The following is a 53984-nucleotide window of genomic DNA, read 5'->3' as shown; positions in this document are numbered from 1 at the left end:
TAATAATAATAATGATAAAATATTAGAACTTTGAAAGTGACGTAGTCAGCGTAGGAGGTGGTGGCGTGGTAGAAAATGTGTGAGGATTTGTGGAAATGAATGAGTTATTAGAAAAAAAAAATGGAGCAACTGTCAGAAGGGCACTAAGTTGTATATTCGCTGATAATAATCAAATCTTCGCTTATAGCACGTCAAATGAAAGGACAAAAAATCCAGAATTCATTGACGAGAGAATACAAATATGGCGCAACATGTCAGAAAGACATTAAGTCACAATTTCACTCATGATATTTGGATCTTAACGTGCAGCACATCAAATGAAAGAGAAACGAATGCAAAATGTTATCGACAAAGAAAAAACAAAGATGACGCAACATGTCAGGAAGGAACGAAGCCACATCTCCGTTAATGACAATTGAATCTCAACGTGCAGTACATTGACTGAAAAAAAAAATTCAGAATTCATCGACAGAGAAATAAAAACAAAGACAACGTAACATATCAGAAGGACAATGAGCCGTATTTTCGTTAATAATGATTTGTTCTCAACGTACAGCACATCAAATGAAATGGAAACGAATGCAGAATTCATCGACAGAGAAAAAACAAAGATGACGCAACATGTCAGAAGTGCACTAACCTGCTTCTTTGTTGATAAAAGTCGCTTCGTCACGTGCAGCATATCAAAGAAAAAAACAAAAGAGGCAACCAAAAGGGTACTGAACCATATTTTCGTTAATAATAGTCGGATCGTCGCATTTGAAATGATTCATTCACTCAAAACTGAAATGTTTAGAAGATACCAAAGGAGATCTTACGGTGACTATAAGTTCTGGTATGCTTTGTTAGGTATCGAATGATGCGTGCAATTTCTTTAATTCCAGCGACGTGATTATTCCAAGATATATTGGTGTCCATTTTAACCTCAATAAACTTATTGAAGCAGAAGGTGGAACCCCAAAAAAATATCAGATATAGTACAACAAGTCAGTGAAGAGCGGTTTTTTTCTGCAGAAAAATGTTTGAATTTCTTCAAATTTTCCAAATATCTGTAACAGAAAGACAAAACTCAGCTACGGAACGCTTCTATCTACTAAAGTTAAGTATGTGTTGGTAGTGTGTAACGAAGGTTTCCATTAAATTCACTGGTTGCGCCCTCTGGAGGATGTTTGTTGCGATACACCATAGATGACAATATTTATTGTTTATCATTTCGAATCCGTTGAATACAAGGGGTTTGGAAATAGAAAAAAACAACGTTTTAACGCTTTGTAGACGTGTTTGATGCTCTATGACCAACACCCGTTATCCATATTTCCATTATTATTCCGATTGTATGACCACCAAACATTCAATTTTATTGAGATTGAAGGGAGCTTATAGGTTAGGTGGAGTACCAAGGGGGCCGATAGGTTAGGTGGAGTACCAAGGGGGCCGCTGGATGGAACGAGTATCGTAGTGATTTAGGCGTGTAACTCCGCCCCTCGGCGTATCTATATCAAAGGATGCTATTTTGAATGGGAATTTCGAAAAAACTACAATACGAAATGAATTTATAAATATCACACTTGAAATTTAATGACAAATGTCAATCATCTATAATAATGTCCTGAATAAAATTCAAGATATAAAATGTCACTTTTTGTTAAATCCCCAACGAATCAGAATTCAAAATGACAGACAAACTTATTTCCTTTATTTCTAAAATATCCTGTTTTTGTCAACTTAGTATCTTTCAATATGATGTTTCTTCATCTCTATAAAATCTGGTATATAATTTTTTGTTATTGCATATTTTTGACAACTTTCCCTGTATAAGATAAGTTTTCATTTTCAAAAAAAGATGTGTGTGATATGTATTTTATTTATTTTGGTAGTATATTATAAAGCCATTTATATAAAATATCAACGTTATTGAGACTGCAGCTGAACAAATTTCCTTTGAAATGACCCATACAGAACGGCGTGTTTTTCTTGAATTTTGGAACACACCACGATGAATCTTCAGAGTCTTCCAAATTCATTACGGTTGTGTACCTATATATTGAATAGACGCAGTTTGTCCAACAAATCACTGAATATCGACAAATTCTAGCCTCATAATGTGCAACTATAGACTGAAAAAAATGGAAACTGCTGAGATTTGAATCTCGTTCTGGACAGGTTGCTATGACGGTTTTGAATGTTGTTGTTGAGTTGACTCTGACTGATACTGCACACGTTGATGTATTATTCTGAAATAAATTCGATTTTTCAATAAAAAAATACACTGAAATAAATTCGATTTTTCAATAAAAACATACACTAAAAAAAATTTTTTGCCAACAGAGAGGGTAATGTCTTTCATGAAGTAATTGCTACACTTATAATGAAAATAAAAAATCAAGTGTCATCCAAAATAAAGAATTTAAAACACATATTCTGCACGTACTAAGTGAAGGAAATATATTGTATGAAAACACTACTTTATGCGGATCATATCTGTGAGTGAGAATTTTTGACCCGAATGAAAAATATTGTATACACCCAAAAACTCTTTGCCTATAAAATTGGAAACAGTACTAACCTTAATTTCGTACAATTTCAAATGAAATGACAAGATTCGATTTCCCAATGTCCATTAACCCTTTGAACACAATAGCGTATTTTCCTAATGAAAATTCTTCTAAGTGAGGACGATACGCCTCCGTCACTCGGTGGGGCAGAAATGATACTTTATCTCCCAAATCTAACAAGACCGCCTCACCAAATTTTCCTTTCTGCGGCATCTCCACAGGCAAATCTGCTACTTTGATACTTGGCTTTCTCTTCACGATCGAACTTGCATTCAACTTTTGTAAATCCATCTGTGAAAAATAAAAAATGAAAGCTTTATGTTTTGATTCACAATATATGCGAATACTATCTCAAACAAACCACGACTTGTATAACATTTGACTGATATCATCCAACATATATATATATATCGAAAAAAATTTTGGAAATCAAATGATTCAACAATTCTCACCAATTTTCAATTAAATTACGTTTGAATAAATTCATCTGAGGAAAGAGTCAAACCTAAAACACTTACTTTCAAATAGAATCGGTGCACTTGTCACTGGTATCACTTTCAACGGATGCAACTAACTCATTTCGCCATGCATGACGTATTTATAGTAAAATAAGTGATGACATATTTTAAAATGAAACAAAGAGCCTTTGTTTCGTCGCTTTGAGAACTGCATATCTCCGGATGTAGATTCGACATTGACAGTGATCAATGTCACTTTGGGTTTGAATATAAAAATTAGTGATGACATATTCTGAAATGAAACAAAAGAAAATCAAAGAGTCTTTGTTATATGCATATTCAGCGTTGACATTGATCCATGTCACCTTGGATTTGAATAGCGCAACAAACACATGAATTCTGCTTTTTTTCCCCATTTTATTTGAAGTGCTACATGTGATAATGCGACTATTATCTCTGTTGATGAATTCTGCATTCGTTTTCCTTTCATTTGATTTGCTGCACGTTGAGATTCAGTTATCATTAATGAAGATGTGGGTTAGTGCCCTTCTGACATGTTGCACCATATTTGTTTTTTCTTTATAGATGAATTCTGCAATTTTTCTTCTTTCATTTGACATGATGTACGTGGCGATCCGAAGTTTTTTCAATGATTCTCTGTGCAATTCTTCCTATGCTGTTTCACATTAGGCGCTCGATATTATATTTTTCATTGTCTACACATTAAATCATTTGAAATGAGTACCCACATCGACCTGTTGCGACTAGTATAGCGAAAATAGGTTATGAGGTCCTTTTGGCTTCGTAAAATGATTAACTATGTTTTTTGACATCTAAAGGAATCCATTGATGTCAAAATCATCGGAATCGGACGACCGGAAGTGAAAACCGGAAGTGACCTGTTTTTGACGGATTCGAAACCTTCTCACCCTAAGGAATCCAAAAATACCATATGTTTCAGTATACGATGATTATTTCATTTTTTTGTCAACAAATCATGTGTTTTGAATAAAACTTTTGCAATTACATTACACTCGTAGTTGTTCATAACCCAACATCTTTTAATTTCAAATATGTTCAATGATTTTCTTTAAATGTGCAATTCTTTCTATGCTATTTCACATTAGATGCTCGATATTATACTTTTCATAATCTACAAATGAAATCATTTGAAATGAGTACCCACATCGGTCTGTTGCTGCTAGTATAATGAAAATAGGTTATAAGGCCCTTTTGGCTTCGACAAATGATTAATTATGTTTCATGACATCTAACCGAATCCATTGATGTTGAAATCATCGAAATCGGAAGACCGGAAGTGGAAACCGGAAGTGGTCGTTTTTTGATGGATTCGAAACCTTCTCACCCTAAGGAATCCAAATATATCATATGTTTCAGTATCCAATGATTTTTTAAATTTTTTTGTCAATAAATTCTGCGTTTTGAATCAAGCTTCTGCAATTGGAATAAACTTATAGTTGTTCATAACCCAACAATTTTTAATTACAAGTTTTTTTCAGTGATTTTTGTTGAATTTGCAATTCTTCCTATGTTATTTCACATTAGGCGTTGGATATTATATTCATTACGCCATATTTGTTTTTTCTCTGTCGACGAATTCTCCATTTCTTATCCTTTCATTTGACATGCCGTATGCGACGATCTGATCATTATTAGTAAATATACAACTCAGTGCCCTTCTGACAGTTGCGCTATTATTCTTTATAATAACTCATTCATTATCACACACGCCACCACCTATCACGCTGACTAAGTCACTTTCAAGCTTTTAATGTTTTATCACTATTATTATTATTATTCGACCCTCATTCTCCAGTTCAATTTCATCTAGCACAATCAATCGAGCGATATTTGATTTCTCCATTCTGATTGGCTGACCGACACTACTCTGTAACAGAAGTTAGGTTGGGTGTTCCACAAGGTTTCGTTCAAGAGTCTGAAAATTCGCAAAATGAATCTTCATATGACAAAGCATGGAGGTTAATCATTTCCTGATGATGCTAACTTGGTTAGCGAAACGCGTTAAATGATAAATGACTGTCATATTGAAACACGAAAAACCGTTACGACAATAACGATGAAACGGTAACGAATGAACGCACGGAAAACGCACGAAAAACGATCGTAAACGCACGAAAATTCGCAAAATGAATCTTCATATGACAAAGCATGGACGTTAGTCATTTCCTGATGATGCCAACTTGATTAGCGAAACGCGTTAAATGATAAATGACTGCCATATTGAAACACGAAAAACCGTTACGACAATAACGATGAAACGATAACGAATGAACGCACGGAAAACGGTCGAAAACGCACGAAAAACGATCGTAAACGCACGAAAAACGATCGAAAACGCATGGAAAACAACGTATTTTGAAATGTCATTGTCGAATACTTCGCTCCCCCATTGCCCTCACGTTGAGTCCACAACGCTCAACCTCTCGACACTTTTGGATCTCCTCTTTCTCCAGCTTATGCTAACTTGGTTAACAAAGATACGAGACTTCCGACATGTTGGAACGCTAGACTTCTGTTGAATCGACATGTTTGTATACACATTAATATCATATTTCAAATCGACATGTTTTTTTCCTTAAATGATATATTTTGACGCACCCTGTACACTTCGACGTCATATTCGTTTTTCAATGGTGTATTTTGAGATACCTTATACACATTGAGAGATCGCACGTTGAAAACTTACAGCCTCGTGGAACTGTTATGTTCTTTCTTGAATGATGTATTTTGACGCACCCTGTACACTTCGACGTCATGTTTGTTTTCAATGATGTATTTTGAGATACCTTGTAACACTGAGGGATCACACTTTGAAACGATACAGCCTCATTAATCTGTAATGTTTTTTCTTAAATCTGATTCATTATTATTAATATATCACTTTCGCGCTTCCAATTTTCGTCGAGTAGTTCACGATCAATTCCAAAACCGGCAACGCTACATTGCCCCATAAACAATGATTTATTGTACAACTGGCAACGCCGAACCTGCCATGCTGGCATGTATTGACATTTGACAGATGCAGTCTTATGAGTCCAGTGTTTACAGTGTCCTTCTTCAACCAATAGATAGTTCAGCTAGTGACTCATAGATGACTCTGTGTGTTCTATAACTTTGGTGTTTCCATATACTTTTGTATCGATGAATCCAGCGCCTATTTTTGTGCGGTTACTGATAACAGGACATGAAACAATTCTGTACGATAAATTATTCAAATGAATCTCTCAATATACGCAAAGCTACGTAAATTTGTGCTTCGATTACGTCACACGCGCCTCTCGCTCTTACACACACATACACGTCTTTACATGAAATATTAATTATTTCCCAAATCTAAGTATAGTCTTATAGAGTCTAGTGTTTACAGTGTCCTTCTTCAACTAATAGATAGTTCAGCTAGTGACTCATAGATGACTCTGTGTGTTCTATAACTTAATTTTCAAACCGGCAACGCTACATTACTCCATAAACATTGATTTATTGTACAACTGGCAACACCTGCTTGCACTAGCAACCGGTAAAACCTCAATCTCCATCTCTCTTTGCATCGATTACGTCACACGCGCCTCTCGCTCTTACACACACATACACATCTTTACATGAAATAATAATTATTTCCCAAATCTAAGTATATTTTCCTATCTTCAATATGATAATGACGATTACATTCTACGGAAATCAAAAATAAAAATGCTGTCAAGTATAATGAATGAGTCAATTTCGGTCCTGACAAAACTAACGCTATAAATACCCAACATTCGCAGTTAACTTCAATATCTTACGATGGTGTAGAGGCTAAGGACAATATCTACGGCGCGGACGACCCAGGTTCGAATCCCATAACTATAAACTTTTTTTATTTAAAATCACGTGACTGAAGGGGGCCGAGGGAGCTGATAGGTTAGGTGGAGTACCGAGGGGGCCGATAGGTTAGGTGGAGTACCAAGGGGGCCGAGGGGCGGAGTTCTACGCTCAAATCGCTACGATACTCGTTCCATCCTGCGTCGATTTCGATGACGCTGATAGGTTACCCCCACTCCCGGTGAGCCAGAACATACGTTGTTACACTACTATTGTGACTAAAATTCTTCCCGATACTTTCGGTGAAAATAAGATTTTACAAAGTTTTCTAAAATCCATTCAAAAAGTGAATCCAGAGAAAAACTCTGTAGTTAGTGGTGATCATGTCTCAAAAAATTGTTCATCCGAGTGCATGTTTATTTCGAAAAAATGCCAGCAACTTGAACGTGAGTGTTTACTTCAAGATAAACTATCTGACCAGATGGCAAAAAGACTGCAAGATCAAGAAGAAATCATATTTCTCCTTGAAAATCAAATAGCTAGTTCCAATAACAAGCAACAAATTTCGTCAAATGTTCGGTTGAATACAAATAAAAAGGTGTCAAACCTGAACACCTATACCGAACAAAAAGTAAAAAAACCAAACGAAAGAAGTGAAAAATCTGAGATGAAATCCAATAAAATAAACACCAATGTGAATGTGAATTACAGCAAACCTTCCGTGCGAAAGTCTCAAACTAATATTAGTCCAGTTGATAAATCCCAGATTCTACTTATCGGATCTAACATGAAGCTGAACATGAAGATCCAAGGGGTTGAAAAAGATGATGATTTAGCATGGCTGTATGTCGAAAAAATAAAGGGACAGATTGATTATGAAGTTATGCGATCGTTTCTGGATGAAGCCTTCCCGAATGAAGTTATTAAGTGTTTCAAATTAAATACAGAAGGAAAAAATAGTTCTTTCAAACTGAGTGTATCGGAGTCATGTAAGCAACTGTTGCTAAATATTGATGCATGGCCTGAAAATATCATTATAAAGAATTTCTGTTTTTTCCATAATAGCTCTAATTTATCTAATGTATCACATGGTTTTAACAAAAATAACCCAAATCTGAAAATTCTCAATTTAAATATCCGTAGTATCAGACAAAAAATTGATAAATTGGAATTTGTCTTGCAAACTCTTGGTTATCCGGATATTGTATGTATCACTGACACTTGGGGCAAAGATTATGAAATTATATCAGTCAGTTTGAACTCGTACAACGTCTCAGACTACTTTTGTAGGAAAGACAAAGATGGTGGTGGAGTTGTCATATTTGTTAGAAATGATCATGATTTCATAATAAAAAGTACTAAAATTCAAAAATGTCAAGATATTTTCGAATATGCAGCTATTGGGGTGATTGTCTCTGACCTTCGATTATTCATAAGTTGCTTTTACAAGTCACCGGCTACTGATAGTAAAACGTTTCTCACTAAAATGGAATCATTTCTTGAAACACTCAGTTATAAACATTCTAAGTCGATTAACATTATTTGTGGTGACTTTAACTTCAATTTTCATGATGAAGTACATGACAGTGAGGCAAAAATACTTCGTAATCTACTTTCAGCATATGGTTTAAAACAATGTATCTTCGAATATACAAGGTTACAAGGAGACAGTAAATCTACAATTTATAATATATTCTCATCGGCTGAGTATGAAATTGAAAACAAAGTTTTGCATGTGGACTTCTCGGACTATGCTCTCCAGTTTATTACAGTACCTATAAATTTCGTCGCTGCTGATAAATACCATTATTTCTTGAGGAGAAATTTTAATGATCATAATATCCTCCATTTTATAAATTCATTATCGAATGAAAATTTTAAATTTCTATACTTCACTGAATTTGACTTCGATACTAAATTTTTCCATTTTTATGATGTTTTTCTTCAAGCTTTTGATATATCCGTTCCTCAACAGTTCAAAACAATTAAACAAAATTAAAATTCAAGTAGACACAGACCATGGATTACTAAGGATATCGTTGAAGAAGGTATATTACTCAGAGATATTTATAATTTGAACAAGAGCCGAACCAATGTACATTTGTTGGGTCAATATAAGCAACTCTTAAAAAATCATAGACAAAAAAATTGTGCTCTCAAAAAGTCAATACTTTAATAATCAATTCCTCAAGGCTCAACATAAATTTAAAGCTGCCTGGTCTATCAAAAATACTATTATCAACGATTCATCTAAATGTTTACCCAGCTATTTTGACATTGGCGATGGTGTACTTGTTTGTACTAAATTGTTAAAAAATTTAACTTAGTTTTGGTTTTTTGCGAATAACTCGAAAACTACGCAATTGGTGTAGGAAGCTCAGATATACACAAAGATAGAGAATAAAATTTCCTACATTTTATGTTTATGGAGTTTTTTTTCTATGGTCAACCGTTAAGCCACGGAAGAACGCCAAAAGTGGGGGAAAAACCCCCTAAAATCCTAAAATCGGAATTTTTGGCGATTTGACACTTGCATACAATATCGAAGGAATTATTTGTTAAACTCACTAAGTTGCCTTGTAGAAAAATTCTTGATTCCTATCACTCTCTCAAGGTCTATCACCAGGTTCAACACTGGCTTGGTGTGGAAAAAAAACCCTGAAGAGTGGGATTGAAAAAAAGCGATCTCAGGCTTAGAGCCAGTGATCACGCTTGCTACTCCAGCTGAATACATTGACATTTTACATAATATGAGGTGATAAGCTTGAGGTCGGTTCAGAAGATGCTCGAAATGGTTGCCTTGAACTTCCTTACATATGAACAGCCTATCCGATATTTCAAGCCGAACATTTTAAAACACAGTAACGACAATATCTCAGAAAATATTTATTATTCTCTGCCATATATTCATTACTGAAGCAGGTTCAGTTTCGTACACCTTTTGCTTCAAATAGCCCCATGAAAAAAGTCCAAAGGCCAATCCAACGATCAGGAAAAATATTATGAAAATAGTTTCTTACTTGTCTGGGAGTAATGTGGTGGTGCTAAAGGATTCGCTTCGACGATTTCGGTGAAGAGAGGGTCAGCAGTAGTTTCCAGCATTTTCAAATACAGTTCCCCTGCTAAGTTTTGATCAATAAATAGAGGTCCTACGACATTAAAGAAATGCTCTGTATACATGTATATGTAAAACATATATAATCATATAAGTTGGAGTACAGTCTCTGATGACTAGTTAAGAACAAAACTTGAAAAGTATCAGCACAACGTACTCTTATAACACAAGTTATTCCAAAATTTCGATAAACTTTATTATCATCTTCAATTTTGTAGCTCTTCCTTGACGATGATAATCCATTTCATCAAAATATTGGAATAACTTGTGTCATAAGAGTACACTTCTGTTTTGCTGATCACCCAAAGACACTTTCCAAGTTTTGTTATAAACAGCTAATGCCGCGCAGAAAGCTGAAGTAAAACCATCAGGCACCCATGCAACGTCTTAGATTTTGAAGATTCGTCGCAAGTTATTTCCCACAATAAAAAGCAGAAATAAATTTTGTTTGGTCGATACGACCAAAGAGGTGGTGGCGTTATGAAAGTCGTACCGCCGGTACCGCCGATGCCTATAGATTATGCTGTAGACGATCCCTCTCGATATAGAAGGCCCCGACACTCTGTCGAATGAGACCCTCATGTCCCACGTTAATGGACGAATAGATTTTTCATCAATCCCACCCCAGCCAGGTGGGTGTCCCGTGAAGGGCGGTACTGATGTCTGAAGCCAACATCCCCTCAGTCATGAACCCATTTGTCCTTCTTCGACAAAAATCAGCTTAAAGGGTAAGGGAACTGGGCTCCAACCTGGATGAAATTAAGACGATGTGCAGACGGTACCTGGGGTTGTCTCTCTGAAGTAGTGGCTGGGCGTGATATTGCAAAAGACCTTCCACTCCACGACTGCTTGCCGCATTAAGATCAGAGCCGGCGGGTGCTAGTCCACCGGAGTATCTGTTAACGTTGGTGTTTCCTAAACTTGGACAAACTCCCAACAGCTGAGGACCTCGCGTTTCCTGCATTTTTGACCACTCGTATTCATGGTGATGATCAGTTTCTGAACAAAATATTATGGGGTGATGGAAGCTGTTTTCATAACAACGGTATAATAAACAAATATAATGGTCACTGATAGTATCACGCGAACCCTCGGCTGAATATGTGGTTTCAATAAGAAGGGGCAGCTCCGCATAATATTTTCCAATATTTGGATGACACTTTTGATGATTGGAAATAAGGGTCCAATACGATGGCCAGCTCGAAGTCCTGATATTACTCCACTAGATTTCTTGTTGAGGGGATATATTAAAGGTTTAGTATATATGCGACGTCCACAAAATGTAGATGATTTTAAAAATAGAATCACAAGTAGACGCTGATAAGCATTACAAAGTCAACCAACACCGTAGCAATTTTTAGAAAATGGCTCGCAAGGTGTTCTTAACAATTTCAGATGATTTATACTGAGGCCTGTAACCAAACATGAAAATATTATATTTTCCTTCTTTTTGAACAAGTAAAGAATAAATTAGTGCAACAAAAATTACGAAAAATTGTGAGTGCATCGCAAAAAACACATTTTTTTTGTTGCTAAATGTAGTATTGGCTGTTAGTTTCTGAAAAACATGTTATGACTTTTGACATGTTTTTGCTAAATGTGAAATAGTGGGTTGCAATTTGACTGTCTTAATGTCAAGAAGCATAAAGCACTATTGCTCAATTGCTATGGGGTGAAAATTTTAATGAAATAAATCATCAATAAAACACGTCAAACTACTACATCGTTTTAATGGGTTTATTTCGTGTAACGAATCTGAAAGAAATTAAATACTAATATTTCTCTTACATGAATAATATTCTTAATATCAAAATGGAAATGTTAAAATAATTTTCTAGGTCTAAAATACGTTCAGAATCGTATAAATAAAATGTCAGTCTTGGTTTCCTTGTTCTACTTCCGAATTGTCTTCGATTTCAAAATCGACAGCTCTGCCAAAACCTTCTGTATCATCATGATTTGTGATTATGGAGAATATGTGCAAGCATCAGCATCATTTTAATGCTTCTATTCTGGCCACCACATGAATCTGACCAAAGGATAAGTTTAGTAGTATTTGGTTTCAAATGCTCACTTATAAACTTTTGTATACAAGATCCTACCTCCTGTGTGCCACGACCAGCTTCATTCTCAAGCCATATGTAAAAAAACCCTTTCCAGTACTCCCACAATGTATACCTAAATTGTGTAGATTGAGCTGTCGCTTGTAATAAACAATACTAGTTGGTAATCGCGGCAAGCAATGCGTCTTTTCCAGGTCGAAAGTGAGAGTCTCCAATGAAATATCTGATTTAGAACAAGCCAAATCCTTTTTCATTTGGTCTCTCAATTTATAAGCATGATCCAAATGTTTTTTATGCTCGTTTTCTACTAACACCCTGTGTTCACTGGTTGCCCATGTTTTGCTTGCTGTGTAACGGTCACAACGGAAACATGTCTCTTTCTGTGGCTTTTTGAATCTGAGATTGAAATCTCTATAAAAACACTGTTTGAATCTCGAAATACTAACAGGATTTTAAAATTTTTCTTTGTAAAGGTCATACAAGAGCGTTAGATTTAGGTTTGGAACTAAGAAATTTGTTGTCGTAGTGTTCCTACCGTAATGAGAACTATACTTTCTTGCGTTGTTCCACAGACAATGTTTCAGTACATCTGAGAGGACATCTACAGTGATAACTGTCTCCATTGAATTTTTTTGCATTTACTGTCGTTCCTTTTGCACTGATATATTCTACATTAGTGTTCGTCTTTTGTTTTCTTATGCTCCTGTTTTGATCAGAATATTTTCTTTCACGCCCTTTTCTAGGCCTTCCCCTCTCTGACAGAAGTGGCCCTTCTTGCTCATTATTGTTATTTTGTGGTATAAAATCAGAGCCCTCAAAATTGGTACAATCTTTTACTTGGTTACTTGCTCCACTCTCTCCATTGCTGGTATCGTGAATTACTGGTAGAAAATCAGCTACATTCAAGAGGTTTTCAGCTGTTTGATTAAGTTCTACTGTGTTGGGTTCATCTGGTGTTTTTTGCTAGATGTAAAGAAATGGTCAATGGCTTTGGCTAATGGAGTTGGTGGATCTAGTATAATTTCGTTGGGCTCTGGTGGGGACGTTTCTATACGGTCAAGAAATTCAATCACTGGTGAACTGGATACTGTTGTATTCTCAGATACAATGTTAGAAAATAAATCACTGCACTCGGAGTTTTGATATGTGAGGCGGCAATTATTATGCAGAGGAGTATATGCAGGTGTAATTGCTTCCACAATGTTTTCCTCATGAACGAAACCTATCTCATTTGATGAAATTGTAACATGTTGTGAATGATACAGATCTTCTTTCGAAAACTCCTCGGTAGGACTAGTAGGGACTTCATCAGAGATTTTTGTAGAAGTAGATATAACAAGATCCAACATTTGGCCTCTGCATTTTGGTGGCGACATCCTGAAACAATTGGAAAAATTATGAAGTTATTTGAAAAATGAACAATTAGTGAATATAAAACGCTAGAAGTTATATCGTCGTACGAGAATATTGTTGATTATTATCTTCAACCTAAACGTAAGAGTATATTTTCCGGTATTTTGGAGTAGTATATTGTTATTATTGAAAACAAAAATAACAGTATTTACTATGATTAGATATTTAGTAAAATAATGTCAAAGCCACTTATAATAAAAATAATTGCAAGCAAAAGCCAATAAATTTTTTTGCAATAATGTGTCAAGCATTATAATTCATTGAAAATGCCGACAAAAAGATGTTTTTTCATTATGCAATAACGTGTCAAGTCTCATAATTGTAGAGTAACTGCAAGACAATCAAATTAGGTTATTTTGCAATAACGTGTCAAACTATATAATACGTTCTCACGCTATAATTTATTATCAAGCAGTTGTTAACTTTTAATTAACTAAACTAAAACATTATTTTCGATTCATTTCAAAACAAACTGGGCTCACAGTACTTTGTTTTATAATTCTACCGGTAGGTAAAATAACCTCAAAAAATATGCAATTGAAATCTATCTGATTTACTTCCATTTTTAAACTTACCTGTATAAGTTCAATGTTTACACTTATCACACGTACCTTATACACAATACCTCTAGAACACTTTATTATTGAAGTACTTGGTACAAATTTCAGCATAATACTCTTTAATTTATTATTGCAACATTCAGCGTCTTTGATTGATACGGACAGAATACAACTGTTCAGACTTTTGCAATAACGTGTCATGTCTCCTAACACTTGATGCCGATTACAAAATGGCGCTCCTGATGGTGAAACAATGTTAAAGTACTTAACACAATAATGCAAAACGATCTTGGTTGGATATTGCTTTTGTGTCAAGTGTTTTCTCATAATTTTTAATGTTCAAATGATTTAAATCACATGACACTTTTTTGCGAAACGTACTAAAGCAGATTAACTACCAGTTGACATCAAAATCTTTAAATATGATATTATGTGGGTTGACACTGTATTGCTTATTAGCGTCCAAATATTTGTGCTTCCATATCTCAAGAGACACGGATCGAGAATTACTAAAAAGATGCCATATGTGAATTCTGCGTGAAGGAATGCAGTTCGAACACCTACTGAAATTATTCATGTTATCACTAATTGTTTTCGTTATCATCATGTTGGTCGAGTTATGGTCAAAGTAAAATATTTTTTGGTAATTTGAAACATTTATTTTAGTTTGTATTGTCTGCGATTTTACAGAAACACACAATTGGATGAAACTGAACAGGCAATGCAATTATAACTGATTGATTTATTTTTTCAAACTCGTATCATTGCATACATTTTGACTTATTCATGACCTTCTTTATAATATGCAAAATTGCCTTTTTGCATCAGTAGTCAAGGGAAACTGTATGTGTGCTATATGGCTGAATTCAGAATTTGATGCAGACTTAAAAAACAAATTGAAAAATCTGGGTTACTATCTAAATGAAATGGCGTCGGTGTTGCGACGCCCTAACGGATACGCCTACGTAAATAAGGTCCTCTTTGACATCAAAATCATCTGCTTTCACGAAAATGGATATTGTCTCTCATTTTCCAGATATTTGCCCGCGGAGTTTCATATGGGACACCCTGTATAAAAATGAAATAAAACATTGTTTTCAATTTACAGTCAAAACCACAAGTTAATCTAATGAGGTACATTCACATACTGAACAACTACTGTATTATCGATTTCTTTTGAGTAATTCTACCGCGCGAGTGATTTATAACTCCAATGATAATTGGATTATTCGAACAATTCGATAACTAATCATTAAAATAATTCGAGTATGTCCATCACTATGAACTAGCAAGATAAAAATAAGACAGAACAGCTTTCGTTCGTTTCTCATCCGAAGCTTGCCGAAAGGTATCTCATAGCGTTGACAATGAGAAATTATCATAACGTTGATAGTCGATTCTACACATGCCTTGGTGAGTTCACTAGTTTACACGTGGATTGGAGGTGTGTACAACAGGTTTCTGTGGAGTTCAAACCTACCTTTCAGGTAAGATGAATATGAAGGTAAACAAGAGACGTTGATGCCTTTCTGATATTTCATTCACGGAGATAATCAAAAAAAACCTTTTCAAATCTTTTTATGTTTTTTACCACTTCTATTTGTAACTAACGTTACTGCAGTTTCGTTCTATAAGGACATATTCAAACTTACACAAACTTATAATTCAACAAATGTATTTGAATTTAATTTTCAATTTAATTTAATATAATCATATTATACAAAAGCACTGTAACAATACGATTCTCAAAATCAATATACAATTTTTATACAATTGAAAATGATAGCAATACAATAAATATGATAAATATGATATGATATATATATATATATATATATATATATATATATATATATATATATATATATATATATATATATATATACAGGGTGTTTCAGAATTCGACGGACAAACTTATACCACGTCATTCCTCTTGCAAAATGATGAAAAATGAGGTAGGACATGTGTGTCCGGAAATGAGCCGTTTCAGAAATACAGGGCGTTGAAGTTGCAAAATAAAAACACCCTTTTCGTCGTAGCTCCCGGACTAAAAGGAATAAATTAATGAAACTCAGCAAATCGATTACGAGCTAGAATGTGCTTCCTCCAGTGGTATGTTTGCTTCAGTATCAGTAGCCAATGGCGTTCCAGCGGGGTAATAGCTTATATTTCCCCCCTTATTTTTTACGCCACTGACTTTATATCCACAACCGTCTTTTTTTTGAATTCCTTGATTAATTTTACGCAAAAACCAAATAAACATTCACTATGAAAAAACCAGTAGTTTTCGAGAAAAATTGAGTTGAACTGATACGTGCATTCTTATATGGGAATAATCGATTAAAATAATCGAAATTCCAAAACCAAAATTATTTGAACTCTCTTATGATTTTACCATTAATTTAGTGCTTGCAAGTGATGGTAATTATTGTGGGTTTTCTATCATCGTACCAATTTTTGTTATGTTTAGCATATTGTAATGACAAATCATAACTCTTGAGGCTTATTTTCGTGCTTGTCAATAGATTTCATTGTTGAAATGTTTTCATTGTTCTCAGATCTTCGAGTGACTTTGTGATCGGAAAAAAAGTGACCCCAAATAAAATTTGCGATCATTCGGAATCTCGACTGAGTTAGGCTCCAATAATCCTAAAATAACACCATTATTCTGGATTTTGGGAAAATTATTTTTTGTTCACAATTATCCTGTCTTTCCCATTCGTGAAATCACACTTCTCTTTGTAGAATCGTAAATATCTTGAAGAATATTCATTAATAAGAAAATGAAAAACATTCTCAAAGTATACAGATGAAGCCGAAAAACAAAATTTTACCAGTAGACTCTAATTATACGCCTGAAAAAAAGAAATGTATTTGGAAGAAGTCAATTTATTTGAATAACCATCTGATAAGATCTTCGCTAACTCTAGTCAGTAAATGAAGTTTTTTAAATAAATGAAGAAATGGAAGTTGTCTATCTTAGTTGGATGTCGGTACTCATAATTCATCTTCGAGTAGAAATATCATGTTCAAAATATACCTTCTCTACACATATTTTAGATAATGTGATAAGAAACAATACTGTTGAAATTCTAGAACAGTGAGTCATAAACACGAATTTCTTTTTGAAATTTACATTGAAAATTCAAATGTGCTTTTGAATAATAATGAGAACATCTGATGAATAATCAATAGGGTAATTGTTCGAAATTTTTTCCGTCAACACTTATACACGATCTGCAACGGCGCAACATAGAAAATCGCACTTTTTCAAATGATTCTAAATTTTCGGCAATCGTTATCGATGCAGCTTGAATGCGGGCGACTAATTCTTCTTGGCTTTTTGGTTCTGTTTCATAAACCAGTGACTTCATATGACCCCAAAGAAAATAGTCAACAGGATTCAAATCTGGTGATCTGGCAGGCCATTTGTGGGGTCCACCTCGACCAATCCAATTGTCACCGAATTTCCGATTTAGGTACTCTCTAGCAGCTAACGAAAAATGAACAGAAGCACCGTCGTGCTGAAACCACATTCCATTCCGGATATTCAGAGGAACATCTTCTAACAATTCAGGCAATACTTCTCCCAAGAAAGTGCTATAATTGCCCCCATTCAAATTATCTGGTAAAAGATAAGGACCAACTAAACGGTTTTCTACTATTCCTGCCCAAACATTCAATGAAAATTTTGTTTGATAGCCATGAGGATGAATAGCAAAAGGATTTTCCTCGGCCCAAATATGGCTATTGCGAGAATTGAAAATACCTTCCCTTGTGAATTTTGCCTCATCAGTGTATAACACTTGCTTGATAAATTCCGGATTATTTCTCCACATACTCAAAAACCATCGAGAAAATTCAATTCGATCTGGATAGTCCTCTGGTTTCAGTGCCTGAACTTTTCTCAGTCGATATGGGTATAACTGCTGTTCATGCAAAGTCCTCCAAACAGATGATGAAGACACATGCAGCACTCTAGCTATAGATCTACTACTTTCAGACGGATGTTCAGCAGTATAGTTCAATATCTCCTCTTCTGTGATATAATTTCTTACAGTTCTCTGTATACCTGCATTCCTTCTGGTAATTAAAAAACTTCCTGTTTCCCTGAGTCTTCTGTCCACGTTTTCGAACGTTTTCCAATTAGGAATTCTATTTCTTCCAGGAAAATTTTCACGATACATTCTTTGTGCCAACCTTCCATTTCGTCCCGATTTTCCATAAATAAGGTGCATGTCCGCTAACTCTTCGAATGTAAAATTCATTTTTATTATACGAAATACACAATCAAATACTTTCTGACAGCTACGTTAACTTGGAAGTGTCATACGAATCTCATTTCATTTCCACAGCCCCCTAACAAATTTATTGTTGTCAATGAATAAAGTAATCCTCATTGCTTAGGTGGATCAAAGATTATTATAAGTCACGTGAATGTATTCTGAAACTATTCAACCAGTGGCTGAAGAACTCGAGAATATCGGTACAGTTATCTAACAAAACTATAATAGATATGCCCAGGAAACATTGTAGATGGCTAAGGTTGAAACAAGTAATGGTATTTTGGTTAATCGATAAAACTTGGATTTTTACCCAGTGAGAGAAGATAATTCGATAAAACATTCTGAGTTCAGTTTTGCCAACTATTCGTAATTGTCTCTGAAAATCGTTTGGATGGAACATTTTATTAAAAAATAAATCTCGAAGTAAAGCCATTCAGTAGGTCTGCGGGCTCACAACATATCTGCAAAAAAAGTTGGTAAAATGGTAGAAAATCCGCAATATGTTGCCGAAGTGAATAATTTTTCAAGCACACAATGAATGGTAGAATGATGAAAGAGTTCAAATAATTTCGGTTTTGTAATTTCGATTATTTTACTCGATTATTAATATTCCCATATGAGAATGCACCTATCAGTTCAACTCAATTTTTCTCGAAAACTACTGGTTTTTTCATAGTGAATGTTTATTTGGTTTTTACGTAAAATTGATCAAGGAATTCAAAAAAAGACGGTTGTGGATATAAAGTCGGTGGCGTAAAAAATAAGGGGGAAATATAAGCTATTACCCCGCTGGAACGCCACTGGCTACTGATACTGAAGCAAACATACCACTGGAGGAAACACATTCTAGCTCTTAATCGATTTGCTGAGTTTCATTAATTTATTCCTTTTAGTCCGGGAGCTACGACGAAAAGGATCTTTTTATTTTGCAACTTCAACGCCCTGTATTTCTGAAACGGCTCATTTCCGGACACACATGTCCTACCTCATTTTTCATCATTTTGCAAGAGGAATGACGTGGTATAAGTTTGTCCGTCGAATTCTGAAACATCCTGTATATACAGGGTCCTGCAACAGTGGCGCGGTGTTCCATATCTCTATATAGGAAGCAGATAGGAATCTAATTTTCTATAATATTACCTTATTGCTCGAGCTCGACAAAATAAAAATATTGGCGGTCACACAGGGTGTTCGATTTTTTCTGGGCGGATCCCAACTGTGTCTTTTTAAATGGCAACCTATATTTTTTATCGCTTTTTCGGTTTCTTCATAGAAAATAAAATAAACTTTATGTATATCTGCACTTCGAAAATATTGATGGTTTTCGAGATATCTAGCATGACAGGTTTTTTTTTCCAATATTCGTCACTCAGAATATTTGAAATTATAAAGTGGTGCCAAGTCCAGTTGAAATTTTTTTTTTGGTCGAATATTCTACATTGGTAACTCTCTCAAACGATATATCTGAAATCGACCTGTGATATACAGGGTATGAAAAACCGCTTGCCAAATATTGTAAATGAAAATTTGCAAAATCTTCTTTATATTAAATAGAACACCCTGTATATTATTGATCCATAAGAAGCGCCAACGAAACCTCTACAAATTTCATTAAGTATTCCCTATAGCTAAGTTCAATAGTTTTTCTTAAATGAGCATTTCTTTCGAAAAATGGTCATTTTTTCAAAGCGAAATCCATTTGACGACTGATAAAAATATACGAAAGATATCTTGTTTCAATTTTGTACATTAGAAGGTGTCCAAACAAATATTTTTTAACGAAATAAATGTATGTACCTATCACTTTTTGCTAAATGGAAAATTATTTTTTCATTGGATGCAGAATTTCACTCATAAATCGTGCAATATCAAACCAAACAAGTTAAAAGAAAAAAACATTATAAATAACTATTTTTTTCATGTTATTAAATTCATTCAGAGCTTGAGTTCTAGATATTCAAACCTGTATAGTATATATATATATATATATATATATATATATATATATATATATATATATATATATATATATATATATATATGCTAAACTGGTTTTCCGGGTATTTGATCCGTGTATGTGATATTATCTCTAATTTCACCGACGTTTCGACAAAATCTCATTTGTCATTATCTAGGTGTGCTAATACGTGTTCAGAAGTTTTGTTGACCTTGCTCAACTCACTTCTTACTATACTGGTAAAACGGTATTCGTTACGTGTTCAGATATAGAGGGTCCATAAACACTCTACTACCTACTACTTAAATGTTGTTGAGTTTTACCTGAGTTCTTCTTCTTCTTGGTTGACCTCATCTCCCCGTTAAGGTATCGAATATGAAATCTGAAGTTTTCACGGATAGGAATATGCTAAACTGGTTTTCCGGGTATTTGATCCGTGTATGTGATATTATCTCTAATTTCACCGACGTTTCGACAAAATCTCATTTGTCATTATCTAGGTGTGCTAATACGTGTTCAGAAGTTTTGTTGACCTTGCTCAACTCACTTCTTACTATACTGGTAAAACGGTATTCGTTACGTGTTCAGATATAGAGGGTCCATAAACACTCTACTACCTACTACTTAAATGTTGTTGAGTTTTACCAGAGTTCTTCTTCTTCTTGGTTGACCTCATCTCCCCGTTAAGGTATCGAATATGAAATCTGAAGTTTTCACGGATAGGAATATGCTAAACTGGTTTTCCGGGTATTTGATCCGTGTATGTGATATTATCTCTAATTTCACCGACGTTTCGACAAAATCTCATTTGTCATTATCTAGGTGTGCTAATACGTGTTCAGAAGTTTTGTTGACCTTGCTCAACTCACTTCTTACTATACTGGTAAAACGGTATTCGTTACGTGTTCAGATATAGAGGGTCCATAAACACTCTACTACCTACTACTTAAATGTTGTTGAGTTTTACCTGAGTTCTTCTTCTTCTTGGTTGACCTCATCTCCCCGTTAAGGTATCGAATATGAAATCTGAAGTTTTCACGGATAGGAATATGCTAAACTGGTTTTCCGGGTATTTGATCCGTGTATGTGATATTATCTCTAATTTCACCGACGTTTCGACAAAATCTCATTTGTCATTATCTAGGTGTGCTAATACGTGTTCAGAAGTTGCAACTAGTGATAGCAACTAGTTGCAACTAGTGGTAGCAACTAGTTGCTACCACGCCACTAGTAAGTGCCATGCATGGCCGTTAAAATAAAATTTCAAATCCTCTAAATGTTACTTCTGAATAAGTTTTATATATATTTTTTCTTTAAACCATAAAAAATTTAATGTGTGACACTTTTCTACATAATGAAAAGGACTAAGTTTGTGTTTCTCAGTGAAATTTTCGACTTTTTACTATAATCTCAAGTTAATGTCTTGATAAAGGGAATATACATTCTCAAAAGCTCGACCATATAACAAAGAGCAATTTTACTGCATCCCCAACATTATTCCGTCTACATTTTTACTAGGAAAAATACTATACATTTTATAGTTCAGCAAGTTAATCGAGGATTTGGTTAGCTATACTAATTTCTGATTACATTACTGAGTTTGGCACCTAAGTGATTGAACACTTGTATTGTGCAACTCTATTATATATGCGGATTTCAAATAAGTCTTGTAACAAAATGGCTTAGGAATGATATTAAAACATAATGAAAACTTCATAAGCGTATGTCAGCAAAGAAGTGTAAATGTTGCATTAATTTATTTATTCAGTATTTTTAGAAAGGTGTAATAATTATGAAAAATATATTTTTTTGACAGAACACTGAATTTCTTGAATTTTTTTTCTTTTATACTGGATGGAAGAAGGTTGAATGCTTTAGGTAAAGTATATATTAAACATCTATGAACAATATTTTTGTTGCAGTTGGGAATTCTTAAGTGATGGTTTGTAGTACTTCTGGTTGTATAGTTATGTGAAGGATGGTTCTGATATCGCTTGTATTTGTAGGCATATATACATAGGCTATGAAAATATAGAGATCTTATGTCACCAACGTCTTCATTATAAAGTAGTGTTGTCTGATAACGTTTTGTTTTCCTATATATTATTTTTAATATAAAATTTTGAATGACATTTAGTTTCTGTAGAGCATTTTTGTACATTCCTCCCCATACTAGAATACCATAACGAAAGAGTGATTCGGCCAGTGATTTGTAAATTAATAAAAGGAGATTTTTAGAGAGGATATCTCGTAGTTGATAAAATTTATATATAAGCTTCCTCACTTTATTTGTTAGATAGTCAATATGGTTACTCCATTTTAAGTTTTTATCTATTATAACCCCTAAGTACTTGATTTCTTTCAACTCTGTGATTTCCTCCTTGATGTTCTTAATTTTTATACTACTGAAGGAGGGTCCATTAACATCTGTTGTTGAGAATGCAATATAGTGTGTTTTCTTGACATTCAGGGATAATTGGTACTTATCCAACCAGTTTTTGGCAATTTCCATATCTCTTTGCAGAAAATCTTTTGTCTCAGTCCATATATTGCCATTAAACAACATGACGGTATCATCCGCATACGATATTATTTTTGCATTTGTTGATGAAGATAAGAATGCGTTGATATATGTTAAAAAGAGAATAGGTCCAAGTACTGTGCCCTGAGGTACTCCTATTTTTATCGTTCTTGGATCACTTAAGGTGTCATTCAGTTTAACTATTTGTGTTCTATCTGAGAGATAACTGCGAAAGACATTTAATACTGTCCCACGTACTCCATAACATTCCAGTATATGGAGGAGCTTTTCATGATTCACGGTATCGAATGCTTTCGATAAGTTAAGAAACACTGCGATACATTTTTTATTAGCATCTAATTTTTCAGTTACTTCTGTTATGACCGAGCACATTGCATAAGTGGCAGACTAACCATTTCTAAATCCAAACTGCTATCGGCGGACTATTTCGTTTGAGTCTAGAAAGTGTATTAACCTTAGTGTATACGTTGGAAAATGTCCTCATAGGACAAAACTGCAGTAACGTTAGTTATAGTTGAAGTAAACGGTATAGTGCAACCTACCTTCCAACAGCTCCCCTTCAATAATATAGTTAGGGAGCTAACCATTTTTGGTAAATTTTCATTTTGTGGACACCCGACGATTTTGAAAAAATTTTTGACTGTACTTACGTATTTTGATGCGTAGATTACGAATCCGAAAGAAAAAAGCGGCGCTCTCCCTTATTGAAAAAGTTACGGGTTCAGAAAAGGGCAACTTTTCAACCTTCTTTTTCACCAAATAAACTATTTAAAAACACAAGCATTTATTCACTAGGTCACCTTTACACCTTATTCCTCCTTCTTTAACACTTTTCACTTCAATAATCAAAATTTTTCTTATAAAAAACCTAATTTAAAAACGAATGCTTCTCCTGGTGACACTCTTATATTTGTAGGTTAGATACTAGTGACATTTCAGAAAAAAGCGGTTGGTATTTGTCGTCACCTACTATTTTAAATTCGTAGATTTGAATTTTTAGTTTGACGCGAGAGAAAAATACAAAATGAATTTGAACGAAATTCATAATTTAGTGAAAGTAAGAAATAATTTAATTCTATATTTGATTCAAGTAGGAGTGTTTGCAGCAACAATACGTTGTACTAATTGCAATGAAGAGTGCAAATTAAATTATGACACTTTATGGTATAGATGCAATAGAAAGCAGATTATGAAAATACCGAAGAAAAAAGCTCAGTACATTTGATGTAATTTTAAGAAAAGTGCCAAAAACCAATTTACGAGCTGAAGAATGAAAGCAAAAAACATTTGAATTACTTTAGGATTATTGACTGCAGTCGTACCAACCAATCATTAACCTTAAAAACGTAAAATACAGTGACATGCAACCAAAAAGCAGCTCCGTACATTTTTTAACATTTTTATAAGAAAAATTTTGATTATTGAAGTGAAAAGTGTTAAAGTAGGAGGAATAAGGTGTAAAGGTGACCTAGTGAATAAATGCTTGTGTTTTTAAATAGTTTATTTGGTGAAAAAGAAGGCTGAAAAGTTGCCCTTTTCTGAACTTTGAAGGGCCGTAATTTTTTAAATGAGGGAGAGCGCCTCTTTTTTCTTTCGGATTCGTAATCTACGCACCAAAATACGTAAGTACAGGAAAAATTTACCCCAATTTTGTTCAATAATAATTTCTGATTACATAAGAATCACAATAACTATATTATATATTTATTTTAACATTAAATTTCACAAAAAGGATTTGAAGCGTTATATCTTCTATTAATTACTTATCTGCGAGTGCTTTCAACAGCTGGTCGTACTGTCATCTTCTAGGCACTCCTCAAACTTTGAGGAGCCGTACATACTACATTAGCCAGGGGAATAGTCGTTTTCTGATAGGTGTCAGTACATTAACCTACAGTGTAGGTAAGTCAAGACTAGCCAGAATAAATTGTTCTTATGGTTAATTTGATTTATATCCAGTCTTCAAATATGCCCACTGAATATATGTGGAGATACAATGTGTTGAAATTTTTCAAAACATGGTTTGTTTATGTCATATTTTTTTGCAATTTTAGTTATGTGTATTTCGAAAACGAAACATTTTATAGAAAACATTTGTTTATTTTGACGAGATTCACAACATACTGAGTTTTATAATGTTCTCAGCAACTTCAAAATTGTAAATGTATCGTTATGTAAATATCCAGCGTTATTGAGAAAGTGTACCTTTTTTATTTGGAAAAGGTGTGAGAATCAGGTTTTTTATTGAAAAGTATCAAAAGTTTACTGTCAATTTGAAATAAATAATGACAGTGTACGCAGCATCCTCTAGATGTTACATGAAAATTAATACGAAATAATGATTTTCCACGCCAAAAAAAAACCCCGAGTTCCAAATTTCGTGCTAATAATTGATTTTTTGTAAAAGTTGTTTTTCAACAACGAACAAAAATTCAATTTCAAAACCCTGTATCTCTGAAAGGAAGCATTTCCGGACACAAGTGTCATGTATCACTGACATATGATACCTAGGTTATGCAGTATTTTAAAAATTTAAATGTAAAAACAGCTTTCAGAACCATATTAACTATTAATAAATTATTTTCAAAACCTAAAGATAGAACTCCTATTAACTTCCGATCTCATTTAATCTATTCCATTAATTATCTCACCACCTAGGACAATCCCGCTGATCTAGCAGTACCACCACCCTGTTCCAGATGCTGACAAGACAGTTCTCACAGGAGGGCTTCGAAGCTTCGCATCCAGAGTCAGTCAGATTTTATTCATCAAACCAACAACACGTATAATTTCATATATTTTGTATTTCTGTAATTTTTCATTTTCAAGTTTGTAACAATAAAAGTATTTTTTAAAAAGCAAGTTTAGTGCCGTCGATAGTTAATTGGCGCAGTCGACAGTAGGATTGTCAGAATTACGCGTATCGTACGAGTGATTTTCGTTTCAATGATTAATTGGCAATCGAACCTTTGTGAACAGAACAAGTTGGTGTTGAAAGCAGAGCGGCTCCTAGAACTTCAGGAAACCCAGTCAATCGAAGACCTGCAGAAAACTCCATACCGAAGCTGTTTTCGAGAAGAGGAACTTCATCGTCCCCTTCTGCAAGGAAGAAACACTTGGTGAAGACAAAATCGCTGAACCAGGGCAGACTCCTTATAGTGGTTAAGAAAGCGATGGCCAAAATCTTGCTTTTACTGTGAGTACTCTGATTTTATGTCGCTTGAAAATATTTTTCAATCATTGTCTTTAGCTGACTCAGACAATTCTATTTCCAACCCAAATCCAAGAACCAATCGAGTTTTTGTAAACCCCTTTTCAAATCGAACTAATTTAATTTCTCAATCAATTCCAATCAATAGTAATAATACATCTTATAACCAAAACCCAGAATTGAATATTTCAAACTCTTCAGAAATGGCAAATGTTTTCAAACCCGAATATTTAAATTGTGTTCCACAATTCGATGGGAACCCAAATGAACTTAATAGATATTTGAGTACTCCAAAATACATATCTATTGAATAGTTTGATTAGTAAACTAACAGGAAATGCTAAATTAGTAGTGAATATTCAAAATGTCACAACTTGGAATATTTTAAAAGACACACTGTATAGGAATTTTGCGGATCAACGCGATGAAGCTTGTTTGAATAGAGACATGGTTATGATGAAACAATACCCGGCTGAAAAACCTCAACAATTTTTTGATCGAATTTTGCAAATTCTCAATCTGATTTGTTGCTATATTGATTCTCATGAAGCAGACGAAAATTCGAAAGTTTTAAAACGCAAATTATATAATTCATTAGCTTTAAAAACGTTTCTATCTGGATTAAAAGAACCTTTAGGAACTACAATTCGTTGTATGAGACCTATTGATTTGAATGAAGCTTTGCAATTCATCATTCAAGAAGAAAATATCAATTATTATCAAAACCAATCAAACAGAGTTTCTGTAAGACAAAATAGTAGCCAAATAAGATCAAATTCTAATCAAAATTCAAATCAGTCCCATTTTCCAAGAACTTCTTTTAATGCCAATACAAGAAACGATCAATTCCAAAATCGTCAATCGTTTAATCAAAATAGATATCCAAATAATCAATTCCATCCACAAAACAATTTCCCTTCACAGCCTATAAATATTCAACCAAGAACTAATGTTCCACAACAAAAATTTTTCCGAAATTCTCAAGTTTTCAAACAACCTACTAATAACCAGAACGTTTTCAAGCCCAATCCCAATCGGAATCTTCCCAGTCAAACACCTATGAGTGTTTCAACAAGGCAAACGTTCAACAGAAATCAACCAGGTCCCTCATTTCCTAGTAGACCTCAACAAAGAAACTTTATCTCAGAAGAACTTTTCAATACAGAAACGAATGATGTCGAATATTATTCACTAGATTCTGAAGTTGAAAATCAGAGCGAGTATGAAAATTTCGAAAATACTGAATGTAATCCTGATGAAAATTTTCAATTGATAAACCAAGACATCAATCAAACGTAGAACCAGTGATAATATCTTTAAATTCAAGTAATTCTAGTGGATTACCCTATATAATTCTACCTGAATATAATTTGAAATTTTTAGTCGATACAGGTTCGACTAAATCTTTTATTGATCCAAATCTAGCTTATAATCTATACCCCGATAGAATCCAAAATGATCCTTTCATAGTGTCAACCGTATTTCAAAAATCTTGTCACAAACATAGTGCTTTCATTCCCATTTCAAAAGTATTTAATGTTTCTGGAAATCTGAAATTTTATTTATTCAGATTTCACAATACATTTCATGGATTGATAGGTATTGATAACTTGAAACTACTTCAAGCAAATGTTAACTTGAGCAAAGGATTTTTGACAACACCTCATTCACAAATCAAATTGCATGATCATAAAATAAAAAATGATTTGAATCTCATTACCATTCTTCCCCGAAACGAACAAGTAATTAAGATAAAAACATCTGTACGCGACGGTGAAATTATAATTCCTTATCAAAAGATACACAACTGCGAAATTCCAGAGAGTTTGTCGATCGCGAGAAACGGAGAAGCGCTAACAACTATATTAAATAACAGTACGGATCAGATTACACTAGATTTCTCTGAACCTATTGTCGTTGAAAAATTTGATAAAACATGCATACAAGAATTTAACTTCAACAATTTTGATGAGACGTACAAACGTAAACTGGACTTATCTAATATTAGAACTGACCATTTGAATGTCGAAGAAAAATCAATGATAGAAAAATTATGTTTAGAATTTTCTGATATTTTTTACAATGAGGATGAACCGCTCACTTTTACAAATAAAACTAAACATCGTATAAAGACAACTGACGAAATACCCGTTTATACAAAGACATACAGATATCCATTCATTCACAAAAAAGAAGTCCAAACACAAATTCAAAAAATGTTAGATCAAAAAATTATAAGGCCTAGTAGTTCACCTTGGTCGTCCCCAATTTGGGTCGTCCCTAAGAAAATGGATGCCTCCGGTAAACAAAAATGGCGAGTTGTTGTAGATTACCGGAAGCTTAATGAGAAAACAATTGATGATAAGTATCCCTTGCCAAATATAACCGATTTACTAGATAAACTAGGTAGATGCCAATATTTTTCGACTTTAGATCTTGCCAGCGGTTTCCACCAAATTGAAATGCGTGAGGAAGACATCGAAAAAACAGCATTCAATACCGAAAATGGGCATTACGAGTTCCTCAGGATGCCTTTTGGTCTCAAGAATGCTCCCGCGACCTTTGAACGAGTGATAGAGAATATCCTTAGAAGTATTCAAAACGAAAAATGCTTAGTTTATTTAGATGACATAATCATCTTTTCCACATCTCTCCAAGAGCATATTGAAAGGCTAAGAGCAGTTTTTCAAAGACTCAGAGAGTCAAACTTCAAAATTCAACTCGATAAGTCAGAATTTTTACGAAAAGAAGTGGCTTATCTTGGGCATATTGTTACTCCGAACGGTGTCAAACCAAATCCGGATAAAATTAAATCAATAACGAACTTTCCTATTCCAAAAACAACTAAACAAATTAAAGGATTTTTAGGACTGTTAGGATATTATAGACGATTCATTAATAACTTCGCGAAATTAACGAAACCACTTACCAAATGCTTGAAGAAGGGTGCACAGATCATCCACGACGAAGAATTTCTATCGTGTTTCGAAACTTGTAAAAATTTACTAATTAACGAACCAATCCTTCAGTATCCAGATTTTACTAAACCGTTCAATTTAACAACGGACGCCTCAAACGTAGCTTTGGGTGCGGTCTTGAGCCAAGGACCTATTGGAAAAGACCTTCCAGTAGCGTATGCTTCAAGGACTCTAAACGACTCCGAATCAAATTACAGCACAATAGAAAAAGAACTATTGGCTATTGTCTGGGCAACCAAATATTTTCGTCCCTACCTTTTTGGCAGGAAATTCAATATAGTCACGGATCATAAACCACTCCAGTGGCTATTTTCAACGAAAGACCAGAGTTCTAAATTGCTAAGATGGCGAATTAAACTTGAAGAATATCAATATAATATAATTTACAAAAAAGGGTCATCCAATACGAATGCTGATGCACTTTCACGCATTGAACTACACACAAAAGAGTCAAAGACTTTTTGGGAAGAAGTAGACGAGATAATCGAAGAGTCCGAACGTCTAGCCGGCCCCTCTATTACTTTTGATAACCAAAATAGTGTTAACCCCAACTTAAATACCCCAGACTACCAACCATCTTCGGATATATTAGAAATAGGTAAACCTCTTCAAGATAATATTTCTATGATAGTTAATGCCGATACAGAATCTACTCAAACTCCTGAGAAACATGAACTAAACCCAATTGAAGAAATTGATGAAGTTACCGTACACACTAATACCGAGGAAAATCCAATTGTTGAAATACCCATTTCAGAAACCCCGGTAAATTTTGGTCAAAACCAAATTATTTTTCAATCTGTTCTTCATTCACCATCTAAACCAAAAATAACGATCTTATTTGAGAAGAAACAGAGAATGACTGTTCAGCTTTCCTTAAATAACTTTGAAAGAGACGTAATCGATTTTGTAAAAGAATATATCGCACCTAACATACCTTATTATCTTTACTTTGAAAACTCAGATAATTATGAACGATTTTGTGAAGTAATTAGACAAAATTTCAAATGGCCTTCATTAAAATTTAAAAGATGTAAATTCAAACTAATCGATGTCACAGATAAAAAAGAAGCTTTAGAACTGATACAAGCATATCACGAAGGTAAAAGTAATCATAGAGGCATTGACGAGACCGAACAAAAACTCAAAACCCTTTATTATTGGCCCAATATGAAAGATTCTATCCAAACCTTTATTAACGAGTGTGAAATCTGTCAAAGAAGTAAATACGAAAGACATCCTATCAAAACAAAAATGAATATAACCCCGACAGCCACCAAACCATTCGAAATTATCCACATTGATGTTTATACTTTAGAAAAAAATAAATTTCTTACTATTATAGACAGTTTTTCGAAATACGCGCAAGCATATCATTCGCCCTTTTTATCGGCTACCGATATAGCTGACAAACTTTTGATATTTTTCTCACATCATGGCGTACCTATCCAAATTATAGTTGACAACGGATCTGAATTTGAAAATACAGTTATTGAAGAACTTCTCAAACTGCACAAAGTAAATGTACATTTCTGCTCACCCAATCATCACCAATCAAACGGACAAATTGAAAGACTTCACTCTACTCTCATTGAACACATTAGACTTCTCAATACTAGAGGATTTCTTAAAACACCGCCTCAAACGAAAATGGTTTACGCTATACTTGCATACAATCACTCAATACATTCTGCAACAAAATTAAAACCCATCGATATAGTTAATGGGCATATAACCAATGAAAATCCATTCGATATCGACATAGACAATATTCTTCTCAATGACTATACAAATGACCACCGAGAAAAAACTAAATTACTTTACGCGGAAATAAACAGAAAAATAATGAATCGAAAAGAAAAGGTTATTTCAAAATCTAATGAAACGCGCGATAATCCAGAAATGTTCAAACCCAATTCTAAAACGTACGTGAAAAAACACTTGAGACAAAAACACGCTAACAAATTTGAAAAACCGACCACTATCACAAAAGTAGACGAGTCTATGAAGACAGTTTCCACAGAAAATCACGAAAAAGTACACATGGACAATTTAAAAAGACCAAGAAAGAAGTGCTATGATTTTAATAAATAGTTCATTTCATTTCTTTTCAGAATACCTTTTGTATTCGGACTTCAGGACAGAATAACATTGAAAAACCTGGAAAACAATCCTGGTATGATACCTTTAAAATTGGGCACTGCCAAAATTCAACAATACTCACACACACTGATACACTACTATGACCTGAATCCATTCATAACTGAAATCCAAAAACTGAACGACCAATACGGACAAACTTTAGAAGCACTCAGTATAAACAAAAATAATATTTCCTCAGCTGAAACAGAAAATTATATCAAAATTTTGACTTTGACAAAAGACAAGACTGAATCCAAATTGCAAGAAATAATCACAAATCCCAAACGAATCAAAAGAGGATTGATTAATGGTATTGGTTCGATATTTAAATCAATTACAGGAAACCTCGATGCAGAAGACGGGGAGCGGTACGAAAAACTTATTAGGGAACTTCAAAACAACCAAAAAGTATTGGCTTCTAGCGTTGTGAAACAAAATTCAGTTTCAATCAATTTGATCAATAAATTCAATCAAACTGTTCAACAAATAATTCACAATGAAAAATTTCTTCAAGAAAAAATAGTTCATATTGCTGCCATATTCCAAACAAAAAGTTATGAAGAAAATAGAGCATATGTTCACGATATACTCAACCAAATGATTGATATGTTTGAAATAGTCAACTCTGCCTTACAGGACATTGAAAATTCCATAGCATTCGCGAAACTCAACATTATGCATCCAAGCATAGTGAAACCTACTGACTTATTCGCCGAACTTCTTAAATTACACGGAATCATTGCAAAGAATCAATTTCCTATTGATATTACTTTAGAAAACATCTTGAAATTAGAGAAAATCATAAACATCGAATGTTTTATTCTGAATAATAGAATAACCTTTCTTCTACATGTTCCAATCACATATCCATACATTTTCGATTACTATCACTTATATTCAATCCCTACATATAGTCAAAGTCAGTTCAAGGCACTTATACTCAAAAATTCATTTTTACTGAAGAACTCAGAATATTTCACATTCAAAAGCGACGATTGTGTCAAAGTAGAACCACAATTCTATGTCTGCAAGAAAATGCCGATTAGAGAAATTTCTGGAAATCTCTGTGAGCTGCAACTCCTGAAGATGGAAGACACTTCCACATGTAGACAAATCGATGTTAGGATTACTAAGCCAATAGCTAACCAACTGGAGGACTCTACCCAATGGATAGCGATATTTCCAAATAAAACGACAATCCACCTACAATGTAATGAACAAGAGGAAGTTCAAAGAATAATTGGATCCTATTTAATTGACATCCCAGTAGGCTGCAGAATCAAAGAGAATCAAATCGAAATAATCAATGAAGAAAATGTAATCAATAGCAATCAAATAATATTGATTCCCGAATTGAACCAAGATCGCAACCCTCCAAGAAGTGTAAATATGAGCTTTCAATTGGACGATGTTGGCCTGAAAGAACTCCAAAACCTGAAAAATCAGCTAATTGATAACAATCCTGAAATAACATTCAACCAAGGCGGACTTTACCAATCACCGAGTATATGGACTTTAGTGGTTTACTTAGCAATCATATCAATGATAGTTTACTTCTTGTACGGGAAAAATGTACTTCGATGTTGCACCAATAAGAAGCCAAGTCAAGAAGAGAACCAATTACAAGTAGTAAATGAAGTAACCGATCTATCCACTGTTCAACTACCCCGCTGTGCATGATAGTTGAATCTTCGGGGGGAGGAATTATCTCACCACCTAGGGCAATCCCGCTGATCTAGCAGTACCACCACCCTGTTCCAGATGCTGACAAGACAGTTCTCACAGGAGGGCACATCTTCGAAGCTTCGCATCCAGAGTCAGTCAGATTTTATTCATCAAACCAACAACACGTATAATTTCATATATTTTGTATTTCTGTAATTTTTCATTTTCAAGTTTGTAACAATAAAAGTATTTTTTAAAAAGCAAGTTTAGTGCCGTCGATAGTTAATTCATTCCATATTTAAATTGTGGTAGTGAATATATTGGTCAAACGTCAAGACTACTCAAAGACAGAATCAGTTCACATAAAAGTGATTGTAGATTACATGCTGAGAGATGTGCTCTTAGTAATCATGTCTCCAAAGAACGTCATAAAATGAACTATAACTCAACTAAAATTTCATCAATTTAAAGAAATACATCTGAAAGATTGTTTTTGGGAATGTCATTCATATTACAATCAAATAATTGCCCTTATAGAAGATCAGACATTGATCACCTCAGTGAAATCTATGCCTTCCTACTAGACATTGATTAAAATTCACATGATTTCCAAACCAGTAATAATTCTGATTTTTCAATAATACAATGTATAACATTTTAAATATTTTTTGAGCAAATTTCGTACCTCCCTATGATAGGGTTTTACTTTTATTTAACAACACCTCTTCACTTGTTTTCCTCAAAATTAATAAGGGCGTTGTCAGTTAATTAATATGAAATTGGACATATTTGATTTTGGGTTTTCTCATCGATTTACTTATATAGCAGCAGATATCTCTGATTACACTTGCACTATAACAGTTCTCCTTTGTTCCATAGTTTTATCATAGACAAACAAACACAACTTTTCAAACTGAATCACATAATAGCTGTCATTGTCAATTGTTTGTTGTCTCTTTGTTCTTCAACCACATGGATTACACCGATAATCCATAATTTTAAAACAAATAACGATTTTTTGTAAATTTTAATTCAATAATCTTCTTTATATTCTCTTTTAATGGTAGTGACATAACATATGTTGATTATGTTAGGTTAGTTTAGTTCAAAAATACTCGATTTTATTTCATTCATTTTTGATATGTTTAATGGTAACTACAAACATCTAATTTCAACTACAATCAACTCCATCGTTTGTAGTTTGAAGACAATTGTTATTTTATGATTTGAAGTCTTGTTATCGTAACTTTTCTGCTATACTTCAAAAGAATATAAAATAAATTAATATTGTGTTGTTACTATAATAAACTACAATCCATTTAGAACCTATTTCAGAACTTTTTGGTACATTATTAGTAGTTCTTCGTAGGTAGTATAATATTGATAGTGCTTTCTTAGTAACCGATAAGACTACAAAAAAATTAACATTACTACATTCATTTGTATCGTTTGTAGGTAAAGTGGGCTAAAAAAAGATAGATTTATTTCAAAGCGGCTTCCAGCGTGATGAAGCTGGCCATCCTCACTAACACTAAGTTGCGACCTTTCATAATGATTTTAATATTGTACTAGCATCATACAAATTTTGTAGCTTTCCCTTGAAGATGATGATAAATTTCATCAAAAGATTGGTATAACTTGTGTTACCTATAAGAGTACACTTCCGTTCTGCTGATCACTCAAAAATATTTTCCAAGTTTTGTTCTCAACTAGTCAGCAAAAACTGTCTTTCAACCAATTTTCCTTTATTTTCAGTATTTCAACATTTGTTTAGGAAAAGAATTTGAAGCTTTAACAACTTCTCTTTATTTTATGCAAGCGCTTTCCATAGAGCCAGTTTTCGAAATGTGAACCTTTGCTCAACAATCGGAGAGCTCTCAATACTAGTTGGGATATAATTTGGATGTTCGGCACCCAGAATTAGTTTTACGAATGGTCTTCCTCAGTTATATCAGATGTTGCCTTCGATAATTTTTCATACACTGCTCCACACTATCTCGATAATCTGAGAATGTGGTGCTATAACATTTTCCTCAGAGAGGCTGGAAATGGATGATAGCATCTCACAGCCAAACGAATCCGTGAAAATGTCTGCATCTTTGATACCTGAGAGTACTCTCCAGATAGAATGAAGGGGTTCAGGTATTGGAAGCTAACTATTTTGTCCCCTAGTATGTTTTACAAATGGATTGTTCCATCGCGAGTGGCGGGCAGTGTGTATCACTTTGGCCAGTCTCATTTAGGTGGTAGGTGTATTTTGAGCATTTTCATCAGTCCCGAGAGTTTAATCAATCTACCTCAATTATCACGGAAGATACGGGGGTGTATCCATGAGAAATGAGACAAATTTGGATTTTTCAGGACCTTCATTTTTTTTAGGAAAAAAGTGTATTTATAGTAAGTTGGTAGTCCTGATCACGAATTTGAAGAAATTTTGAACCAATTTTGCCCCCTAGTATGTTTCACCATAAAAATTGGTTGTTCCATCACGAGTTGACATATCCAAATAATGAAATCTTATTACAGATTTTCAACTGAAAGATGGACCAGTCACTAGGTATGGATGACCCATGCCCCAATAACCTACAAGGGGTTCCCGGATATCTCTTCCTCACTTTATTGAACACCCTCATGGGAGCAAAGTGCCCGCTAGGATCACCAGAGCCTTACCAAGAGGACTATGGTCCCAAACTCGTGGATGGAGAAGAGTTTGACTTTATCGTGATAGGGTCTGGTTCAGCGGGATCTGTGGTCGCGAACAAGCTGAGCGAAAATGAAAATTGGAAGGTGTTGGTCCTGGAAGCTGGAGGATATCCTTCAGCCACTAGCGATGTAAGTTGATTTTTAGAGATGATTTTCAACAATATTTGAAAATACTGTGACTAGACTTGCTGTGATATATTTGGCTCTATTAATTTGGCTGCGGTATGCTCTAACTAGATACCTCTAAATATGTTTGAGTTTCAGTTATAGTTTGCATGAGCAAATTTACAATCTTCGCACTATCTATTTATTTTTATTGGGAAAATTATTTTCAGTTTCCGATGTTGAATCCGATTAAATAACTTCTTTTACATCTTCTTTGCTTCAGTGTATGAGAGAAAGTTCTATCAAGTTATTCAGTTTGAGCTGCGTTTCGACGAAGTCTCATTTGTCATCCTCTGGCGATTTTTGTTAAGTGTTCGGAAATCACCTGACCCTACTCAGATGACTTCTTACTATGTGGGTATAATGATTCTGTTACATATATACCGTTGGTTATTACCTGAATTTGGTACCTGTATGTTTTGGTACCTGAGTTCTTCTTCTTCTCGATATGACCTCTTCTCCCCGTTAAGGTTTGAAATGTTAGATCGAAGGTTTTCACGGACAGGAATATGATGAAATGATTTTTCGGGTTTGTTCCGTGTGGTGTATTATCATCCTCGGTGGGAATGAATTTCGCAACGTTTCGACAAAGTCTCATTTGTCATCCTCTGGCGATTTTTGTTAAGTGTTCGGAAATCATCTGCCCCTACTCAGATGACTTCTTACTATGTGGGTATAATGATTCTGTTACATATATACCGTTGGTTATTACCTGAATTTGGTACCTGTATGTTTTGGTACCTGAGTTCTTCTTCTTCTCGATATGACCTCTTCTCCCCGTTAAGGTTTGAAATGTTAGATCGAAGGTTTTCACGGACAGACAAAAATCGCTAGAGGATGACAAATGAGACTAACTTTCTTTGCAAGCTTTTGATAATTCCTCTTCCATATTCTCTGTTTCACTATTACTGTCATCTAAATCAATGATGAATATATTTCCACCATTAATATGGAAGTGTCCAATCTCCATATAGCCTTTTTTAACAAAAATTACTTATTTAATCCTTTTCTGCCAGTCTTCTTCGATAATATTAGATACTTCTTTAACTAGCTCTGTTGCCTTCTTATCAAATTTTGGAAAATTATTTTTACGCCTGATGCTTTGTTTCAATTTTCCATAAATCAACTCGATGGGATTGAAAAGACAAAAATATGGGGGAAGTCTCAGTATGGTGTGTCCATACTTTTCAGCAATACTCTCAAGGGCATACACTTTTTCAAATGTGTTTCTTTGTAAAACTTCAAGTAGTTGGTTTTTGGTATAGTTATCTTCAAAATACAAATTTTCATCCATTAAAAAACTTTGTATTTCATGTTTCCTCAAATTTTCATTCGGTACTTTGATGAGCTGTCGCGATTGAAAGGAAGTGTTGTCAAGAACTGTTACACTATTCGCATCCAAATTTGAGATCAATGTGTTTTCAAACAATTCCTCAAAAATATTAGCTTCCATGTTCTTATGATAGTCAACATTGCAGTGCTCAAGTTTTTTTCCACATAATTTCAAGGAATTAGGAACCCATCCTTCACTTCCTTCGTAATGCACAATGATTAGTCGCGATCCTTTGTTTGCAGGCATGTTAGACCTACACATTATCGAACCATCAGTCGACCCTTTCGTAACTGTGTCGTGAGTGTCATACCAAGTTTCTTGTCTATATTTACTTATTTGTTCTAAGTATTTGTTATGCAATTCCACTATTCTTTCGCTTTCCATAACTGCTTGACGTTTGTTTATTATTTAAAATCTAAATCCTAGTTTCTTTAGCCAATTCTGAAGAGTTTTGTCACAGCGGCTCACGTTATAGCCGGAAATATTCAATTTCTTCCTTATGATTTCAATTGTAGGAATATTGTTTTTTTAATGATTTTATCAGATAAACATCTGAAGGTTTTGGTAATCCTGTATCACATCGCGTCTTGCGATGAACTTGTTTTTGACTATTTTACGTACAGTTGAGAACGGAATTTCGGTTAAATCTTATGTTGCTTGTAATAGTTTGTTTCACTCGTAACCAAACTTGAGATGTAGATTCTTATACAGGGTCTTTCACGACGAGCGTTCGTTAGAAATATATGGAGAACGATTCAAAATAAAAACTAGAAATTTTGTGGTAGAGGGTTTTACAAAATGGCGTTCTCAAATGAAATCTTTTCAATTTCACTAGTTCGGACTTCCATTGTCTATTATATAAAATGATTTGAAATCCCTGAAACAAGTAAAAAAGAATAATTAAAAAGAATAGTTGAAAATAACAATTATATTAAGCAACAATAAACCTGAAATGAAATGATAGTGAAATAACCTACAAGTAAAAATATAATAATTGAATAAATAAAAATTAAAGGAATGCAAAAAGAAAATAATAAAAAGTAAAAAGTGTAGAGATTCCAAGTCACGTTAGTTCACGACGTTTCGATTGTTGGTATCTACAATCGTCTTCGGGTGATGACTCATCATCATCCGAAGACTTGTAGGTTATTTCACTATCATTTCATTTCAGGTTTATTGTTGCTTAATATAATTGTTATTTTCAACTATTCTTTTTAATTATTCTTTTTTACTTGTTTCAGGGATTTCAAATCATTTTATATAATAGACAATGGAAGTCCGAACTAGTGAAATTCATCACAAAACATTGTCAATCACCTTCAAACAAACGTAAAATCTTTTCAACTTCCGGTCTCTTTCCGTTATACCGGAAGTTGGGGGCAACTTCCTTATTTCAAATGGAACACCCTGTATTTTATTTCATTTTTGAATTTTTCAGCACATTTTCGACCCACTTTGTGTAACAATGTCTAGACCCAAATTTGTTAATTTTCGAGATAATAATTTTTTTCTGAAAATTTTGACAGTTACAGCACCACTCCAGAAAAATCATAACTCATAGACAGTAACAGTTGAAAATGTGAAATTTCACAGAATCACACCTTAAGCATCAAGTCATGAACAGGTCCATCGAATTTTCGAAAATAATTCACAGGGTGGTCGAAATCTCCACCTGAAACATCGAGAAAACTGATGAAACACGATTTTTTCAAATGGAAACCATACACTATTCTATTATTTTTGGATATTACGAAAAAAAAGATATCAAATTCATGAAGAATATCACACCCCTGGCAAAATCCGATTATGGGAAATATTTGAAATGTAAATCATTCGAAGCAATGGAAATCTTTCTATCATAACCTCAACTGACGTACCTCCCCCACCCCCCGGTCACTATCACCCAAACAATTTTAACAGGGAAAGTAGTAAGTGTGACACATCATTAAAAAGGTAATTTCATTGCGGGGAAAAACTGTTTCGTATTTCAAATGATGATATTTTATTTGCAAGCTAATTTGACATACATTACATGCATTATGGACTTTTTCTAAGTGAAAAAACAAAATGGCGGCTCCACGACGCGACGGCAAAAAAGATTTGAAATTATAGTCCAATTTATGATTTGTTTGTCAATGCAAAAAAAAACAATATGGTGGCTCCTTGATGGCGGACGAAATTTGCAATAATGGTCCGATTCCAATCAAAATTAGTATGTGGAGATATTCAGGGTCGGAAATTATGATTCTTTTGTCGGTGCGAAAGAGAAGATAGCGGGTGAAATTTGTAATTGTGGTTCGATTCGAAATTTGCACATGGGGGTGTTACAAGTTTCCAGTATGACTAAAAAGAATCAATTAACTTGACAACAGAAAGATTTTATACTAATGTGCTAAAAAGAAAATTATATACATTTTTTGATGTGTGGCGTAGGTTATTCTGTGCGTAACAGAAACAAAATTTTACCGCGCAAGAATACCTATTTTGCACTCGTGGCAAGTTTTTCTTTTTCTCTTCATCGCGTTTAAAAGCTTTTCATTCAATTTTATTCAATTCGTTTTCGTCATGCTGGAAATCTGTACCCGAAATCCCTACAATCCAATTTTGAATCGCATCGAACCACAAATACAAACATCGTCCGCCATCTTGTTTTTTGCATCGACAAACAAAATCATAATTTCCAACCCTGAAAATCCCACATACTGATTTTGATTCAAATCGGACCATAATTACAAATTTCGTCCGCCATCTTGGAGCCACCATATTGTTTTTTGCATTGACAAACAAATCGTAACTTTTGGCCCTGAAAATCACCACTCAACAATTTTGATTCAAATCGGACCATAATTGCAAATCTTGTCCGCCATTTTGTTGTTCCCTTCCATAATAATTCCATAATGCATTGTCATCAAATTTATGTCAAATTAGTTTAGAAATGAAGTATCATAATTTGGACTACAGAACAGTTTTTTCCTGCAAGAGGGCGCCAAAATAGAAACTTAGGTAGCAAAAATTGAGATGGCCGAATTCCTTATAAAGTTATCTTTTCAATGATGTCGCACTTACTACTTTCCCTATTCAAATTTTTTGGGTGATAGTTACCCATGGGTGGGGGTAGAGGTATGACAGTTGAGGTTATGATAGAAAGATGTTTTCGGTGCTCCAACCTGTATATGGTGGGATACGTACAATTAGAACTTCATTCAATTCATTACAGTTCAGGTGCGACATTCTGCTGGTTAAATGGAAATCCCATTTTGGGCCCAATTTAAAAAAATTATTTCATCTCACATGACTAACATCTTCAAGAAATAGATCTGAAGTGATTTCTGTTCTAAGATCCCCAGCCTCCTCTTCAGCGTGCAAGGGACTGATGAAGACTGGATATATACACCGGAGCCTTCGGAAAAATCATGCCTCGGAATGAAAGATGGCAAATGCAGATGGCCTCGAGGTAAGGTCTTGGGCGGAAGTAGTTCTATGAATGCCTTGTTGTACGTTAGAGGAAACAAAAGAGATTACGACGAATGGGCCAGAATGGGAAATGTTGGTTGGGATTGGGAAACCGTTTTACATCACTTCAAAAGTTTCGAAAGGCTAGAAACTGAAGACATGCAGAATAGTGGACAATATGGAAAAAATGGTTTCCTTCCACTAACTCGATATGATTCAGGTGAGAGAATGATGATAATTTCCATTAGTAATAACCTGATAATTGCGAATTAATTTTACCACAGTTTTTGTAGCTCCATATTTCAATAAATATGTATTTTGTACAACTGTCATTAAAAGTAACATTTTTAATGGTTGTCAACGAGTATTGAAAGATGATGTTTACAAAGGAGCGTTTTCAAAATATTTTTAACACTAGTGTTGAAAGTATCTCAACACGACTTTTTTCGATCAAATAGCAACAAACAAAACATAATTATTCAATTTTCAAAGAAGTTTTATTATGAACAATAGTTACTGATACAATTAAATTCTGTTACAAATGTATTAAGTATATACAATTACATTATTATTATTATTTATGAAGAATAATAAAAAAAGTACAATTAGATCAACTGCTGATATTAATACCTTGCGATGTTGAGGGGCCTTGTAATATAATTTGAACAATTGAGTTGATAATTTCATGGGCATTAACATTCAATTCTTGAAGTAAAGAGGACGATGCTGTACCGCTGGAGCTAGCTGTTGGGATTATTTTTTCAGCAACAGCCTTTTTATAAGAACTAGATCGATCGATGTAACCCTCAGCTACTGTTGTAGACTTCCATCCTCCGTGCCTATTAATATTTGTTATATTTGCTCCTAATTCTGCTAGCAAAGAAGCAGAAGACCTTCTGAAACAGTGACCTGTATATTCCTTTGGTTCCGAGAGGTTCAGAAACTCAGCAATGGTAGAGATCATTTTCCCAAACATGTTTATACCAACTGGGTTGGCACTACATTTATAATTTAAGTAATATGTGTGACTGACAACTTGGTTAGTTTATGGTAATTCATGATCACTTAAATGAAATGAATAAAAATACTTTTATCTAAATACCACTGGTAAATTTTATTTATACGACCGGTTTCGGGTTTGACCCCATTATCAAGTATAAAACTAAAATCACGCCCATCACAAATGGTGCGTGGGATGGCAGAAGAACTGAGTGTCAGCTCTTCTGCGGTTTCTGATGGTTCAAAACGACAGTCATAAATTAGCAGCCTACAATTCAATGTTGCACAGAGCATTCTCACTGCCTTTGTCTGCAGACAATCTAGCTAGGGAAATTGATATAATAACACAGATAGGTCATAATAATGGTTTCAACGCAGATACTATCCAGCAGTTAGTCAGGAAACAAACAACCAGAAATCAAGAAATGGGTAACGTTAACATATTTTGGAAAAAGAACAGAAATAATTGCAGGTTTCTTCAGACCACATGCGGGGTTATTTCATTTCCTTTTCAATGCCAAAAATAAGGTCGACAAGTTGAAAAAATCTGGAGTTTATAAGCGTAAGTGTCCAGAGTATAAGAGTGTTTATGTGGGACAATGTGGCCGAAATTCCCAAAAACGGTATGCTGAACATGAAAGGTACTTCAGACTAGGAAAAACATGATTCGACGTTTTCAAACCATTCCTTGGCATACAACCACATGTTTCCGAATCTAAACGATACGGAAATTCTGCACTATGCAAGGAAGAATTGCAAACTCAATTATTTAGAATCCTTGGAAACTCACAAGCATAAACATTGCGGGTGCAACCTGTTAAATGATCAAATCGATTTAATTTACTCTCCGGTTTTTAAATTGGCACATCCGCATTGTGAACTGTAAATTCAGGTATTCAATCAAGTCAAGTACCTCTATTTCTATTAGTACCTATAGGGGTGGTAAAGCGTGTTTTTTATAGAGGTATAGAACTTTAAGTTGCAATAAAACAACGATGGATTATTCGATTGACATGAATTTTATTTATCCGAAAGATAATCTTGTGGCATTACATTTTAAATATGATTTCTGGCATATGACCGCCACGGCTGGCGCGGATGTAGTCCAATCTGGACGTCCAATTTTCGATGACTTTTTCCAACATTTGTGGCCGTATATCGGCAATAACACGGCGAATGTTGTCTTCCAAATGGTCAAGCGTTTGTGGCTTATCCGCATAGATCAATTACTTTACATAGCCCCACAGAAAGTAGTCTAGCGGTGTTAAATCACAAGATCTTGGAGGCCAATTCACAGGTCCAAAACGTGAAATTAGGCGGTCACCAAACGTGTCTTTCAATAAATCTATTATGGCACGAGCTGTGTGGCATGTTGCACCGTCTTGTTGAAACCACATCTCCTGGACATCATGGTTATTCAATTCAGGAATGGAAAAGTTAGTAATCATGGCTCTATACCGATCACCATTGACTGTAACGTTCTGGCCACCATCGTTTTTGAAAAAGTATGGACCAATGATTCCACCAGCCCATAAAGCGCACCAAACAGTCAGTTTTTGTGGATGTAACGGTGTTTTGACATACACTTGAGGATTACCTTTACTCCAAATGCGACAGTTTTGTTTGTTGACGTAGCCATTCAACCAGAAGTGCGCTTCATCGCTAAACAAAATTTGCTTATGAAAATTGGGAACAACGGTAATCTCGTTTTGGGCCCATTCGACGAATCTACGCCTTACTTGATGATCGTTTGGCTTCAATTTTTGCACGAGTTGGATTTTGTAAGCACGCAAACCAAGATCTTTCCGCAAAATCTTCCATAAAGTGGATGGATACAGATCCATTCCTGTGCTCGATGGCGGATGGACTCCTCCGGGTCTTCCTCAATGCTACGCTGTACAGCAGCAAGAGCTTCTTCTGTACGCATCGTACGGCGTCTCTGAGGATGGGAGTTATCAATAAGAGTAAACGTGGTGCGAAAACGTTCCATGGTTAATCGAATTAACTGCTCTGATGAACGATTTTGTCGACGATAAAATGGACGTAGTGCGCGATACGTTTTCCGCACAGAACCATTATTTTCGAAATAAAATTGCACTATTTGCAAGCGTTGTTCAGGCGTGAGTCTATTCATGATGAATTGCCAAACCAAACTAAGAATAAATCACTTGACAGCTGTTAAATCGGTCGCCAAATTGAAAAGTAATGCCAACTTAAAGTTCTGTACCTCTATAAAAAACACCCATTATAAAATGGCGAATGTAATGAATCATTGTTAGTTTATTGTATAAGTTTGAAAATGTCCGTATAGGACGAAACTGCAGTAACGTAAGTTACAAATAAAAGTGGTAAAAAAAACAGAAATTTTCATTTTTCTTTCCATTATGATTTCCTACCACGTAGTAACGGCTACATCCATCAATTTATTATTATTATTTGTTTTTTTCTGGACCCCGTTAAAATTTTACCACGGTAACCGGACCCCACCTAAAGCTACTTACCGACCCCTGCTCTACGACAACAGGAGAAATTCAGGACAGATAGGAGTTGGCGTCAAGTTCTTCCGCCATCCCACACACCGTTTGTGATGGGTCAGTCTTCACCAAGGTCCTCAAATCCTCGTCCTGGTGCATTCATTAACACTATCATTGTCAAATGCCTGGTCAATTTTCCTGCCTTTTTTGGCAGCGCTTTGGTTCAAGAGACAAACAATTGAAATTTGGAAAAAAATAACAGCATCAATGTATAGAGTACAAACTTCTCTTTTGATCAGTATATACACAACATATTAAATATTCATTGAGATATGGAGCTCCAAAACGCATGACATTAAAACGGATAAAACTTGTGATAATATCATGAATGAGTTGATACTTCAAAGAAACTCTTTTCTTACCTCCATTTCTGTACCGCAAAATTCATATTTCTAACCTTTGCGCTTCCGTCTTCAGTAGTTTATGAGATGTCCACAAATCCTCATATCTTCGAAACCATGACGTTTAGAGCATTCGTTCATAAAAACTTTTCTGCGTAAAATATTACAAAAAATCACCCCATGAAAATAATATTTTGTTTCGAACTCAACAACAAAAAATAGATACACCAAGTAGTGTACAATTGTCTGGTAGCGAAATGAAATTAGAAAAAAATTCAAAATTTTTGGGAGTATTTTTAAATGAGCATTTGCAGTGGAATATCCATATAGAAATCTAAAAAAATTAAATAACTTATCTTACAGTTTAAGAGTAGTAAGTAAATATCTGAATGATTACTCATTAAAAATTATATATATTGCAAATTTTGAAGCATCACTAAGATTTGGGATTATGTTTTGGGGATCGAACAGTCACATGACTCATTCATTTACCATTCAGAAAAGAACAATAAGATGTTTATTTAAAATGAAATATCAAGAAATATCAAGTGTGTGGACCTTCATAATTATCAAACACGTAATTGTAGTAACATATCTTATCCAATACATAGATTAGTAGCAACTGAAAAACATCCCTCTTATGCCTCTATACGACTTTTTGATAGACTACCAGAGAACATTAAAACCTTGAACAACATCAACAAATTTAAAGCAAATGTTAAATCCTTCCTCACTGAAGTAGAACCATATAATGTAGAAGACTTTCTGAATTATTCTTATTAGATATTAGATTTAAGAATTATGAAAATTGACACTGTTTCATTTTTTTGTTTTTCGCCGATTTGTGTAAAACACTCTTTGAAATGAAGATTATTATTATTATTATTTAAGACCGTATATACTTGAAGGTTATTTTAGATAAACTGTTTTTTTTTCGCAGGAGTGCCAATAGCAGACACTATAAGAGAAGCAGCAGAACTGCATAACTACCAGACAATTCCAGAAGAGAATCCCCTGAATCCTTTAGGTTACATGAACATAGTGAATAGTATATCGCATGGAATAAGAGCTAATTCAGCGAAAGCATTCCTCGGATCTGTTAAAGAAAGGAGCAATCTATTAGTAGCCCTTCAATCTTTCGTGAAAAAAGTTATCATCGATAAAAAATCAAGAATTGCAAAAGGAGTTGAGGTTGCAATAGGAAGTAAAACATTGAAATTATACGCGAAGAAGGAAATAATAGTATGTGCAGGTGCCGTAAATTCTCCCCAACTTCTCATGCTTTCTGGTGTAGGACCAAAAAAACATCTAGAAGCGATGGGAATTGATGTCATTGAACACTTGCCGGTGGGAAAGAATCTTCAAGATCATGTGGTATTTTTAGGTGTCATTTTGACATTGGACCAAAACGCTATCAAAACCCAAAAGCACTTGAATCTCATAGACAATATTTACGAATATTTAGTGCACAGATCAGGAGACTTAGCTGGAATCGCGCTAACAAATCTGCTGGGATTTGTCAATACAAGAAACGATTCAATATACCCCAATATCCAGTATCATCACTTGCTGTATCCACCTGGTGATACGTATTTGTTACCAACAGTGAGTAAAGCTATGGGTTATAATGAGGACGTTGCTAAGAGTAAGTCTGAGTATAACCAAAAACATCCAATGTTAGAAATTGTTCCCACTCTTCTTTCACCAAAATCTAAGGGAGAAATTTTGCTAAGAACTGACGATCCTTTCGAGAAGCCTATAATCCAATCAGGATACTTTACCGAAGAAGAGGATATTGATGTTCTATTAACAGGGATAAGGTGAGTATTGAAAGTGGAAACGATTGACAGTAGAATGTCTATAGGTACAAATAACTAAATGAATCTAATATGAATATTTCCCGAGTAGAGATGACTGTATCCTCCGGGAGAAGCAAATATCAAGAGTAGATAGTTGTTGGTCCACAGATGGATCAAAAACACCTTCCGGTTCTGCTGCAGGTGTTTTTAGTCACAGACCCAGGACAGAGATATCTACCTGCCTAGGAGTTTATGCGACTGTATTTCAAGCGGAAATTTACGCTATTGAATTGTGTGCGGAGAGATTGAATAAATCCAACCTCAACATGTCAATAGGCTTGTTCTGGTTCTCTGCTCGGACTGTTCCAAACAGTCAGAAAACAGTTACCTAACTGTATACTGAACATTTTGTCGCGTTAACCTTTTCAGTCCACAACTAACTCACTGATTTTGGACGATTCGAAACAGTACAAACTGAAAACCAGAACAAACCTAATGAAAATATTCTCGGACAATCAAGCGGCGTTGGAAGCTCTTGGCTCCTACCGAGCAACGTCTAAATTGGTTGCAAATTGCCAAAAATGACTCTCCTCGATAGGAAGACTTAACAGATTGATCTGGGCTGGATTGTTGGCCATGTGGCCTGGAAAGTAATGAAGCAGCTGATTCTCTTGCAAAGGAGGCTTGATCGGACCAGAACCCTGTCATTGGCATCGCTTTGGGCTTTGCCAAACAAACATTGAACATCTGGATGGCAAGAAGATTTATGGACTTCTGGGAAAATCTTCCAGGATTGACTCACTCCAAGGCAATTATCCACCCTTCGAAGCTTGGAACCAAACAGTTGTTGGACTACAGTAGGGATGAACTACGATGTCTAACAGGCCTTCTTACTGGTCACTGTCATTTGAATCATCATATTCAGAGACTTGGACTGTTGGAAGACAGTGTGTGTCGCCTCTGTTTGGAAAATTATGAAACAGCAGAGCATATACTTTGTGCCTGCCCCGCTGGGGACCGAATCAGGGTTTTAGGGTTCGGCAGATCCGTACTCTCGCCATCTGACCGGAAATACCACTCACCATACAAACTAATCGGCTTCGTTAAGAAGCTGGGTTTATTTAGATGAGTGTGAATAGGTGTGAGCCACAAAAAACCCTTGCGGGTTGCGATGGAGGGTCCAATAGACCCACTCACTTCAGACCTAACCTAACCTAATATGCATATTCCGAATAAATATCCTGGGATTATCCTTTGATAGATTCGTGTTAAAGCTGGTTTCTGTTAGAAGCATGCTGAGCACAAAGTACCTATACAAACTAGTACAGAAGACCATATCGGTGTCGTAGAAAAATGTAAAGAAAAACTAAATAAGCCTAAAACCCCTCACAAGAAATCTATAGAACTCAAGTCGGGTAACCGACGAGTGCACTCAATTTTCGTCCTATACAGCGATCTCCTGTCGTTTTGATAATAAGGAACATTTTATGAGTAATGGAGAAAAGCATCGTCTTGTTCAAACAACATTTTATTTTCAAAGTATGTAGGATAATTCTCTCTGATAGAAGTGAGAACTGCATCGAAAGCATTTTGGATTAAATCTAGCTAGAAGAAAATTTCCAGGAATGTCTGCCTACATATTATGTGGGTATTATGTGCGTGAGCGCTTGCTATCACTCCAGTAACAACAGATGTTGCGATTACCCACACAGTTCAGAAAAGAAAAGAGAAATAACCATTTCTCATCACTCGTCTACTCATAATTTTGCTGGTGCTAGTGCTGGTGTAATGGTACCAGCGACTTTTGTGTTTGATCTAAGTGGGGGCGTTCAACTAATGTAAAATCTGATTGTTATTTTCTTTTGGCGTACACACATCATATTTGAAATTGTATACTTTTCATTTTCACTGATTACTATAATCTTTCCCCCTGAGAGATAATCAAGGTGGGTTGTCCCATATATCTCGCCTCGCTAGTTCAGTTAGTTGAGAGTTTTACTCGTAGAGTATTTGTATTTCTGTATCTGTTGAGTAGGGAGGGTGAGTGTAGGCTCACAGCACTTAGGCCACATGTAACACATTGTACATCCTCCCAAGGAGTTGTCCTCTAGATCATCGTCCATCCTGTCCTCTCTAGGAAGGTCGACAGATCTCTGGGAGAAATCTTCCTTATATCGGCAGGTGTAGACTCGCCGAACACACACTCTCTTATTGGCGATAACTCCGGACATTTGCATAGAACATGCCTGACAGTTCTATCTTCACAAATCCTGCATAGAGGTGTGTCTACTAGCCCCATATTGTGGAGGTGTTTCCTTAGTTGACAGTGGCCAGTCAGAAGTCCTACTGTTAAGCGTAGATAACCTGGGGATTCTTTTTTCCTCCAAAATATGTTCAACAAACTATTTTTTGTCTGTAACCGGGAATCCAGAATGCCACTCCTGGTGAGACTTTTCAAAACCCTTCAATACAATTATTTACTGATCAAAGGTAAGAATCAAATATCAAACCTCTTTAATATTCACTGAACTCATTTCACGCCGGTTTAAAAATTTAAATCCTTTGGGCAATTTTATGTTTTTGGTATCGTCCGCAAATAGAAAACATTTTTTAGAAAGTATATGGTAATATAGGTCATTCATATCATTGTTTTTATGTGTCGAAGTCAGCCTTTCCGCTTTTAGAGGACGATATTAACCATCCTGCCTTATATATTGAAATATTCGCTACAGATGAGATCATTAGAAAAACTCGTGATACCGAATCAGTAAAATATTATAATTTTCAATTATGTGATTTTCACAGATTGACTCAATCTATTCAAAGTATTGACTGGACACCATTATTTCAATTGAATGAGGTTGATATTGCTGTTGATTTTTTCTATTAAGAATTATATAAGGTTTTAGACACAGTCGTTCCAAAAAAAGAAATAAATACCTCATATTGTTTACTAAAGACATAAAACAATTTATTAAACATTCATCAAACAATTATAAGACCTTATATAACACTGAAAGTAGCCACCTTAAACGCTTGATAAAACAGGGTTTTGATAACTACATCAATGGTATTGAAAATGCTTTTGAAACTGACACCAGCACATTTTGGACGTATACAAAAAAATTCTTCCCCGTCTTCGGTTTTTGAATACAATAGTATGAAACTCAGCGGCGCTGAGGTTCCAAATAGCTTTGGTAAATATTTTGAATCTGTATATTGCAAGCAAACGGCCCAATACAACTTTAACATCGCTGCTGAAGAAAAATCCGATTTTTCATTCGACGAAGTAACAGTAACTGATTATTTTATAGCATTGAAAAAACTTAAGCCCAAAAAATGTGCTGGTGTAGATAATATCCCACTTTATATTATAAAAGGTTGTTCGGAGTTCCTCCAAGAACCGTTGATTTATACATACAATCTTTCATTGAGACAAAACAAGTTTCTATCACGATGGAAACGTGCTATTGTAACTCCTATACACAAATCTGGTAAGATGTCACTTATAGAAAATAACCGGCCAATTGCTGTGTAGTATATATGTCTATATAAATATATTATATGTTCATATATTCATATAGATATATTATTTTTTGTTTATATTTGTTTATATTGCATTTATATTGTAATACAATGTTTTTCAGAAAATGCGACTTTCAAAATTTTTATTTTTATTATTATGGTAGAACTCTAGATATTTTTATCAATCTACTAGCTTATATTCTAATTTCATGCACTTGACTGTGTTTTTTCTTTCTCAAAATATTCACGAAAGCTTTGTCAATAAGAACTTTTCTTTGGACAATAAAGTATATTCATTATTATTATTATTTTTCACCGTAGTGTGCGCTGGTCAGGCCCTATCCCCCGAAGCCCCAATATATTCGGGAGGGCGCTCCAGCATAATCAACCAATGACCACTCCCCACACCGTGGGGTAAGTGATCATTGGGTCCGAGAATCATGTGCCCTGAGCAAACGCAGTGAGCCAAGAATGACAGCCTTCTGCATCTGTGCGGCTAAGATTTCTGCCTTAGTGCGGCAAGCCGGTATGATTTTGAGATTCGAGAGTAGAGAAGACATCATTCCACCAAGGACTCCAATAATCAGAACGACCATCTTGACAGAGTGACCTGGATAGAGTCTGCGGAGTTCGAAGAGAAAATCTCGATATTTTATCCGTTTTTTCTCATCTTTTCTGACGATATTCGTCTCGCCAGGAGCTGAAAACTCCACGACAAATATCGTTTTGGTCTGGTGGTCGAGAAGGACTACATCAGGCTTATTAGCTTGTATGAGCCTGAGGGTGGGGAACGAATAGTTACAATAAATTCGGCACTTCTCGTTCCCCACAACGGATTCAATATCCCTTGGAGCGTAGGGCAACACCGGTGTCTCGTCAATACTGTAAGAGTGCCGTAGATGGTAATATAGCACTCTTAGGGCCGCGTTATGTCGATGGATATAGGCCGAGACCGCATATGCTGGACATGCTGATAAGTGCATTAGGGTCTCGGGCGCCTCGCGGCAGGCCCTGCACCTTGTGTCAGGAACCTCTATACCCATCACGCGACTGCGGTAGACTAAGGTGTTGAAGACACCATCCTGGCAAGCCATGATGAACCCCTCAGTTTCCGACTTCAGCCCACTCGACCTGAGAAAAGCGAACGTCAGGCGCTTTGATAAGCCAAGGTCTTCAATATTGTTGAAGAAGACCCCATGCATTGGCTTATCCCTGTGTCTCCGCAGAAGTAAGGTGATCTCTGCGGCTTTTATCTGAGCTTTTTGCTGAACGGGTTCCAACTCGGTGACAGAGTTGTAGTCACCTCGTTCAGAGTCGAAAACTATACCGAGTTCATCAGCTGCTCGAGCAGCTGCCCTAAGGAGAAATGCTACAATTCCTGCTCTCTCATGGTCACGGACCATGCAGAGAAGGGGATCCGAACTCCTGACGACTTTACAGGCTGTATCCAGTACCATTCTGTCATGTAGACACTCCAAACTCAAAAGTCTACGACCTCCCTGTTGTCGGGGGAAGTACAACCTTGGAACGGACGATTTGGGATGCAAACTCCTATAGAGATGCATCATTTTTCGGGTCCGTACGTCGAGTTGATACAGCTCCTCACGGGTCCACTTCACTACTCCAAACGAGTAGAGTACGATTGGAACGGCAAGCATATTTGTTGCAGCTACTTTGTTCTTCCCCGACAGTTTCGATGACCAGATCTGTCGAAGTTTGTGCTGATACTTGCCTCGGAGAGAGTTTTTCACTGCAATTACCTCTTGTGAGTGGCGTTGTTCCACCCCGAGGTAAGTATACGTCTCTCCGGCATCCGGATGGTGTAAGTTGCTTCCATCTATGAGCTGCACATCCTCTCCGTAGTCCCCGCATCGTCCTGTTTTGAGATGGACCATTGCACATTTGTCTATACCGAATTTCATACCGATAGCATGCGTGTACTCTTCCACCACCCTCAAGAACTGATTGAGATCCTTCTCTCCAGAGGCATAAAGTTTAAGATCATCCATATAAAACAAATGAGTGACCTTGTGCCTCCGGTTTCCAGGGGTGGCACAGTTATACCCTCGAGTGTTTCTGAGCGCAACGGATAATGGCAATAGTGAGATGCAGAATAGAAGGGGACTGAGGGAATCACCCTGAAATACACCCCTTCTGAAAGTGACCCACCCTGTTTGGACTCTTGCTTGACCAGATGTTATGGTGATGCGAGTTCGCCAAAGTGGTATCAGTTGTTCAATGCATCTCACTATGTTGTCGGGTACCGCAAGGCATCTGAGCAAATGCAAGATGAGCTCATGCGAAATTGTATCAAATGCCTTACGGTAATCGATCCAGGCCATGGAGAGGTTACGCTTATATTGTATCGAGTCCTGCGTTACGTTATTATTATCATTATTATTATTACTATTGTTTTGTTCTATTTCTACAGTGAATTCAATTCGTGAAATGAATTTCAACACTTCGGTATTCTCGCATTTTATCACTCATTAATTTTAATTTTGTTTTCTCAACAGGTTCGCAGAAAAACTCGTAGAATCAGCTCCATTCAAAAAACACAATCCGAAATTTGTGAAACCCAATCTTCCAAAATGTGACGAACTGAAGTTCCGTTCAGACGAATATTGGAAATGTGCTATGAGACACCTCGCCACGACAGTATACCACCCGGTTGGTACTTGCAAAATGGGCCCCGAAAATGATGGCACATCGGTGGTGAATAGTAGGCTGAAGGTGCATGGTTTCAGAAATTTGAGGGTGGTGGACGCGAGTATAATGCCAAAAATAGTCAGCGGGAATACTCAAGCCGCCACCATGATGATTGGCCATAAGGCAGGGGTGATGATTACTGAAGACTGGGCGACAAAACGTGAAGAATTATGATGAAAAGTATACCGATGTACTGTGAACAAATTTTTAGTTAAGACGCGTAATAAATATTTGTTGAAATATTTTTTGTGTTCATAGTAGTAAAGATAGTCTGATTCAATTGGTATAAAACATAGAACAACTTTTACCAAAGCAATTTTTTGGGGTATGTTGTATATTGATTCTTCATATGTAGAAAACCAAATGTTGAAAACAAAAAAAATTTATTATTATATTTATTTATTTATTTTATATACTATTCTACAGGGTGAACCCAATTACAGAATAGGGAAAAACAGTGGCATTTACAAATATGTCAAATCAAATCGAATCAAAATTTATTCAGTTCAGATTAATATAAAATATAAACCATCACAACTTATTTTACAGAACTATAAATTACATCTATGAAGGATCGTGGCTACCTAAGCCAAGCTTGTGTTACAGCCACGAATCCATTACATTTACAAACTAAGATGAACCTACTAGTTAGTTCTGGGAAGTCCTAGAAGAACGACCAACATGATGAGCAGTCTTTTAGCATAACAAGAGCATCAAATACGAAAGAAGATTCAGAAACAACAGCTTGTGACATTGTATTGAGTGATTGCAGTATGGTAAATCAGTCAACTATCCAGTATTGTTTCCAATCTGTGGTAGTTGTGATTGATAAATGTTTTCAATTCTATTTTTAATTCAGTATAACTTCTGATACATTTTAGTGACGGCGGTAAAAAATTGTAGAGTTTTGGCCCAATGTATGTAATAAATTTTTGATTGTGAGTGAGTCTGAGTCGGAATCGTGGAACCTTTGCAATATATATATATATATATATATATATATATATATATATATATATATATATATATATATATATATATATATATATATATATATATAGATATATATATATATGTATATATATATATATATATATATATATATATATAGATATATATATATATATATATATATATATATATATATATATATATATATATATATATATATATATATATATATATATATATATATATTGTTATGAAAAGACTCGAAATACAACAGTGTATGGCAAATAAGAGTGGGAAATTCAAATATTAACATTCTTACATTGAAACGCAGCAAAATACAAAAAACTGACAACCGATATAGGTTAGAAAGAAATGTCAGATAAAATTAAATTAATATCTGTGATAAAAAAACGAAAAAGGCATGATAAACTAATTGTTATTATTTAGGAATGATGTGAAATTCAAAATTCATTATTGTGAATGACTTCCTTAGAAAATGACATGAAGTGATGCTTATGAAAAATATTTATATTTACATAAAAGTGAGGTTAACTATTTTTGTACGAAACTATAAAAGGAAAATGTATCTAAATTTAAGAGCCAATGTTAAATTAGTACAATAAAAAATTTTCCTGAAAAAGAATTTGAAAATTTGTATATGTGAAAATTGATAGATGGTAACTA

General features: G+C 34.9%; 1 protein-coding gene across 3 annotated transcripts; it reads left to right on the top strand.

Moving 5' to 3' along the window:
* The first annotated feature begins 15336 nt into the window (after positions 1 to 15336).
* Positions 15337 to 52591, top strand: LOC111517040 (glucose dehydrogenase [FAD, quinone]). 3 transcript variants are annotated; one of them, XM_074174191.1, is made up of 6 exons: positions 15395 to 15494; positions 24579 to 24694; positions 35315 to 35620; positions 40329 to 40662; positions 45257 to 46136; positions 52157 to 52591. In XM_074174191.1, the coding sequence occupies exons 3-6, from the start codon at positions 35330 to 35332 to the stop codon at positions 52521 to 52523; spliced, it is 1872 nt and encodes a 623-aa protein (XP_074030292.1). In that variant the 5' UTR covers positions 15395 to 15494; positions 24579 to 24694; positions 35315 to 35329; the 3' UTR covers positions 52524 to 52591. The 3 variants fall into 3 exon arrangements, with proteins under 3 accessions (XP_074030291.1, XP_074030292.1, XP_074030293.1); XM_074174190.1 differs by lacking the exon at positions 24579 to 24694 and having other exon boundaries at positions 15337 to 15494; XM_074174192.1 differs by lacking the exons at positions 15395 to 15494; positions 24579 to 24694 and adding an exon at positions 25837 to 25988.
* The last annotated feature ends 1393 nt before the right edge of the window (positions 52592 to 53984 follow it).

The sequence above is a fragment of the Leptinotarsa decemlineata genome, unplaced genomic scaffold (genome assembly GCF_025532065.1).
Source record: "Leptinotarsa decemlineata unplaced genomic scaffold, Ldec_3_MD MMD2_tig00000505_RagTag_RagTag, whole genome shotgun sequence".
Classification (NCBI taxonomy): domain Eukaryota; kingdom Metazoa; phylum Arthropoda; class Insecta; order Coleoptera; family Chrysomelidae; genus Leptinotarsa; species Leptinotarsa decemlineata.
The sequence above is the reverse complement of the archived record's forward strand: the minus strand, read 5'-3'. Positions and strand labels throughout refer to the sequence as shown.

Bases quoted from the DNA above. Each gene is read 5' to 3' on its own strand.
- LOC111517040 (XM_074174190.1), top strand. From the start codon at position 35,330: ATGGACCAGTCACTAGGTATGGATGACCCATGCCCCAATAACCTACAA. The intron at 40,663-45,256 runs GTGAGAGAATGA...TTTTTTTCGCAG, and splicing joins ACTAACTCGATATGATTCAG to GAGTGCCAATAGCAGACACT. The intron at 46,137-52,156 runs GTGAGTATTGAA...TTTTCTCAACAG, and splicing joins GTTCTATTAACAGGGATAAG to GTTCGCAGAAAAACTCGTAG.